The sequence below is a fragment of the Hemicordylus capensis genome, chromosome 3, assembly GCF_027244095.1.
Source record: "Hemicordylus capensis ecotype Gifberg chromosome 3, rHemCap1.1.pri, whole genome shotgun sequence".
NCBI lineage: Eukaryota > Metazoa > Chordata > Lepidosauria > Squamata > Cordylidae > Hemicordylus > Hemicordylus capensis.
This window is the reverse complement of record NC_069659.1, coordinates 183,562,254-183,634,342: the sequence shown is the minus strand read 5'-3', so window position 1 is coordinate 183,634,342 and position 72,089 is coordinate 183,562,254. Positions and strand designations below refer to the sequence as shown.

Below are 72,089 nucleotides of genomic sequence, written 5' to 3'. Positions count from 1 at the left end.
TCCAGCTGCTTAATTCACTTGAGAACCTAGTCTTAAAAATTATGTGAACTCTTGTTGATAGCTAGCTAGATAATATTTAATCTGGAAACGACTAAAGATTTCTGCTGCATTCAAACAACATGTAAAAGATTAGCATATCTTCTTTATTCCTACAGCAAAACCAGAATCACTGTACAGGTAGAGAAAGTAGAGGTGTAGCTTTCTATGGAGTACCTTAAACAGTGAAGTCGAAAAACTTTTCTCATAGCCTATGCCACACACGATTCCTACATGTCATGGTGAAAAGAAAGATCATTTCACTTCCATCACCACCATGTCATAGACCTTCAAATAAATTCTGTGTCATGCTTGATGAGATTCCACTTTAGTCTTTTTTCCCTCCACTTACACTCCTGACATTCTTCCAGCTTCTTAATTGCCCTCTGGAAACCAGGGAGAAGCCTTGCTCTGAAGCTAGAAAAGAGGCTGCCTGGTTGCAACTGTTGTCAACTGACCGACAGATTTCCCCATTTCAGAGGAAGGCTTAACGATCAATAGCAAGGTTGGTAAAGTCAGCAGGTAGCTCTCTCAAAGCATTCTGAGATCCTCCTGGCTCCACATGTCTTCAGGAACAGACCCTTTTAACTGGTCTTCCCATTTGTAAAGAGACTGGAATAACTCAGATCCTGAGATATTATCCCCATTGCTGCTGTGTCTTAGTGAACACAGTTCAGGTAATTCTCATCATAACAGCAGACATGCTTCTTCTATTTATTTCCGTTGAGGTTACAAGACTAATACTGCTAACTAGAGGTGAGCAACAACAAACACTTGTTTTGGGTCTCCATTAATGTCCCTTGCTAAAAGCCTCATTCATGTTTGAACTCATTTGTTTACACCACATTTGTACCATTGTTAAATTTATCTATTTTATTTATTTGTTTGTTAATTCCCATTAATTTCGAAGAACAAACCAGCTGCAATTCTCCTGCTCCTAACTTTGCTGTTTTCTAGCCAACTGGCAAAAAGTACAAGGAAATCTCCATCTCCAAAGATGGAGATTGCATACAGATATGACACAGGGTCCCAGTTTGAGGCTCATTAAAAAGGGTACACATACTAGGCCTCTGAACATTCAGAAAATTCAGATTCAACATTCAAAATTCAGATTCAAAATTCAGATTCAACAATGATAATATTGGATTAGCAATCTATGGGCTCTGGCGATGTCAGATATCAGATTATATTCAGAATCTGAATTCCAACTTAAATTTGAATTTTTCCATAGAGAATGGGGAAATGGGGGGGGGACCCACAACAATTCACCATTTGGCCCTAGAGCATTGTAATTTGCCAAACATTTTGGAAAGGAGGTCAGGGCATCTTGTAGTGAATTTGAGAAGAATTGGTCAATTCCATGATTTTTGGTGAATGTTTGAAATATTTGTAGAAAATGGTGAAATCTGGCTTGTTTCAAGCCAGAACTTTACAAAATATTCTGGATCTGAAGTCCCTCCCTGGACCATCGTTGTACCTCATGTGGAGGAAAAAAGACATTCATTTGATTTTATATTATTTGTTTTAATCCCCATTGCAGGAACAGGCAAGCATTTCAATCAGGGGCGTCGCTAGGGGAGAGGGGGCCCATGTTCATCCCTCTCTCTGGTGCCCCCCCCCCAGAGTGAGGGAGATAATGAAGAAAATAGGGAGGGGTGGACCTGGAGGGCCCTCAGGAGCTGGGGGTAATGGGTTCTTTGAACCCTTTCGCTCAATTATAGCTACGCCTGATTTAAATAGGGTTTTAATAGTTTTTGTTGTGTTTTTATTATATTTATGGTTAAGAACCACCTAGAGCCATTGGAGTCAGGTGGTATATAAATAAAATATGAAAATAATTAATAAATAAAAGGACTTCATGCCTTTTAGTCCCCTAATTGCTAGAAAGCAAAGTGAGAAATTCTTTCTAATCACAAAACAGAAACATTCCAAGTACTATCACTTTTACTGACGCTGTGCTTCTGCAATGGGGAAGACAAAAAAAAATATAAAATGTAATAATATATTGTAATAATATTTTGCAATAATAATATAAAGGGACACTCCTTCTTTCCCCTCCACATGAGGGTGGAATGATAGTCCTAGGAAGGTCTTCAGATCCAGAACATCTTGTCTGTAAAGTTCTGACTTGAAACAATCCAGTTTCAGCCCCTTTCCGTATTTCCCCCCCAAAAAATTCCCCCCAAATCAGAAGAGTAACCCATATCCTTAAAAACAGCACAGAGTCCTGACAATATGGAATTCATGTTTACCAGATTTCATAACTGTATGCCCAACCATTCAGGAGATTTAAAAGGGGGAACAAATGGGAAATGCTGTTTGGCAAAGGGCTGGTTCCTCCACGTGGGGGTGCAGAGGGTGATTATTATTACATTTATTACATTCATTTATATCCTGCTCTTCCTCCAAGGAGCCCAGAGCAGTATACTACATACTTAAGTTTCTCTTTCACAACAACCTTCTGAAGTAGGCTAGGCTGGAGAGAGAAGTGACTGGCCCAGAGTCACCCATCTAGTATCATGGCTGGATGGGGATTTGAACTCGGGTCTCCCTGGTCCTAGTCCAGCACTCTAACCACTACACCACGCTGGCTCTCCAGCGATGAAATGATGGTCCAAGGAAGAGCTTCATATCCAGAACCTTTTGTAAAGTTCTGACCTGAAACAAGCCAGATTTCACTATTTTAACAAAAATGTCAAAAGTTCACCAATAATAATAGAATTGATCAATTTTCTTTATATTCACTAGTCCTGACCTAGGAGTCCTGACCTCCTTCCCCACGTGTGTGGCATGTTTCAACACTGTAGGATAAACCAGTGATTTTTAGTGATCTTAAAAAAATTTCTCCATTGATGTCTGGGGGAAAATCCTATTTTTAGAAGGTTTTGAAATGGCAGTTTACACCAATTTGTACTTTTGACCTCCCAACATAACTCCCGACATGAATTCCTGACATCATATCTGATATGTGTGATCTGATATTGGAAAGTCAGTGTCAGATTGGAAATGTCAGATGTTTTTACTGATTTTCCAAATTTTGTTTGAATTCTGACATTTCCATATGACTATGCATAGGCCTAGCATGAGGCCATTTGAAGAAATGCTCCTTGGAAGGCCTCTCACACTCAAGAGACCTCTCCCTTCAAAACCACTCCCATCACACCTCTCTCTTTGGATTTAAAGAAACACAAGCTAAAAGCATTGAATTTTTAAACTTTTGCATTTTTCTTAAGCGTCTCTCTCCTCCCCCCAAAAAAGCATTAAAAAAACACTTTAAATGATTTTAGCCAATTTATTGAACCCTGGGTGACAATCATGCCATCATTCATCACTGGCACCATTGTGCAAATTCCAAAATTCGTAAGTAATTCCAAAATTAATTTTGATATTTTGGAATTAATTCTGACTTTACCAATCTTAAAAAAACAAAACAAAACAAAAACCCTGATTCAGATTTAACAGATTTTTACCAATTTTTATGAAATTTCAGATAAAATCTGAATTTTTGAATCTGAATTTGCACAGGGCTAGCACATACTATAAGCTTTTCATTGATCTTAGTTGGAGAACCAGCTAATTTCTTCTATTTCTAACTTTTTTCAATCAATGGCATAATTTTTCCGAGGTGTTCTAGCAGTCCTCCAAGAGACCAATTTCCAATAGGTAGGCTCAATTTCAGAGAAATCAGGTATGCAGGCGGGGGGTGGGGGGGAGCTTCAAAATAGGAAGGTCAAAAGCTGCTTTGGAATAGAGCTCTGCAAATATTTGGCTGGCTCAGAGTAGTCCACTGATTACAAAATCAAAGAATATCAAATAAGTAGATCTCCAAATATCTCCAAATAGTGGCTCACATTCCACACTGAAAGATACAGGTGGTTAGAGCACTACCCACCCCTTTGCACACATGCAAGTCCTGAAGATGGTCTGGCAGAACAAGGCAGTTCTACTCCAACATAAAGTTCCAGTCATGCAGTTGCATGATGTGACACCCACTGGAAATAACAGACTTCATGTTGTACAACTGTTGGCACAGCTCTAAGTTGGAGCAGAGTTCTGCAACATTCTCTGTAAAGTTTATGCACACACACACACACACACACACACACACACACACACACACACACACACAGGCACAGGCAGTGCTGCAACCATTTTGCTGTGTAGTATGTGAGCCAGTATTTGTAGAGTCCAAATATATTCGGGGGTATTCAGAGCCTCTTCATCTATTCAGAGGCTGTTTTTCCTCCCCTTTCCTTCTGTCAAACAATCGATTCCTTTAAAACTGACAAAGGGAGGGAATGAGGTGATGCTGCATATACAGAGAACGCTGAAGGGTTGAGGGAAGAGGACTCTTTGAAACTAAAACACTGATGCTTGCTATTGACTTTGCTGTGCCTTTCTCTTTCCTTTCACGGTGCTTTCAGGGGAGGGATACAGGTCCCATTCAAACGTAGCATCAAACCTCGGGTAGATGAAGCTGTGGTTAATATCTGGAGCTGGGAATTATGCCGCAGACAACTGATCAAACTGCTCTTTGGCAACCTCCAACTTCTGGACAGAAGTTCCCTCTTCCTAGTCTGCCCAGCAAGCTCCGTTCTGCTTGTTCTAGCCAGACTGTGGACAAGGCATCAGCATGTCAGTAAAGTGGTAACCATTGGCTACAATCATTGTGATTGTGCCTTTTGGGCACTGATTGCCCAACTTTAGCAGGGCAAAGACATTTTAACCCTTTCCTTGCACCACTGCCTTTGCAAGAACACTCAAGCTACACAATCATGCACAAGCACAATTACTGATACCCCAGAATGACAAGGGGCACTTCTAGATGGCAATGAGGACTTGGGGGAGAGCTGCAGAACAGCAACTGAGAAATTGGGGCAGTGGGTTGTTGGCTGGCTGGGTGGGATAAGGGACAATCCACCAGAAAAACTGAGACAGCAGAGGGAGGAGCATCAGTTCCAAGAAGCACAAAACCCAGGTTATAGTGGCAGCAGAATTCAGATGACACAATGGTGCCTTCGAACCTCAGGTTTCAGCAGCGAAACTCACTACAATCTGAGGGTTCAAATTCAGTTATGGAAGCAAAGACAGGCCATGGTTGGGTGATGAAACCACGGCTTAATGCATTCAGACAATCACAAACGCCAACTTCTGGCATGTTTACCTCTGGTTTGGTGTTATGTCTGAACGGGACCATAGAAATAATATATCAAATAATATATCACTTTGGGTCCCTGCATTCTGTGAGTTCTTAGCTCTTATAGGACCAATTATTTTAGAAGGGGCTACCATCCTTGCTATTTTCATCGCATTCCACCTGAAATCAAACCACATAATAATACTTTTTAAAAAGAACTTTAAACAACTTCTGAAAGATGTTCTTGCACAAAATTCCATGGACCTATTTGCTCGATATGTTGCAGGCATAATGTCTTCAGAAGGCGCTATCAGTACCTGCTGTTATCATCCCCCTGGTGAATAAAAAAAATAAAGTATACAGCTTTTTTCTTGAAAAAATAAAGTTTATTTTATTAGGAAACACCTACATTTGTTTACTTGAAAGACAGCTGCTTTGTGTCCACTAAATGGGCTATCATCTCTGTTTTCATTCTATGCTGCAAAGAAATGGAAATATTATAGTCATTTGAATGCTTTCCCCCATTATATCCTATGGATGAATATTCAAACAACTAAATATTCAGATCTGACTAAGAAGGCAATTAAAATACCATATATAAATACACAATCCAATACTCGCCTATTCACACAGGCACCCTCAGTAGGCTGAAAGGAAACAAGTGGCTTTCTGCTTGCTTCTACTTAGTTTAGGGCTCTATAGAGGAGAAAAAAGGGGATCAGGACATATTTACCTCACCCTAATTTGGATGTTATTCATATTGTGGCCAAATATTGTTATATAATATGCCAAATGCGTATACATGTAGTCTGATTTTATATTATTATTATTTTCTTATTTGTTTTATATTGTTGTATTGCTGTCACGACCGAAATAAAGTTTTACTTACTTACTTACTTACATATTCACCTCATCCACCACATATGTACCAGTATCCTTTCAGCTCTTAGAGGATCTGCCCTCTTTGCAGATAAGAGGAACATTTGAGTGAAAAAGAAAAACAATTTTTTAAAATTCTATTCAGTAAAGAGGACAAATCCATAATAGCCTAAAGGATCCCAGAATTTTCCTCTTTTGTTCTCTTATATAGTATAGGGAAGAGAGGTAAAAAATATGCCCTCCAAAGTGTTGTATCAAACATCTTTTTCCTTTCTTCCGTCCCCAAATCTCCCTCCCATTCTATAACCTAATAGTGTTACCATGTCATGCCTGGGTTGGCTATTAGAATACGGAGGCGGAGCTGTTTGAGTGACAGTAGCAGAGTTGGGTTGTGAATAGGACGGAATCAGTTGAAATAGAGTGTGCTGTAAGTGCTGTTAAGTGAACTGAGATGAGTGTATCAGAAAGAATTAGCAATTGATAAGATACTTAATTTGGAAGTGGTTTTGAACTGGTTTTAATAATAATGAGAACTTTGGATTCCACTGTCTCTGCCTCTTCTCTTAAATACTTGAGTAAGATAACCTTCAGATTTGGAGTTGGAAGACAGCTCTGACCCTTCCAATAATTTATCAAGTGTTTGGTGCCTCCCCCAACTGTTACTGAAAGGTTTGGGCATTGTATAGCACCACTGCTCCAAAATCCCGGTGTGTGACTTGAACACTGTAGCACTAGCAATATACAGTATAGTTCATAGCTAGCACTGAGTCCTGAACAAGATTACTTGAACTTGTATTATCTATCTATCTATCTATCTATCTATCTATCTATCTATCTATCTATCTATCATATTTTTATACTGCCTGTTATGTAAATCTTTAGGCAGTGTACAAATTTTAATATTAAAAATCACAAGTTAAATACAGTGAACAAATTTTAATATTAAAAATCACAAGTTAAATACAATAAAGATAAAACACATTTTTAAAACTATTAAAATTCTACTTAAAAGCTTGTGAGAACAGGAAAGGCTTCAGGGTCTTCCTGAAAACAAACAGAGAAGGAGATGCTCTTATTTCAGCAAAGAGCATATTCCAAAGTCCCGGGGCAGCCACAGAGAAAGCCCATTCCTGAGTCACCACCAGATGAGCCAGTGGCAACTGTAACCGGACCTCTCCAGAAGATCGTAAAATGCAGGAGGGCTCATGAAAAAGGAGGTGCTCTCTTAAATAGCCTGGACCCAAGCTGTCAAGGGCTTTATAGGTAATAACCAGTACTTTGTATTTCACCTGGAAACATATCGGCAACCAGTGTAGTTCTTTCAAAACCGGTGTTATATGGTCCCTTTGTTTTATTCCAGAGACCAATCTGGCTGATGCATTCTGTACCAATTGCAGTTTCCAGACTACGTACAAAGGCAGTCCCACATAGAGCGCATTACAGTAGTTAAGTCTGGAGGTTACCAGCGTGTGTACCACTGTTTTAAGATCATTCACCTTTAGAAAAGGATGCAGCTGACATATCAGCCAAAGCTGATAAAAAGCACTCCTGGCCACTGCCTCAACCTGAGAAACCAGGGAGAGCTTTGGGTCCAGGAGCACTCCCAAGCTATGTACCTGGTCTTTCAGGGGGAGTGTAACCCCATCCAGAATAGGCAGATCTAAACCATCACTTGGATCCTGACCCCCCATGATCAGTACTTCCATCTTCTTTGGATTCAACCTCAGTTTGTTATCCCTCATCCAGCCCATTACTGCCTCCAAGAAGGCATTTAGGGAAGATATGCCATTTCCTGATGAGGTCAACACAGAGAAGTAAAACTGGGTGTCATTGACATATTGATAACACCCAGCACCAAACCTCCTGATGGTCTCTCCCAGTGGTTTCATATAGATATTAAAGAGTATTAGAGACAGTCTGAAGCCATACTTCAGTTGTCGCTTTTCAGAGCAACAGTCTCCAAGTGACACCATCTGGAATCTACCAGAGAGGTAGGAGCAGAACCACTATAAAACAGTGCCACCCAATCCTACCTCCCTCAGGCAGTCCAGAAGGATACCATGGTCGATGGTATCAAAAGCTGAAGAGAGATCCAAAAGGATCAGCAGAATGTTAATAGCCAGTTGGAGATCATCCATCAGGCTGACCAAGGCAGTGTCAACCCCTTAGCCTTGTAGTACTGGAGTGCTCAAGCCATTCTCAAACAAGAGTACTCTTACATATGCAGCACTCAGGCTGGGATCCAAAAAGCCTCAAACAGTAGTACTGTATACCTCTAGTTCTGCAGCACTTCTGTTCATGGCTAAGTGGTAAAATTGCACAATTGTACAGTAGTGTTGCAATAGCTGGTACTCAGGGCACAGTAAGAGAACAGCACTTAGACTGCAGAGACACTAACTCTATGCATTAAAAATGCATCAGTTCTGACACATTCCAATACTACATAAAATTATCAGTATTAGGACCCTTTAAAATTGTTCAATAGTCAAATAATAAATCCTGAATGGCTACTCAGAATGTTCTGAAATTTCATATGGGTGTGATACATGATGATAGCATTAAGTGTGTGGAATCTGAAGATCAGGTCAACCAGATACTGTAAGTGATTTTTAAAACTGTCATAATGGTTTTATTTCATGGCAAAACATTACAAATAGTTCTGGAAACGAAGAACCCACTCTGGTCATAAATCATGCCTTATTTGAAAGAAATTCTTCATTGCCTGCATATGAAAGAAGTATCCTCCTCTCTTTTTGGCATCTCATGTTATAACTCCAGAATGACTGGGCAGAAAGTTATCAAAGCTCTCATGGTGGTAGTACATGCATACACAGTGCATCCATTGTGAATGGTTTGAAGCATATTGGTCCACCCATTGGTTTTTAATTATATATATATATATATATACACATACATACACATACATACACACACACACACACACACACACAAGGTGTAAGTTCATAAAACTGGAAATCTGAGAGGTAAGCTAAGGTATCTCTCCAAAGATATTGGTAGTTGAGCAATGATAATATAGGGATCTGTAGGCCTCCCCTGAAGTACTGTGATTGGCAGGTAAGACTCAGACCATTTTACATAATGCATTGCAAATAGCCAGCTTTATTTGACACTCCAAGTCTCTGCCCCATTTTCCCTCCGTACTGTGTTCCAGATAAGGCAATGCTATGGCAACATTGTCTGGCTTGGCTTCTAGAGGTCCCTTTTAATCCCAAGATATCCAACAATTCCACCAGGAATCCAACACAATAGAGAATCAAGTCCAATAATGCTGATACAATAGGACTCAATTATAGGGATGTGCGAGCCAACTCAATGTCGAGCTGGCTTGCACTCGAACTGGCCCATCTTGAGGGTTCACCTTTGAGCCAGACCAGACCCAGTTCAGCTTGAGGTCAAGCCTAACTCCCAGGGCCACTTCAGTTTTTTTAAAAAAATTATTTAAGAAAGAATGGTGGACTTACTGCCATTGCTGCGGGGGGCGGCGGGGGGGGGGGGCGGGTTCAGCTGCATCCATGGGGGCATTTCCTGTGGTCCCACCTCTCCCCACTGGCCTCCCCCACTCTCAAAGGGGCCAATTTTGGCCATTTTCTACCTGTTAGGGTTCTCTCTGTGCTGGCAGAGACCATTTTGGAAGCCACCAGGCATGTACAATGGCCATTTGAGACTGGGGAGAGGCCAGCAAGGGAACCACAGGTGACTCTCTGTGGCTGCGGCAGCACCCCCAAGGCCCCACAATGACGGTAAGTCTGCCATTAAAAAAAATCACCACACTGAGACGGGCCCAAACAGGTTCAGACTCAAGCTGGACTGGGCCCAGCTGTAGTATGCACAAAACTGGACTGGAACTGGTTCAGTTCGAGTTTGGTTCGATTTGAACTGAATTGGGTTTTCCAGTTTTGTGCACATCCCGACTGAAGAAAAGTTGTGTTGGAATTAATCTGACATTTTCTGACATGCCCAATGTTGGATCCAATAGTGCTGTTGGACCTATTCAATTGCACAGCCCTAGAAGACACCACAATAATTTGGTTGTACCCCACTTTAACTATTCCTCTAACTATATTCCTTTTCTTAATGAAAATGCAAGTTTAATGCAAGTTAAAGTGGAGAACAAAAAATAAAGGTAGAAATCAAGAGAAAACACAGAATACTTTCATTTCAAAAAGACACATTAATTGTCTAACAGTGTTCATACATGTAGAGGGTATTCTTCCAGACAAGGATGGTCTTTACATGCTGTGCACCTTAGAGGCAAATCAGGAATAAATAAATACATATGTAGAGATGGACACTATTTGTACTGGATAATTGCAAATGTTAGGACAAGGCACTCTGGAGTTCACTTTGATGAGTCCCACATAAGACTACTGCTGAGATTCAGCTGCCCATTGGCTTCCATACAGCAGGGAATCTGCTTCGGACAAAAAAAACCAAAAACAACCCACCTCAATTTAAATTAAAAAGTAAATGGTATCAGGGATTTTGAGAATTAAGTTTCAAACATATCTCCCTCCATTCACCTCTGTGTCATTTCACCTAGGATGCCAAGAAATATTATAAAAGGTGTTGCTTCAACAATACTAATTAATTATAGTGGGATTTCATTAAAAAGACAAAACCATCTCTTGCTGCTCTTATATCATTGCCACGGAAAGCCATGTGAAGTTGAATTAAAACATGGCATGATATTTATAAGAGATACATATATATTACGTAGCTGGGGGTCCTGGTTTTTCAGTATTCTGCCAATATGAATTTAAAAAAATAGAAATTCTAATAATAACAGCCAGACAATTTGTTCTATAAAGTTGATATGGAGAATGTAGTTAGTGAGAAGCATAATCCAGCCAAATATCAGGGGAAATAATGGCTGATAATGGCTTAAAGAAGTTCTTAAAAATTTCATTGAGGTCTGATGGTCACACTTCTACCCCCTTTTGTCCACCCCAAACATACCTTAAATGTCTACTGGTTTAGATTATATCAAAAACTGAAATGTATTACTGGAGTCTCGCTTTTGCTGGTTTGGTGGAAAACCATTATATATTCCTAAAGTTATGAAATTTCATTATTTTCAATTGAATCAATGAGGTGATCAAAGGGCAAGTTATGCAGCACTTGTCTGATTGCCAGATTAATTCCGAAATAATAACTGCCCCCAAAAGAAGATGATTGAGGCTGAAAGACCAACGCGAATCATAGGTGTATGAAGCCAGAGCTGAAAATCAGCACAATATTGAGCCTAAAAAACATCATTACTGTTTACATGGTGTTGAAATTAATGTGGGGGCTTACAAAGTTAATGTTTTGGATGTCATTGATGATTTTTAAAATAGCTGTTTCTGTTAACCGGAATGGCTAACTTCTAGAAACAGGCACAGTGTCTAGCACTGTACTGGTGCAACAGGCTAACATCTAGACCGGTACTGCGCCATCATACGAGATGGGCAATTTTCTCTTATCTCTCCTTCCTTCTGAAGCTCACTGTGCCTTGGCAACATATGTCCCCAAGGCCTGGTTTCCAGTTTGTTTCTGGGCACAATTCAAAGTGCTGCTTGAGAAAGCCTATCGTAAGGACCACTCAAATGAACTTGCCCTTTAGTTAAAATCTGCATTTGAGACCCTTCTCCAGGTAGGGATGTGCACACAGGTCCGATGTCAAACCAAATCACCCCCTGTCCAGTCTGACCCCCTACTGAACTCCAACAGCCGTTCAGGGGTGGTGGTGGTTCATGAGTCAATTATTATTTTCTTTTAGTATTTACCCCCTTCTTGGGGCTTCTCTGAGGTCTCAGGGGGGGTCCACGGATGTTCCCCTGCCTCCACCAGCCTTCCTCATAAAAAAAATCACCCAGTTTGGACGTTCTTTGGCCCTTTGGGGGCCTTTCATCCATTGTGGTGGCTGGATCATGATGCAGGCCACACAGAGGCACATTGTGCACATGCAGCAGCCTCCAAAATGGCTGCCATGAGGGGAAAAGTCCCAGAAAGGGCCAAAGAACACCTGAACTGGGTGAATTTTGGCATGAGGAAGGCCAGCAGGGGGAGGGGGGCCTCCATGTACTCGCCCATGTACTCAGAGAAGCCCCTCCCCAGGGAGTAAGTACTAAAAGAAAAGAAAAATTAATTGACTCATGAACCCCCCTGAATGGCTAGGGAGGGAGTTCAATGGGTGGTAGGGGAACCAAACTGGCATGGTCCTGTTCAGGTCCGGTTCGGACTCAAACCAAACCAGGCCAGCTGGTTTTGTGCATGCTATCTCCCGGTGTCCTTGCCTTTAGAAATCAGATTAGTAGTTATTAGGCACAGAGTCCACATTGAATGTGGAACTCTTTCCAAGGGAAATTTGCCCAGCAACATAGTTGTTAATATTGAACTTCTGAAACCTGTTTGTTCATGCTTTTCATGATAAAGAATATTGTTTTTTTTAAATTAATTGTGGCTTTCACATTGGTTTATATTTGGGGCTGGTTTTTGTTATGTTTTGTTTTTGGTTTTTGGTTTTTTAGGTTAAATAGCATTTCACTAAACCTCAACTTTGCATATAATCTGATGGGAACTGAGCTGCCGGTGACTGACTAGGAGAGGGATCTTGGGGTTGTGGTGGACAGCTCATTCAAAGGGTTGGCTCAGTGTGTGGCAACTGTGAAAAAGGCAAATTGCATGTCTGGAATCATTAGGAAGGGGATTGAAAATAAAACTGCTAATATCATAATGCCCTTATACAAATCTATGTGATGGCCACATTTTGAAGTACTGTGTACAGTTCTGATTACCATATTTCAAAAAAGGCATTGTAGAACTGGAAAAAGTGAAGAGGGCAATCAAGGTGATCAGGGGCCTAGAGCACCTTCCCTATGAAGCAAGGCTACAACATCTGGGGCTTTTTAGTTTAGGAAAAAGACCACTAAGAGGAGACATGATAGAGGTTTGTGCAATTATGCATGCTGTGGAGAGAGTGGATACAGATAAATTTTCATTTCTCTCTCACAGCATTAGAACCAGGGGGTCATCCCATGAAACAGATTGCCAGGCAATTTAGGAAATTTAGAAAACAGGAAGCACTTTTTCACACAGAGCATAATTATTTGATAGAGTTCTCTGCCATGGGATGTGGTGATGGCCACCAGCTTGAGCAACGTTAAAAAGGGCTTAGAAAAATTCATGGAGGACAGGTCTGTCAAATGCTGCATTCACACATCATGCAGAATCATGGGTCCAATGGACCCATGGTTGTGATCTCTGGTCCCCCTACTCCCCCGTCCAAATTCAGACATAATGGAGAGCTGCCTCTCTGCAGACATTGAGACTGCAGAGAGGAGGAGGAACTGTCTGCCTGGGCTTCCTTCTTGACTGAAGGATAGCCATGGCAGCCAATCACAGCTGGGGAGAGGGAGGAGCTTCCTGCATCAACTATGGTTGCCAACGAGGGAGACTGGGGTGATGCATTTGGTCATAACGCTGGCACTGCAGAACCGGAGTTGGGAAGCAAAACTCACAACAAACTAAAGATATAAATCAATGTCTGGGAAGGGAAAATGTGGGTCAATTTTTCATCTGAATTGTGGTTGCACACATTCAGATGACCATAAATTTCAACTGCAGGCTCCTTTACCTCCAGTTTCATGTTACATCCGAATGTGGTGAATGGCTATTAGTTTGATGGCTATAGGCCACCTCCAGCGTCAGAGGCTTGATGCCTCTAAATACCAGTTGCAGGGAAACAACAGCCTTCATTTCTTGCCTGTGGGCTTCTCAGAGGCATCTGGTGGGCCACCGTGTGAAACAGGATGCTGGACTAGGTGAGCTTTGGGCCTGATCCAGCAAGGCTTTTCTTATGTTCCTACATTCTTATGTTCAGTTTAAACTGCTGCTATAAGCTTCTTAATCTATTATTTCATTTTGTGAAGACATTTTATTGGTAAAGCAAGATAGAAATGTTTTAAAATGAATGAATACATTTGATGTTCAAAAAGGCTTCTGGTTTAAGACCAGAAGCTTAAGCTCCACAAAGCCAGGAAACCTCACTCGCTCGCTCTCCACTAGATAAACATTTATTTACCCACCCTTCACATTTATTTACTTTTATACACCCATTCTTTACCCTTCACATCAGGGGCGTAGCTATAATTGTGCAAAAGGGTTCAAAGAACACGGGCTCCCAGCTCCTGATGGCCCTCCAGATCCCTCCCTCCCTATTTTCTTCATTATCTCCCTAACTCTGGGGGGCCGCCAGAGAGAGGGATGAACACGGCCCCCCTCTCCCCTAGCTACGCTCCTGCTTCACATGCCACCCCACCCCACCCCACCCCTTCTCACACCATCCCTCAGTGCATCAATGTGTATTCCAAGCAAATTTGCCCTAATTTTTAAAACAGGATTCATTTGGTGGTCCTTGGAAAAATATGAATAAAATAGCAGCAGATCTAACACTTGTGCTCGAGAACCCTAATAGATTATGTTCAGTGTAGAGTGGAAAGGATAGCAGGTGTTTTGTTTTTTTAATTGTACTTCTTGCTTTTTGATTTGTGATTATAAACTGCTTTTGGTGTCATTAAGAAAGAAATGCAGTATACAAACTGAACTTCAACTTGAACCTTTTCTGTAAGTGTTCCACATCAGTTATCAAAACCCAAGATACCACGATGTGTGTACACACACACACACACACACACACACACACACAGTCTCTCAAGGCTTCCCTTCCCTTCTCACCCCACACCCTCCCTCTCTTTACTTCCACCAGTACACACACACACACACACACACACAGAGTCATGTCTCCTCTCCTCTTCCTGTGACCTTCACCTCCATCTTCTCTCCTCTAAAGTTTCCTACTATGGCTTGAACACTGGCGTGCATGCTTGTGTGCTCTCTCTCTCTCTCTCTCTCTCTCTCTTGGTCTCTCTCCCATGTGCTGCTGCACTGGAGATTCTGGCAGAAGTCCATCCCCCAAGCTATCCCATTAGACCAGGAAGGCTGGTAGGGGACCAGTGTGGAGGCAGAAGTGAAAGGAAGCTGCTTGTGTGCCTGCTCCAAGCGATTACAAAACAACAAAAGCCAGCTGCCTCCTCCAAAAACTCTGGATTAGGGATGTGCAAAAAATTTCGGGCACAGAACGATCTGTGCCCGAATCGAGCAATTTTGGGTGATTCAGGGCTGAACCAAATCACCCCCGATGTCCGCCGATATTTTTCGGGGCCGAGCCGAATCACCCGAATTTCGGGGCCAAAAAATTCGGGTGATTCGGCTCATGGCCAATTTGGGGGGATTTTTTGAAGTTTTAGTGACTTTGGGGCAGTTCGGGGGCATAGCATGGGATCTGGGCAAAAGGAGTGGGGTGGGGTGGTAGTGCCTAATGGGTGCAGGCTACCACCCCAATTTCAGGGGGATTGGGCAACGGGGTGATTTTTGGGGAATTTCTGAAGTTTTCATGTCTTTAGGGCAGATTGGGGCAGAAAGTGGGGCCTGGGGCAGAATAGTGGGGTAGAGTGGTAGTGTCTAATGGGTGGAGGCTACCACCCCAATTTCAGGGGGATTGGACAAAGGGCTGTTTTTTTGAGAATTTTTGAAGTTTTAGTGACTTTGGGGCAGTTTGGGGGCAGAAAGTGGATCTGCCCCAAAAGAGTGGGGTGGGGTGGTAGTGCCTAATGGGTGGAGTCTACCACCACAATTTCAGGGGGATTGGGCAGAGGGCTGATTTTTTGGGAATATTTGAAGTTTTGGTGACTTTGGGGCAGATTGGGGGCAGAAAGTGGATCTGCCCCAAAGGAGTGGGGTGGGCTGGTAGATAGTGCCTAATGGGTGGAGGCTACCACCCGTCCCCAATTTGAGAGTGATTGGGCAGAGGGGTGAATTTCGGTGAATTTCTGAGGTTTGTCTTCATAAGGTGAAGTGTGCTAAATTGATTACTTCCTCATATTCATAGTAATTGAGAGTGCGAAAAAGTGAAAGTGGGGTCATGAGAGTTGTCTAATTGAAAAAAATCTCATTTGCTAAGATAGAATGAGAATTCACACCACAGAAGTTTTTTCTGAGGTGTGAATTCTCATTCTATCATAGCAAATGAGATCTTTTTCAATTAAACAACTCTCATGACCCCACTTTAACTTTTTCACACTCTCTATTACTATGAATATGAGGAAGTAATCAATTTAGCACACTTCACCTTATGAAGACAAACCTCAGAAATTCACCGAAATTCACCCCTCTGCCCAATCACTCTGAAATTGGGGACGGGTGGTAGCCTCCACCCATTAGGCACTATCTACCAGCCCACCCCACTCCTTTGGGGCAGATCCACTTTCTGCCCCCAATCTGCCCCAAAGACACCAAAACGTCAAATATTCCCAAAAAAGCAGCCCTCTGCCCAATCCCCCTGAAATTGGGGTGGTAGCCTCCACCCATGAGGCACTACCACCCCACCCCACTCTTTTGGGGCAGATCCACTTTCTGCCCCCAAACTGCCCCAAAGTCACTAAAACTTCAAAAATTCTCAAAAAATCAGCCCTTTGTCCAATCCCCCTGAAATTGGGGTGGTAGCCTCCACCCATTAGGCACTACCACTCTACCCCACTATTCTGCCCCAGGCCCCACTTTCTGCCCCAATCTGCTCCAAAGACATGAAAACTTCAGAAATTCCCCCAAATCACCCCTTTGCCCAATCCCCCTGAAATTGTGGTGGTAGCCTGCACCCATTAGGCACTACCACCCCACCCCACTCCTTTTTCCCAGATCCCATGCTATGCCCCTGAACTGCCCCAAAGTCACTAAAACTTCAAAATTCCCCCAAAATCAGCCCTTTGCCCAATTCCCCTGAAATTGGGGTGGTAGACTCCACCCATTGGGCACTACCACCCCACCCCAAAATTTTTCCCTTGGGCCCATTTTTTACCCCCCGAATCAATTCAGATTCGGATTAAATCCAAATGCGAACCGAATCAAGGGTGATTCAGGTGGCCCATATTCGGGCACAAAACAGATCAGGGGTGATTCGGTTCGGGTCCCGAACCAAATCACCGAATTCCCGAATTGCACACCCCTACTCTGGATCCCTCCACACAGAGAAAAATAGTTGCAGAGATTCCTATTTAGTCCCCCCCCCCCGGGCATGATATTGGAGATAAGGGCACCAGGGACAGTGGGGGCCGCTGGCAGCCAGGCTTTGTCTAGGGCAACAAAAGTCCTTGGGCCAGCCCTGTTCACAGGGAAAGCCAGAGCACCTTGCCATCCCCTACTGGATCTGCTCCTGAGGCACTCTTCCTAGACAAGTCTGAACACAGAACAGTATATCAGTTATTTTCAAAGAAAATGAAATGTATGAAAGAAATATATGATACGCCCGGATAACATTTGGAGGGGAAAGGGGGTGTCAAAGTGTTAATTTTCAGCACTTTGTAACTTGTTGTACCTGGGGTAATTTCCTTCAGATCACTTTGAAATTAGGTAGATCACACATGCCCAATTTCAAGTCACTAGCTCAATAGATGTCATATTTATAAGCAATAGGAAGTTGAGGTTTATAATGGCAGAACCTTGTTTTTGCTGCTCGCCTTAGCTAAAGGGACACTCCCATACCCCTTTAATGTTGAGTCCCTATCAGTGAAGACCATTGACATGGGTCATGGGCAAGAAAAATCTAGCTCTAGTTGGAAAATAGATGAGGGCATTGGAAACTTGTTACAAGGTTGCCACTCTCAGTCCTGAGTGTGTCAGCTACACTGTTTCTTAGGAAGAAGAAGAAGAAGAAGAAGAAGAAGAAGAAGAAGAAGAAGAAGAAGAAGAAGAAGAAGAAGAAGTTTATTCCAGAAAAATAATTGCTTTAGGATATACAGTAGAGTACAGGAAGGGTGGGTCAGGTTACATCATCCAAGACCTTTCCTGAAGCATAAATGTAGCATTCTAGCCTCTGTTTGCACGTACGGATGGGCGCGGGGATACACACACAAACACACACACACAATGCCAGGATGAGGAGTAAGCACCAGAAAAGGTGGGGCCATTGGTCTTCACTGCTTCATGCTACTGAAATTCCTGGGACAGAGTACCTGTAGGTGCTTCTGCTGCTGCTCCTCCTCCTCTTTCTCCTCAGCTGAAGTTTTAACTCCCTTCCACTGTTCCCTCTAAGGCGTGTGCACGTGCGCACACTCACAAGTTTTCTGACGTTCATTCAGTTAATTTTAGATCCCGCTCAGGTTGAATTAGGAAGGCCCTACTCAGAATGCATGTGCGCACAGAGTGCCTTGGTACTGCCACCCAGGACAAAACTAATTCCGCACATAGATGAAAAAAATTAGAGAAAATTAGAGGGACCACTCCCTTCCTTCTCGTATCCTCTAAGCTGGCCCTCTTTGACAGAGGTTTGCGTGACAAGTGAGGGTCGAAGATGCAGAGGAGTGAGGAGGAGAACAAGCCATGATACACCCTTCTCCTCTACTGTTTGTATGAATGTTCCATCTGTACCCTGTATCCTAAAACGGAGACCAGGATTGCACTTTAATGTCCATCACCATTGTGTGCAGTCTATAACAGTCTCTGCTTCACTATGGCAAAGAATGATAAAATACCTTTTAATGCTGCGATGCCAATGAATTTGCTTAAGCCTCTTTACAATGATTGGAGCCTTAATTCTTTCTCATTCCTCCAGCTTAAATAACTTGCTTGTTTTTCAGGCAGGTGCATATGTTGGCATGGATTGATGAGATCTGCTACAGTCTAGCAAGCATCCCTAGGTGACCAGTTTACCCTTCCGCAGCAGGGAACCAGCTGCCAAATGCCCCTATTCTGTGAAAGCTTGTCCTTCTTTTCACCTTGTCAATGAGCCAAGCTTGTACACGGTGGGAGCACAGGTAAGCATCTGCCTTTCTAAATGCTGCCAACATCTCTCCATTATCAGCTGCCTGGGGTACTTCAAAGCAAGACACACAACTTCCTCCTGATGCATATGTGAAGAGCTTTATGTCGGCAACAAACTCAATTGCTGCCAGCTGAGACAAATGTCATATCAGTTGCTAAAGTTGTGCCCAAATCATAACACATCCTGGCACATCCCTTTTTACTGGAAGGTCTAAATACAGCTTATTTGAATAATGGAGAGATCTCCTTTGATGAGATGATTTACAACACAAGACTCAAAATAAATTGTCAACGGTTAGTCAGAAGTGCTTGGCCAAGTTTACGTTTAACAAATGCATACAAGTAATTCTGATTCCACTTGTACATTTAAAAATATGTGAAACTGGCAATCTATGGTATTCTCTTAGGCTTTGATTCTTGAACCTACAAATATATGCCAAAGTTCAGATTTGGATGTAACTATCTGGCATACTTTAAGCATTGACTTCAGATCAAAAAAGCAGCAGTCCTAGTAAGACCATTCCAGCTACTCTTTTCTTCACCCTGGCTCCACTTCACTTGATAGAACAGACTGTGATCAAGCACATTTTACTTATGGGCCTTTTCGTATGTAATATGGTAAACCAGGCCCAGAGACTGTCACACGATTACAGATTGCCAAGTGAAGAGGGAAATTAATAACTGAACTTGCACATTTAATGAATGGATTTTCCCTTTCCAAGGAAACTGGATAAGAGCAGACAGAATTGTTTACCTCTGTGCATCTCCAATAGAACTGCCACTGAATTTCATCCAAAGAGGAATTTCATGGTGAAGAATTGTAGCAGTGGGGTCCTGATCAAAGTAAATGTCCAAGCAATCATCACCACCACCACCACCCTGGCCCAATGAAGGTCATTAATGAAGCTGTAATGAGGTTGTCATTCCTTGGATATGAGATTCGGAGTCCAGGGCTGGTGAAGAAGACTCAGTGCTCGGGGGGTGGGGAGTTAAAAAGAACAGGAACGAAAGTTGCCACCAGATTCCATCTAAAGCAGCATACTGGGGTGAATGTCAGGATTCTTATTCAAGAAAAAAAAATCTGCAGAAAGCTTTGCGTACAGAAAAAAAAGTTTTGATAGGATTAAGAAATTTCTTAGACAGCATCTGCAAATACCTAACCACAGATGCCTAGAGCAGTGGATTTACAATGAACCCAATGGTGCGGTGGCACAAGGCCCCAGAATGACATGAGGGCTTCCATGTGGCTGTAGACTGGCTGCTGCTCAGAGACTACTACTCAGGGGCACAGAACTGCTGTGTGAGAATTGCTCAAACTGCAAGTTGAGAGACTGTAAGGTCATCCACATGACCTTAGCCGTGGGGCTCAGGAGGGCTGAGGGGAAGGCAGGTAAGTGCCTGCCTTTAACCCCAGATGAGAAGCGGCTGTCTTGGGCTCTGCTGCACACCCACACAATCAGTGCCACATGAGCCATGGAGCAGCTGCTCTCAGTAGAGCAGCTGCTCCACTCTGCACGGCCATTCTTTCTAGAGGTGTGCATTTTGGAATTTTCTTGTTTCGATTTGTATCCGAATCGAAACACCCCTGTTTTGTTTTGTACCCAAATTTTCTGAATCCGAATCAGCCCTGTTTTGTTTTGTAGCCGAATTTTCTGAATCCAAATCCGAATCAATTTGGATTTTTAAAAAGGGTCCCAGGGCAAAAAGAGTGGGTGGTGGTGGTAGTGTCCAAAGGGTGGAAGCTAGCAGCCAAATTTCAAAGGAATTAGGCAAAGGGCTGATTTTTTGTGAATTTTTAAAGTTTACACATCTTTAAGAATTTTCCCATAGGGAATAATGGAGATTCCAGCAAATGTATAGCAATAGCAATAGCAATAGCACTTACATTTATATACCGCTCTATAGCTGGAAGCTCTCTAAGCGGTTTACAATGATTAGGCATATTGCCCCCAACATTTCTGGGTACTCATTTTACCGACCTTGGAAGGATGGAAGGCTGAGTCAACCTTGAGCCCCTTGGTCAGGATCGATCTTGCCACCTTCTGGTTACAGGGCGGCAGTTTTACAACTGCGTCACCAGGGGCTCTTATAAGATATAGCTTCTCGTATAGCTTCAAATCAAGGGGAAAGGGATGACCCAGAGCGGAGTGTGGTGGGTTGTAGTGCCCAATGAGGGCAAGGAAACTTCCAGAATTATTTCAAAGAAATTGGGCAAAGGGCTGATCTTTTGTGATTTGATGAAGTTTACGTGTCTAAGATTTCTCCCATAGGGAATAATGGAGGTTTAGGTTTCAGCAGCCCCATAATTCCACTTGGGGGGCACTGGGGTTTCCCAGAGCGAGGGGTTGTGTAGTGCACATAGGGTGCCAACCACCCCCATACCCACAAGCCTGTGGGGTACTGGGTTTTGTTGTTTCCGAGGTGTTCATTGTAGATTCTCTGGTAGCATATGAGATTTTCAGTGAAAAACAAGAATCCACTCTCATATGCTACCAGAAAATCTACACTCAGAACACCACGGAATCAACAGGACCCAGCACCCCATGGGTTAGCAACCCTTCCCCTGGCCAATGTGGGGTCTGTAAAGAGTGGCAAGAAGCAAAAGAGCCAATGCGGAACAAGGAGGGAATTGTCAGCAGGTCAGCCCATGATTTAGGTCACCAATCAGAAGGCTGGAAGGGTGGGAAATTCAAAGAGATGTCAAACACAAAATGGAGACTGACTCAGAGATCACCACAAAAATGGAGGTCTGAAACACCAAAACGTTTTGTAGCCGAAACAGGAACGTTTTGTTTTGTATACAAAACTTTTGGATCTGGAAAATGGGTGTTTTGTTTTGTCTACAAAACACCCGAAACAGGCTGTTTTGGGTACAAAACGTTTTGTATCCGAAACGTTTTGCACATCCCTAATTCTTTCCCCCCAGCTCCACTGATCCCTCTAACAGGGATCCCCAGATGTTGTTCACTACAGCTCCCAGCATCCCCAGCTGCAATGGGCTTTGGTTGGGGATTATGGGAGTTGTAATCAACAAGGTCTGGGAATCCCTGTTACAGGGAACACTGCCCAGCTCACTGCCCAAAGTGTCACTGGGCTGGAGAGAAGCCCAGCTAGCCAGCAGTGATCACACACACAATCACTTGCCAAGGTAGAATGAACTGTTGGTTCGTTCTACCATGGTAAAAAGCCAGGTAGAGAAGCTGGGCTACCCAGGATTGGAGCAGCAGGGAGCTGAGGACTCCCAATGCTCCAGACGACATGAGTACTCTCAACACCCTGCCCCTTTTCCTTCTCAAGAAAGTGTGTGTCTGTGGGGGAAAGAATTGTGAAGGAGAATAAAGGCACCTCAGGAGGCGGCTCTGTGTGTGTGTGTGTGTGTGTGTGTGTGTGTGTGTGTGAGAGAGAGAGAGAGAGAGAGAGAGAGAGAGAGAGAGAGAGAGAGAGAGAGAGAGAGAGAGGTTGTTGCAGGGAATCTGAGTAACATGCTGTGGTAAAGTGCTGTTGTCTTTGCTGATGTAGGGAGCTGCTGAAGCCTCCAGCAGCCCACCCCTATAAGAAAAGGACCACTGCAGTCTGCTTGATAAGTGTGGGAAGAGGTGCTGCATGATAAGCAATCACCAATAAATATCACACACACACACACACACACACACACACACACACACACACAGAGCTGCCATTGTCCATTTTTCACCACAACACTATCTCTCAAATAAAACAAACCACAACTCAAGGAAGACAGGCACACAAGTTCTGCCTTTGTCAATCTGAGATCCAGCAAAACCAGATCGTTATAGCAGCAACAGCACAACATATTATACTCAGTGCTGAGAAAAGAAAACCACAAAATTAAACCTTACTTTCTGCTCTTCTTGAGGCATAAGGGCTCTCTATGCCTCCCAGTCCCTCTGAATACTTTTTGAATGTGATATTCACTCCTTTTGTGTTCCCTCTCCCTCTTCTCTCCCCCACAGCCAATGGGAGCACAGTTGCCTATGAAAACACTTAATTTGTATAACATGCCAAACAAGAAGCAAAGAGATCACAAGTCAATTGGAAGCCAGTGCTACAAAACCAATCAGCAAGGGGGAAACAGGCATCCAAAATGACACTCTGAATGTCAAAATGTTTTGATCAAAATGGGATTGTTCTGCTTCAAACTCAAAACCAGACCTTTATTTAAAAGGTGCTCTGTTTTGAGCTTGAAATAAACATTTCACTGACAAAATGTGACTGAGTTTCCAGCGGCATCTGGTGGGTCACTATGTGAAACAGGATGCTGGACTAGATGGGCCTTGGGTCTGATCCAGCAGGGCTGTTCTTATGTTCTTATGAGTGAGGGAGCGGTGGAGATGGTTTTCTCAAGAGCAGTATGAGCTGCCACCAAAGCCATGTTTAGCTCGAGAAACAAAAGGCAAAAAGGACAATCTTTATCTTGCGCACTCTCTCTCTCTCCCCCGCCCTCCAGTGCTGGTTTGGCTTCTTATCTTATGATGTACTCCTTCTAGATAATTTCCTCCTCAAAGACACAATTGCTGGATGGATATGTGTTTATGTTAGCTGCTGAATTCTACTTATCTACCTCATGCCATCGATTTCATTATTTACAGTAATTTATTATTATTATTATTATTATTATTATTATTATTATTATTATTATTATATTAATTAATTAATATATGACAATAAAGTTTGAGTGGTTTACATAGCAAATTACATCGCCCATTGAGATCATCCAGAGTGGTCCATCTGCAACTACCACCAGCCTGATGGTCACTCAGAGACAAGCCTTCTCTGTTGCTGTCCCGAGACTCTGGAATGCACTCTGTGTTGAGATAAGAGCCTCCTCATATCTGACAACTTTTAAAACATCCTAAACACTTATCTTTTCACCCAAACTTTTTAATTTAACTGTGGTTTTAAATTGTTTTAAGGTTTTTATTTTTGTGTTTAAACTTGTTTTATGTTGTTGTAAACTTCCCAGAGATGGAAGTTTGGGGCAGTAGTCAAATTTGATAGACAGACAGACATACAGATACATACATTACATACCTACCTACCTACTTACATACATACATAAAAGAAAAAGCTGCAGAAAGATTGACAGTTCTGACTGAAGTTATGCCTTCTGGGATATGCCTCCCCTCACCGCCATATTTTTCAACATATCTACTGGCTTACTTACAACAATTGTCATCAGCTGGAAAACGATGACAGTCCTTTCTTCAGAGAAAGCTTTCTTTCTTTCTTTCTTTCTTTCTTTCTTTCTTTCTTTCTTTCTTTCTTTCTTTCTTTCTTTCTTTCTTTCTTTTTCCATTCATGCATCATGAAGCTTTCAAGAGCACTGTGAAAAAAAGACTATAAAAACAAACTTGGTAGGTGCCTTAATAGTTATTGTAGTCTTCTTTAGAGCATTTATTTAATTACCTCACTCTATTTGGGTCCAGCTGGGGGAGGGGGGCTGGATTTATTATTATTATTATAATATTATTGTTTACACAGTCAGACAGGTGTTATTGACTGGTTTGTTTTATCCAGACATCGAGTCCTTCCCAAGGACCTTGGATGGCTGAATTTTATTGTCAATGTTGTTGCTGTTGTTATAGATATCGTTGCAGAATATAGGCTGCTCCCAGTAAGGTTGCTTTTTGTAATTGACTGATGGTGATTTCTGTGGCCCCTATGGTGTTGAGGTGCTCTTCAAGGTCTTTTGGACTGCACCCAGGGCGCCAATTACCACTGGGATTATTGGGGTTGTTTTCTGCCACAGCCTTTCAATTACAATTTGTAGATCTTTGTATTTGGTGATTTTTTTTATTTCTTTTTCTTCTATTCTGCTATCACCTGGTATTGCTATGTCGATTATTTTAACTTGTTTTTCTTTCTTCTTGACTACAGTTATATCTGGTGTATTGTGTGGCAGATGTTTGTCTGTTTGTAGTCGGAACCCCCATAATATTTTTACATCTTCATTTTCTTCAACCTTTTCAATTTTATGGTCCCACCAATTTTTGGCTACAGGTAGCTTGTATTTTTTGCAGATGTTTCAGTGTATCATCCCTGCTACCTTGTCATGCCTTTGTTTGTAGTCAGTCTGTGTGATCTTTTTACAGCAGTTGATTAGGTGGTCCACGGTTTCATCTGCTTCTTTACAAAGGCGGCACTTGCTGTTTGTTGTGGATTTTTCAACTTTTGCTCTTATTGCATTTGTTCTTAGTGCCTGTTCTTGTGCAGCCAATATTAAACCCTCTGTTTCTTTCTTCAAGTTGCCATTCTTAAGGCATTGCCAGGTCTTGGTGATGTCTGATTTTCCACTTATATTGTGCAAATATTGACCATGCAGTGGCTTATTTTTCCATTTTTCTCCTTGGTTCTTGACGTGTTCTTTCTTGTAGGCCTGCTCTCTTTCATTGGTGTTGAATAGTTTCACATTATTGACCATTTTAAGTGAATCTTCTTCACTGTCCTTTATATATTCTTCGAGGCCTCCTTTCTCCTCCTCTACAGTTTGATGGACTTGCAGCATTCCTCTTCCACCTAAGCTGCGAGGGATGTATAGCCTATCTACATTAGGGATGTACGAAACATTTCGGATACAAAAGTTTTTGTACCCAAAACAGCCTGTTTCGGGTGTTTTGTAGACAAGACAAAACACCCATTTTCCAGATCCAAAAGTTTTGTATACAAAACAAAACGTCCCTGTTTCGGCTACAAAATGTTTTGTTGTTTCGGACCTCCATTTTGTAGTGATCTCTGAGTCAGTCTCCATTTTGTGTTTGACATCTCTTTGAATTTCCCACCCTTCCAGCCTTCTGATTGGTGACCTAAATCATGGGCTGACCTGCTGACAATTCCTCCTTGTTCCACATTGGCTCTTTTGCTTCTTGCCACCCTTTACTGACCCCACATTGTCCAGGGGAAGGGTTGCTAACCCATGGGGTGTTGGGTTCTGTTGTTTCTGTGGTGTTCTGTGTAGATTCTGTGGTAGCGTATGAGAGTGGATTCTTGTTTTTCACTGAAAATCTCATATGCTACCAAAGAAACTACAATGAATACCTCAGAAACACAAAACCCAGTACCCCAAGGGTTTGTGGGTATGGAGGTGGTTGGCACCCTATGTGCACTACACAACCCCTCGCTCTGGGAAACCCCAGTGCCCCCCAAGTGGAATTATGGGGCTGCTGAAACCTCCATTATTCCCTATGGGAGAAATCTTAAGACTCGTAAACTCCAACAATTCACAAAAGATCAGCCCTTTGCCCAATGGAGAGGAGAACTGGTCTTGTGGCTGAGCATGACTTGTTTCCATAGCTAAGCAGGATCTGCCCTGGTTGCATATGAATGGGAGACATGGTGTGTGAGCACTGCAAGATATTCCCCTCAGGGGATGAAGCCACTCTGGGAAGAGCAGAATGTTTCAAGTTCCCTCCCTGGCTTCTCCAAGATAGGGCTGAGAGAGATTCCTGCCTGCAATCTTGGAGAAGCCGCTGCCAGTCTGTGAAGACAATACTGAGCTAGATAGACCAATGGTCAACTCAGTATATGGCAGTTTCCTATGTTCCTAATTCTTTTGAGATAATTCTGGAAGTTTTCTTGACCCCATCGGGCACTACCACCCACCACACTCCACTCTGGGTCATCCCTTCCCCTTGATTTGAAGCGATAAATTTGCTGGAATCCGCATTATTCCCTATGGGAAAATTCTTAAAGATGCGTAAACTTAAAAAATTCACAAAAAATCAGCCCTTTGTCTAATTCCTTTGAAATTTGGGTGGTAGCTTCCACCCATTGGACACTACCAGCACCATCCAATCTTTTTGCCCTGGGACCCTTTTAAAAAATCCAAATCGATTCGGATTCAGATTCGGAAAATTCGGCTACAAAACAAAACAGGGCTGATTCGGATTCATAAAATTTGGGTACAAAACAAAATGGGGGGGTTTCGATTCGGATACAAATCGAAACAAGAAAATTCCAAAATGCACACCCCTAATCTACATCACTGCGGGGGTGCAAAGCATGATTCATGGTCATAGCCCAGGTGTTTATGGCTTGTATGGTGTTCCCGCCGTTGAGTTTGGACTTTAGGATTTTTCTAACTCTCCTGATGTATTCACTTCCAATTTTTCTTTTAACTTCAGTGTGCGTGATGTTATCAGCCTGGAGAATGCCCAAGTATTTGTAGTGTTCTTTCTCTTCCGGGTTCTTGATGTTGCTTCCATTGGGAAGTTCTATTCCTTCTGTTTTTGTTATTTTCCCTCTGTTCATTATTAATGCAGCACACTTGTCTAGTCCAAACTCCATTGTTATATAACTACTGAATATACGAGGACAGTGTTTATCAGTGATTCGATTTCTGACTGGGACTTTCCATACAACTTCAGATCATCCATGTACAGCAGATGGTTGATTTTACTTGATGTTTTAGATGTTTGGTATCCGAGGCCTGTTTTGCTTAGCATTTGTGAAAGTGGGGTCATGGTGATTACAAACAACAGAGGGGATAATGAGTCCTCTTGGAAAATACCTCTTCTACTGCTAACCTGTCCAAGTGTCTCGCGATTGATTGTTAAGTTAACTGTGTACTCCACATGCTCATTGCTTTTTTTTTTATAAATATCTGAATGTTTTTGCTGACACCAGTTGTTTCTAAACATTTTAATATCCATGTGTGAGGCAATGAGTCGAAGGCCTTCTTGTAGTCAAGCCATGCAACACTTTTTCTTCTCTTGCAGTTTTCTAAAACCATTTTGTCAATCAGCAGCTGGTCTTTTGTGCCTCTGGTGTTTGGGCAATTTCCTTTTTGTTCAACTGGAAGCTGTTTGTTCGTTAATAAGTGTTGCATCACTTCATCTGCTATTATTCCAGTTAATTATTTCAACATGGTTGGCAGGCAGGTTATTGGTCTATAATTACTCGGAACTGCACCTTTTGCTGGGTCTTTCGTGATGAGATGAGTTTTCCCAGTTGTTAGCCATTGTTCAATATTACCTCCTTGCAAAATGTGATTGAACTGTTTTGATAGTTGTTTATGAAGGTGTTTAAGCCAAAAGCCATGCAGTTCATAGTCGCCTGGAGCAGTCCAATTTTAAATTTTCTTTGCTCTTTCACTTATTAATTCTGGTGTTATTATTAGATCTTGCAATTTTTGGTTACATTTTTCGGCCATTTTCACCTAGCCTGTTTTTTTAATTATAATCTATTGGATTGTCCCATAGTTTCCCCAAGAATTGCACTCTTTCTTCTTCATTAGGTGTTTCTATGTTTCTTGCAGTTTCTCCCTCTATGCTTTGGTAGAAACTTCTCTGATTCGCCTGGAATAATAATAATAATTATTACTATTATTATTATTATTACTACTACTACTATTACATTTATATCCCACTCCTCCTCCAAGGAGCCCAGAGCAGTGTATTACATACTTAAGTTTGTCTTTCACAACCACCCTGTGAAGTAGGCTAGGCTGAAAGAGAAGTGACTGGCCCAGAATCACCCAGCTAGTATTATGGCTGAATGGGGATGTGAACTCATGTCTCCCTGGTCCTAGTCCAGCACTCTAACCACTGCTTCATATCTGCTAATCTTCTTTGACACTGCTGTTATTTGCTGCCTTATTATTTCCTGGACTTCTCTAATTTTCCTTGAATTTAGATGCTATTTTTGGATCAGATTCTGTTTGGTGTTTTCATTCCTTGTAATAGCAGATCATTATTTCCTTGCTGTCATTTTTCGTATATTTTTTCCGGTTAAGTGACGTTTCTTCTAGTAACCCTGTAGTCTCCAGCCCTGGTTGCTCAACTGAAGATCCTGAGTCCTGTAGCCCACTTGCCACCAGATGTCCAGGGACTCCAGCACCTTGCGTGGTCTTTGTTGACCCGGGCGATGACCGATCCAGTATAGATTTATTAAAGTTACGTCTCACCATATTGTTGATGGTAGAGGCACTCTTTGTCTGGCTCTTCTGGTGAGACCTGTCCAGTATAGTTGGACCTCTGGCATAGTTCTCACCTTCCTCAGAGCACGGAAGCCCCACAACCATGCCAAGGTAGTGCCTCACTGGGGGTTGTTGTTATTGTTGTTGTTGTTATTATTATCCTAGGAAGCTAAAATGAAGCTGAGCACAAGGCCACACTACTAACTCTAAACCTGCCTCTAGATACCTGTAATGAACTGGCCTTCCTCACATTATCAAATATGGACCAGTGATAAAACTTTCACTTTGAACTGGAAAACCCGGTTTCCTATTCAATTATAGCCATGGAGCAGGGTTGTACAATATCAAGTCCAGAATTCAGTAATGGTCTGATGTGGGCCATTCTGGAGGGATTGGAGATAATCTGGATCAGAAATAGGAAAGTCTATTTTTGTTCATTATTATCCAATACCATTAGGATAATTCTAGAACATTCTAGAGCTCCAAATGGCAGTGGGAGTTCACATTCCCCCCCTCCAGTTGTGGTTGGGATGGGGTGGGGAGGGCACCATCATCTGTCATCTATCTGCTCACATGGTTGCCCATGCATTTATTTCTTAATTTAAAAAATTAGCCAGTTATTTTACTTACATTTATTTTAAAAAATAAACATAGTAGATCTCGGATATTACATTGCTTGCCATGAGATTGTTTTATGTTACAATACTTCTTCTGAAATTCTTGGATGTTATATCACTTTTCTTCCATAAAGTATAATTTCTGGGTTACTTAAAAAAATAATTTTAAAACATCAGATGGTCAGATTCACTTGTAATTAAATCCACAGATTCCAGCCATCCTTTATTTGTGGGGCAACTTTCAGATCCTCTTTTCTAGTTGTCCCCCCCTCCACCGTGATTTTTTAAAAAAATCTTTCCCCATAGACTTCTATGGATTTTTGCGCCCCCACCCCAAAAATAAAAAACCCACCTCAGATTCTGAAGGTGATATAGGAATTCTGAAGAGTCAAAAGGGCCTGGAACTGATATCTGTGGTTCTGGATTGAATCAGATTGTATTGGGAATTTGCAATTGTGCACAGCCCTACTATTTACTCCCTGAGTAATGGTAGGCAATTCATTTTCTATCATCTTTAGTTTACTTCTCCTTTTTGAGGTTAAAATTATTTATTAGAGCCACTCACTTAGAGCTATTTGGTTCACCACTGGTAACATGTTTAGCAGGATCCCACCTTCCCAGATAAATAAAGCCCTATATCTGGTTACCTATTTGGTTACATAGTGAGGTTTTCCTGAGGAAAAGCTTCTCTAAGCTCTTATATGTGCTGGATAACGAGATTTTTATTAGACTTTCCCTGAGCCCTTATCTTGAATTGTGTTTATTTCCTGTAAGAATTCATTTGTAAGGATTGGAAGCCAGGTGTAAAGTCTCAGCTGCAGCTATTGATAGATGGGTATATTACTCCCGACTAGACCTTTCTGTTTTCCCCAGAGAAAAGAGTCGAGTTTGGAAACAGCTGGTCTGTCTCTGTTACTCCTCTGTTCCCTAGATCAATTGTTAGACTTTGCACCACTTCATTTTCTTGGAGCTCTGCAAAAGTGATAGGCATGGGAAGAGATAACACTCACATTATACCTGCTTTTTTCAAAGCTTTTCTTACTACATTAATCACATTAGATGCAAATGGATGGAAGAGGAAAGGTTGTACTTTGGGGTTAAAATTTTTTTTAACTCTCTGCTCTCTATTCCAGAAGATGCAAAAAGCAGTCCCTGGTAACTGCTTGAGAGTTAACAGGGGAGATACTTCAAGATCGCTCTGCCTTAGAAGACTCCCTTTCCCCTTATTGCCAGTTGCCTCAACAGTCATATTCAAAAACTGGGGTTACTATCAAAATATGTATCATAGATAGACCAGAAGTGAATTTGAGGGGATTCTTCCTCTCAAGTAGAACATCTAAGACATTTTGAGGAAAGCCAGATTTTTTTAAAAACACAGAGAGAGAGAGAGAGAGAAAAACCATCAGAGATTTCTTCACATCCCTAGTTTATCACCAGATTTATCATGAATCACATTTATAAGTGGATTTGGGAATTCCTCCTCAGGAGAAACTTCCAGCAAATTTCAAGGAAAGTCAGAGGAGGGAAAATATATAGATTTTGATAAGATAAATATTTGTTGGATCCCCATCTTCAAGCAATTAATACAGACTCGTGCCACCTTTGGATGGAACGTGAAACCACAGGTCCAGTGGACCCGCAGTTCTGCGTCCCCTCCCCCCACTTTCCCATCCGCATTCAAACATACTGGAGAGCTCCCTCTCCTCAGTCTTGCAGACTGCAGAGAGAAGGAGGAACTGGCAGCTGGGGTTTCTTTCTTTTTATGAAAGACAGCCCCAGCAGGCAATAGCAGCTGGAGTGAGGGGGAAGCTTCCTCCCTCAACACTGGTTGCATAAGGGGGAAACTGCGGTACCAGCATTTGGATGTTCAAGGCAGATAAACTTCACTCTGAACTGAAGGTAAAGATTGAAGCCCCAGGAGGGTAACTCAGGGACATTTTCTCGCTTAACATTCTAAGAATGTGTTGCCCACATTCTAGCATACAGCACCTTAAATCAGTAGTGAAGGGAACCCTGGATTCATGTTATTTGCAAACCAGTTTTGATAGTGAAGCTGTTTTTGCAAAGGCCTATCCAGTACTTTCATGGGGATTCAACAATAGCTTAAAAATTAGAAAACCTACTCTCTGAATTGATAAATTCTTGGTTCATACAGACCTAAAATGGTGTAATTTCTCAATCCCTCCCCCCACCATATAATGGTGGAAATGTGATTGATTAGGTCTTTTATAGCCCTAAATTAGTCTTGAAAAGATGGAGTGTAATTTTTGGTGTGAGGAATACAAGGAATGAATTCTTCAGATCTACAGCTGCCTCTCCCATTCTTAAAATAAATAAATAAATAAATAAAGCCATGGTTCTACATTCTTTGGAATCTCAGTGGAGAAACTGAAAAATTTGGAGGGAGGACATACGTATTGAATGTAATTGCCAGTTTTAGCCTGTAATGGGAAATTGGGGTGCACATTTGATTCGTGACTAAAGTGAACACAAAACATATTGAACTCTTTTGTTTCATTCATAATTTACCATGAATGAATAACTCCTGAATAAGCAGCTATGGATTAATTCCCATTCATGCCTCCTTAGTTTCTTCCAGTTTTGTTTCCCCTAGCCAGCAGTAGCTGGGAGCTAGAGGGAGAGAAAGATCAGGGGGTAATTTATAATGTAAACTACCTAGTCTGAAACACAGATTAGTTAAAGTATTCATCAAGCTGAGCAGGGGTGTATCTAGGGTGAGGCAGGCAGGGCATGTGCCCCAGGCATCACTTAAAGGAGGGCACCATTTTTTTTAAATATATATATATATATATATATATATATATATATATATATATATATATATTAAAAAATAGCCACTGAAAACAAAATGGCCACTGCACATGCTCAAATGGCCTCTGTGAGGCCTTAGGCCATGGCAGGCCTCACAGAGGCCATTTGAGCATGTGCGGTGGCCATTTTGTTTTCAGCAGCCTTAAATTTTTTTTTTAAAAATGGCCACCACACATGCTCAAATGGTCCCTGTGAGGCCCTAGAGGCCAGTGGGAGGAGGGGAATCCTTTTCAGACCCCCCCCATGGCCTTTAGGAAGCCCCCCTGAAGGGGCTACAGGTAATTTTTTAAAAAATATATAATATAAGCCACTGTACACATATTCAGTTTGGCACTATGTACAGAGAATCAGGGCTTGTGAATACTGAGCTGAAGCTTATGAGCTAGGATTGTATTCATTTACTCTTACTTTGTTTCTTGTGATAAGTGAGTTAAATGTGATGTCTTAATAATATGGCTATTAATGGTGAGTTTGTCTTTGAATCAGTGTGAAATCCTTAGTATTAAGGCCCACTGGGAGTTTCTTGCTCTCTTTCTCTCATTTTAACTGTCTTTCTGAAATACTAGAATATATTCCAAGCAGTGACACAGTTTACTCTGCATATCCTTTAATTATTTCCATAGTACCTGGGAAAAGTCAAATTCTGCATTTATTTTTAAAACCTATGTAATAGTGATGCTACAATGCATAGTAGAGAATTAGACATTAGTTTTCCAAGTACAACTCCACATAGTATTTGGGTATTTCATGAGGCCCAGCATACTACAATTTGTAGTTTTCCAGAATTTTTTGGTCTGGCTACGTCCACTGCTAAATAGTTTTTGAAATATTAAAAGCTTAATGAGCTTGACTTGTATTTTTGAGCTGATATTATGGTAAAGTTATCTGAAAGATGAGTATCAGATGTTTGGAGGAGTTGCAATTTCAGTTCTTGCCCTAGGCACTATTTCCCTAGATATGCCTCTGCTGAGGTTGTTTCCACACGTAAACCTCCTGTCACTGTGACAAGGTGAGGAAGTTGTGGAATAATATAAAACAGAGATGGCGATGCCTGTAATCCACCTTGCATTTCAAGAGAGAAGGTTGCTCCACACTTTCCCTTTGTGCCAACAAAGTTCTGAATCATCTCTTTCACTGAGCATTTTAATCACGGTGTGTTAAACACTGTGTTTCTCTGTGTATGTTTGGGGCTTGTATTAAGCAAGAATGTGACTGATTAGGTCTTTTACAGCCCTAAATTAATCCTGAAAAGATGGAGTGCAATTATTATTCCATTTCCCCTGTCTCAACTCCACCCTCTTCTTCTTTAGCCTCCCATATTAGCCTCAGTTTGAGAGTGTGTTTCTTTCGAAGGCCTTGCATTTAGTAAGAACATGTGATTTGAAAGCCATTTTCTCATCAGATCCTCCCCAAGCTAGTGATCATTATCAGCACATACACATTAAAGCAGATGACATCAAGGTCTGCCTGTGGATCTTTCCTTTTGCAGTCACTACAATGAGAAGATTTTGGTTGTGGAGAACATGGCAGAGGCAGCAATCAAAAAGGTGGAAAGCAGAAGTTAGTGGCACTCCTGCCTCATATATCCCTACCTAGAACTTGAGATCATCAGAGCCCCTAGTCTGAGTATCCCTGCCAAATTAGGTAAGGTTGGTGGCTACTAGGGAGAGGGCCTTTTTGGTGGAAGCACACCATTTATGGAATAGTCTCTTCAGTGAGGCTCACCTGGCACCATCTTTGGTTTTGGCAAGTGGTGATTCTCATCTGCTGGCAGTTGCATGACACCATGAGCTCTGGATGCCCAAAATGACTCACCTGGTTGGGGATAATCCTATGTCTGCCAGTCGCAGCACCAAGCCTTGTCTGTAGGTTTTTGCACTCTACTCTCTTGACCCTACCACACTGTACCCTAGGAATGTGCACGGAACCAGGCGGGGGAGGCTTGAAGGCGGAGTGTGTGTGTGCTGCTTTAAGGGCAGGGGAGGGTGCACTTACCCCTCTCACCACTCTTTCCCAGCCCACGCTTCATTTTTAGTAAGTCAGTGGGGAGTCGGTGTACCTCCTTGCCCCCCTGTTTGCCCCCATTTACCAGATATACCCAGAAGTATCTGACAGGCCTGTGTGCACCAGCGCAGGTGCGCACACATCACACGTGCCACACACCCACCCCTGCTGCACACGCGGCCACACCCCCCCGCCGGCACTTGCAGGTGCATCAGAGTATATCCGGTAAACGGGGGCAAATGGGGCAGCAGGGAGGTATGCTGCTGCCCCATGGACTTGCTAAAAACAGAGCGCTGGTGGGGAAAGAGCGGCAGGAGGGGTAAGTGCACCCTCTCCCGCTCTTAAAGCAGCACCCCCTGCCTTTGAACCGGCAGAACCACCCACTGTTCAAACCAGTTCAAAGGCCCATAAAGAGCCTCCGAACTGGTTCCATCACATCCCAGTACCATGCACAGCCTTAGGAGAAAGAAGATGTTCACCTCAACATTTTTCTCACCAAAAGGATACTTCCTAGACATATTTTCTAACCTACCCTGAGAAAAAAGTGATGCTTGCTCATCTACATTGCCAAAATCCAGAAGCATGACGAAGCTATTTTGTGGGAACTAGAGATTCATTCCCCCACCCCACCCCACTGCCCGCCGCCCATGGGTTTTTAGCAGAAGGAGAATACTCTTGTTGGTCTCTTCCTTCAATTTCTTGCCTTCCATATCTAGATTCAGAAGATAGCAAAGATATATAGGGAGGTGCGCGGCTCCTGGCAGCAAACCTCCTACCCCTCCCCTCCGCTAACCCCATTTGGTTGCTCATGTGCTGCCGCGGTGCAGCTTCGCATTACGGCAACACACAAGGAGACCCCCACCAAGAGGCTGCAAGCAGTCTCCTTGGCTCGGGGGTCTCTCTCCGGGCTAAGTCTGCTCTCCCCACAAGCCCAACTGAAGCTCTTCTCATGGATCATGAGAAGAGCTTCACAGTGTTCTACCTGGGTTTGGGAGCTTTTCCTTCTACCTTGTTTCCACACAATTAATTCTCCCAGGTTTTCCTCTCACCTTGCTTCCACACAATCAAAAACTGGGAGCACAGGCAGCTCCCAAACCCAGGTAGAACACAGTTTTTGATTGTGTGAATGACCTCTGTTTCTTACTCATCACTCCCCCTCCATAAAAGAATACATCCACACTACTTGATTTTCTATCTTCCTTGTCCTTAGCCCAGTTGGTATCCATGTGACCTACTAGCTGTTAGTAGTAATTCTAAATGTGCTGTATTTTTAGATATCATCCAATCCTCTTAATTGCAGTCCAGGCTTTCTTTTGTTGGTGAGTTCACTCTTCTGCAATAACTGGTCATGTAACAGTTGATATATACAACCGTTTTCCAATTCCCATTCTGTATTAGTCATTGAGCCTATTCCCACATTCACTAGAAAGCAGGCTAAGGGAGCCTAGCCTGCTTTCTAGTGATCATTGGGACCAGCGGACCCGCCGGCAAGCCCAGTGGTTCCACAGCAGCTAGCCTGCATAATTTCCCCTTCCCTTAAATGAGGTTAACAGAGAGAACGTTCCATTAACTTTGTTTTTTTTTTAATCATGTGCTGCTGCGGCGCGCTGCAACATACAGGTGAAACTCGGAAAATTAGAATATCGTTCAAAAGTCCATTAATTTCAGTAATGCAAATTAAAAGGTGAAACTGATATATGAGACAGACGCATTACATGCAAAGCGAGATAAGTCAAGCCTTAATTTGTTATAATTGTGATGATCATGGCGTACAGCTCATGAAAACCCCAAATCCACAATCTCAGAAAATTAGAATATTACATGGAACCAAGAAGACAAGGATTGAAGAATAGAACAATATCGGACCTCTGAAAAGTATAAGCATGCATATGTATTCAGTACTTGGTTTGGGCCCCTTTTGCATCAATTACTGCCTCAATGCGGCGTGGCATGGATGCTATCAGCCTGTGGCACTGATGAGGTATTATGGAAGACCAGGATGCTTCATTAGCGGCCTTCAGCAATTCTGCATTGTTTGGTCTCATGTCTCTCATCCTTCTCTTGGCAATGCCCCATAGATTCTCTTTGGGGTCAGGTCAGGCGAGTTTGCTGGCCAATCCAGCACAGTACACTGTATACTTTTCAGAGGTCCGATATTGTTCTATTCTTCAATCCTTGTCTTCTTGGTTCCATGTAATATTCTAATTTTCTGAGATTGTGGATTTGGGGTTTTCATGAGCTGTACGCCATGATCATCACAATTATAACAAATTAAGGCTTGACTTATCTCGCTTTGCATGTAATGCGTCTGTCTCATATATCAGTTTCACCTTTTAATTTGCATTACTGAAATTAATGGACTTTTGAACGATATTCTAATTTTCCGAGTTTCACCTGTACTTGTGACTAGACCCCCGGCCGGGAGGCTTAAAAGCAGCCTCCCAGCTCGGGGGTCTCCCCAGTATGCCCTGTGCACTCGCGCAGGGCATACTGGGGCTTCCGGTAGCCATGCGGCCCCCAAGCTCCCCAGCCCCCACCGGCTCTGTCTCGGTGCCGGACATCGTGTGGGCGGCTGATCTGGCTGCCCAGGGCTCCCTCACCACTATCCACTTAGCCCGCTCACTTCCCAAAACCGGGTCTCATGGATTGTGAGACCCGGTCCCAAGTGTATTTAGTAAAATCTTGACTCTGAATCGCCATTTTCTGTACTGTGTATAATTCAGCAGTTCAATAGTAGAATGCTTCCTCACAGATTCAAAAGTAGTCATCTTGTCTACAAAGACTCCTCATTGCTTCTGATATTGTTTCAAAAATAATATATACATACAACTGACCCCATAACACGGAGAGTGATTACTTGATTGATAGTGGCTTAACTTTAACTGCAGAAACAATACCTTAATTATTTATTAAAATCATTTACACAATCAAAAACTGGGATTATTCACACAATCAAAAACTGTTTTCTACCCAGGTTTGGGAACTGTGTCTGCTCCCAATTTTCAGTTGTGTGGAAGCAAGGTAAGAGGAAAACCTGGGTAGAAGTGATTATGTGGAAGCAAGGTAGGAGGAAAAACTACCCAGGTTTTCCTCCTCCTTGCTTCCACACAATCACATTATAGAACTGCTAACTGGCTGATGTTTTAACTTGCAAATGTAGGTGAATATTATGCTTTCCAATCAGGGGCGTATCTAGGGTGGGGCAGGCAGGGCACGTGCCCCAGGTGCCTCTTGAAGGGGGCACCATTTTTAAAAATAAAATTAAAAATAAAAATGGCCACCAAAAACAAAATGGCCACCGTGCATGCTCAAATGGCCTCTGTGAGTCCCAAGGCCATGCCAGGCCTCGCATAGGCCATTTGAGCATGCGTGGAGGCCATTTTGTTTTCAGCCATTTTTTTTAAAAAATATTTTTTTAAATGGCCACTGCACATACTCAAATGGTCCCTGCAAGGCCCTAGAGGCCAGAGGGGGGAGGGGGAACCTCTGCAGACCCCCTAATGGCCTTTAGGAAGCCCCTCAAAGGGGCTACAGGTGAATTGTTTTTTAAAAAAATTAATATAATATAAGTCACTGTACACATATTCAGATTGGCACTATGTACAGAGAATCAGAGCTTGTGAATACTGAACTGAAGCTTATGAGCTAGGATTGTATTCATTTGCTCTTACTTTGCTTCTTGTGATAAGTGAGTTAAATATGATGTCTTAATAATATGGCTATTAATGGTGAGTTTGTCTTTGAATCAGTGTGAAATTATTAGTTTTAAGGCCCACTGGGAGTTTCTTGCTCTCTTTCTCTCATTTTAACTGTCTTTCTGAAATACTAGAATATATTCCAAGCAGTGACGCAGTTTACTCTGCATATACTTTAATTATTTTCAGAGTATCTGGGAAAAGTCAAATTCTGCATTTATTTTTAAAACCTGTGTAATAGTGATGCTACAATGCATAGTAGAGAATTAGATAGGCACTTCTGTTTAGTTTTCCAAGTATACCTCCACATAGTATTTCGGTATTTCATGAGCTCCAGCATACTGAAATTTGTAGTTTTCCAGCATTTTTTGTTCTGGCTATGTCCATTGCCATATAGTTTTTGAAATATTAAAACATTAACAAGCTTGACTTGTATTTTTCAGCTGATATTATGGTAAAGTTATCTGAAAGGTGGGTGTCAGATGTTTGGACAGGGGGCGCAATTTCAGTGCTTGCCCTAGGCACTATTCTCCCTAGATACGCCTCTGTTTCCAATAGACCAGGGTTCTTCGAGATTGTAGTTTATTCCATCTCAGGCTCATATTCCAACAGAAGATATTACAACAACGCCATATAATGTTAAAGCATGTCATGTAATTTCTTAGAGCCATCTGCTGACCAGTCCTAACAATCTGTGAAAAAACATGCCTTTCTCAAGTAAGAATAAAAGTAGTATTGAAAATACTTAGTTTTTTCATGGACTGTTAGCAGATGGCCAGCAGATGGCTCTAAAAAAATTACATAAAGTCCTTGAATATTATCTGGATTTGTTACAGTATCTCTCACTGAAATTTGTGCTCACGATGGAATAAATTGTCATCTGGAAGAGCCCCAAATGGAATTTACCGAGAAGATCATGTGGTGTGTTAGGTTCCTACATATTGAGCCAAATTCTCGAGCCAAAGAATTCCAGAGTGTCCCTCTAACAATCAAATCTATGCCAGAGATACATACCATCCAAGAGAAATATTGTTAATTACACTGAAATACTTGTAACTTCCCATGAAATTTCTTTATTTGTTCACCCAATTAGGCCCTTCCAAATTTTCTTCTGGGTAAAATTCAAAAGCAACTCTAAAATGAGTACATTGATCTGATCAAGGGAGAAATCTGTGCATAGGTTTAACATGAGGTTTTATGATTATTTATTTACACAGTCAGACAGGTGTTATTGACTGGTTTGGTTTATCCAGACATCGAGTCCTTCCCAAGGACCTGGGATGACTGAATTTTATTGTCAATGTTGTTGCTGTTGTTATAGATATTGTCACAGAATATAGGCTGTTCCCAGTAAAGTTGCTTTTTGTAATTGGCTGATGGCGATTTCTGTGGCCCCTATGGTGTTGAGGTGCTCTTCAAGGTCTTTTGGAACTGCACACAGGGCGCCAATTACCACTGGGATTATTTTGTAGGAATGTGCACAGATCGGTTCGGAGGCCATTCTAAAGGCCTCCAGACCAGTCCGGACACGGGGTGGTTTTGGTTTGGAAGGGTGTGTGGGGGCTTTATTTACCCCTCCCGTGCTTTCCACACTCTGCCGCCGTAATTACTGTAAAAATCGCTCCTCCGATGGCTCCTCCTCCGATGGCTGCTCTGGTCAAAAAAATGGCCGCCCCCCGAAGCCCCGGCCCCCTGCTGCTGCCGCCCCCTCCTTGAAGCCCCCTCCAGCTCCCTTAAATTTCGCCCCGGGCCCCGATTGATAACTCTTCAGAAGCGGGCGGGTGGCGGGGAGATGTCCTCCCGCCCCCTTCCCTGCCGGGCTGCAAAAGACTTTAGGAAGCCTTCTGCATGTGCGCGCACAGAAGCCTTCCTAAAGACTTTTGTAGCCCGGCAGGGAAGGGGGTGGGAGGACATCCCCCCGCCGCCCGTTTCCCCTCTGGGGGCCGGGGCTTCAAGGGGGCGGCCATTTTTTTGACCGGAGCAGCCATCGGAGGAGGAGCCATCGGAGGAGCGATTTTTACAGTAATTACGGCGGCAGAGTGTGGAAAGTGCGGGAGGAGTAAGTAAAGCCCCCCCGCCCTTAATGGAACTCCCCACCCCAGTGCCGGACCGCAGCTCCGTGGTTCCATGCACACCCCTATTATTTTGGTCTTTTTCTGCCACAGCCTTTCAATTTCAATTTGTAGATCTTTGTATTTTGTGATTTTTTCTATTTCTTTTTCTTCTATTCTGCTATCCACTGGTATTGCTATGTCAATTATTTTAACTTGTTTTTCTTTCTTCTCGACTACAGTTATATCTGGTGTACTGTGTGGCAGATGTTTGTCTGTTTGTAGTCAGAAGTCCCATAAGATTTTTGCACCTTCATTTTCTTCAACTTTTTCAATTTTATGGTCCCAACAATTTTTGGTTACAGGTAGCTTGTATTTTTTGCAGATGTTCCAGTGTATCATCCCTGATACCTTGTCATGCCTTTGTTTCTAGTCAGTCTGTGCGATCTTTTTACAACAGATGATTAGGTGGTCCACTGTTTCATCTGCTTCTTTACAAAGACGGCACTTCCTGTTTGTGGTGGATTGTTCGACTTTTGCTCTTATTGCATTCGTTCTTAGTGCCTGTTCTTGTGCATCCAGTATTAAAGCCTCTGTTTCTTTCTTCAAGTTGCCATTCTTAAGCCATTGCCAGGTCTTGGTGATGTCTGATTTTCCACTTATATTGTGCAAATATTGAGCATGCAGTGGCTTATTTTTCCATTTTTCTGCTCGGTTATTGACTTGTTCTTTCTTGTAGGCCTGCTTTGTTTCATTGGTGTTTTTAATAGTTTCACATTATTCACCATTTGAAGTGCATCTTCTTCACTGTCCTTGATATATTCTTCAAGGCCACTTTTCTCCTCCTCTACTGTTTGATGGACTTGCAAAATTCCTCTTCCACCTGAGCTGCGAGGGAGGTATAGCCTATCTACATCACTGCGGGAGTACAGAGCATGATTGATGGTCATTATTTTCCTTGTCTTACCATCTAGTGTCTCTAGCTCTGCCTGGGTCCAGTCTATTATTCCTGCACTGTATCTGATAATAGGTATAACCCAGCTGTTTATGGCTTGTATGGTGTTCCCGCCATTGAGTTTGGACTTTAGGATTTTTCTAACTCTCCTGATGTATTCACTTCCAAATTTCTTTTAACTTCAGTGTGTGCAATGTTATTAGCCTGGATGTTGCTTCCATTGGGCAGTTCTATTCCTTCTGTTTTTCTTATTTTTCCTCTATTCATTATTAATGCAGCACACTTGTCTAGTCCAAACCCCCAAATGCTATATCTCTACTGAATATACGAGGACAGTGTTTAGCAGTGATTCGATTTCTGACTGGGACTTTCCATACAACTTCAGATCATCCACGTACAGCAGATGGTTGATTTTACATGATGTTTTAGATGTTTGGTATCCGAGGACTGTTTTGTATTGTATTTGTGAAAGTGGGGTCATGGAGATTACAAACAACAGAGGGGATAGTGAGTCCGCTTGGAAAATGCCTCTTCTATTGCTAACCTGTCCAAGTGTCTCGCCATTGATTGTTAACTGTGTACTCCACATGCTCATTGCTTTTTTAAATACATATCTGAATGTTTTTGCTGACACCAGTTGTTTCTAAGCATTTTAGTATCCATGTGGGAGGCAATGAGTTGAAGGCTTGCTTGTAGTCAATCCATGCAACACTTAGATTGGTTTTTCTTCTCTTGCAATTTTCTAAAATCATTTTGTCAATCAGCAGCTGGTCTTTTGTGCCTCTGGTGTTCGGGGAATCTCCTTTTTGTTCAACTGGAAGCTGTTTGTTCGTTAATAAGTGTTGCATCACTTCATCTATTATTATTCCAGTTAATAATTTCAACATGGTCAGCAGGCAGAATTACTTGGAACTCCATCTTTTGCTGCGTCTTTCATGATGAGATGAGTTTTCCCAGTTGTTAGCCATTGTTCAATATTACCTCCTTGCAAAATGTGATTGAACTGTTTTGATAGTTGTTTATGAAGGCTTGTTAGGTGTTTAAGCCAAAAGCCATGCAGTTCATTGTCGCCTGGAGCAGTCCAATTTTTAATTTTCTTTGCTCTTTCACTTATTAATTCTGGTGTTATTATTAGATCTTGCATTTGTTGGTTACAGTTTTTGACCTCTTTCATCCAGCTTGCTTTTTGATTATATTATATTGGATTGTCCCCTAATTTCCCCCAGAATTGCACTGTTTCTTCTTTATTTGGTGTTTCTAGGTTTCTTGCAGTTTCTCCTTCTATGCTTTGGTAGAAACGTCTCTGATTCGACTGGAATTGGAGATTCTGCCTGTGTTGTGTAATTCTGGCTTCGTATCTGCTCATCTTCTTTGACACTGCTGTTATTTGCTGCTTTATTATTTCCAGGACTTCTCTAACTTTCCTTGAATCTAGGTAGTATTTTTGGATCAGATACTGTTTGGTGTTTTCATTCTTCAGCTTCTTGTCTTTCATATCTTTCAATTTACTAGCATCTGATCTAAGCCTGGAGATTTTATTTTCTAATGTAATCTTCCATTTAGGTGATGTACTACTTTCTTTTTTGACAGGTCCACTGATCTTATATCCGAGCTCTTGTGTTGTTATTGTTGCTGCACTGTACATTAGTTGGTTTGTTTCTTGCAAATTATTGGTTGTTATTTCTGCATGTGCAGCATTGACATCTTTTAATGCCTGTGCAAGTTGTTTTTTGGCAACTGTTTTTACAGCTGGAAGTCGAACCCTGGTGGTTGTTTGGTTCATGTGCTCAGTTATTTTTTTCTTTAGTTCTTGTTGCTTTTCTGTTAAATGGCATTTGGGTTTTTGAGGTGAAGGCAAAGGGGAGGTTGCTTGGTTTTGATTTTGAAACCGTTCAGCAACAGTGGCATCCTCTATTTCCAACACCTCCTCCTCTACCTGCGCCTGAGCAACTGTTTCAGTTGGTGGTAATTCTTCTTCCATATCTTGAGCCTGTGTTGCTCTTTGCAGTTCTTCCAGCTCAACTTCTGTGAATACTTTATTTCTTATTATGAATCTTCTCTGGTCTGCTAGCCTTTGTTCTGTTATTTCTGTATCTGGATGCTTCTCTTTCCAAATTTGGTACATTCTTTTAAAATAACCTCTTCTGGTTGGACTAGACTTGTAATAGCAGACCATTATTTCCTTGTTGGCATTTTTCGTATATTTTTTTGGTTAAGAGACATTTCTTCCAGTAACTTTGTAGTCTCCAGCCCTGGTTGCTCAACTGAAGTTCCTGAGTCCTGCTGCCCACTTGCCACTAGATGTCCAGGGACTCCAGCACCTGGCGCGGTCCTTGTTGACCTGGGCGACGACCGATCCGGTATAGAATTATTAAAGTTACGTCTCACCATATTGTTGATGGGAGAGGCACTCTTTGTCTGGCTCCTCTGGTGAGACCTGTCCAGTATGATTGGACCTCTGGCATAGTTCTCACCTTCCTCAGAGCACGCAAGCCCCACAACCACGCCAAGGTAGTGCCTCACTGGGGGTTGTTGTTGTTGTTATTAAACAACAATTTCCTCTTCTCAAAGGGGTCACAATCACAGACACAGACACAGACATACACAAGCGAGTGTGTGCAGAACTGGTTCAAATCAAACTGGGTTCGATTCGAACCATCCCGGTTTGACCAGTTCGAGTTTGAACCAGACTGCCCCCCCAAAGGGAGGCTGGTCTGAGTTCTAGCCAAACTGGGTCCAGTTTGGATTGAGCCAGTTTGACCCAGTTTGACACATTTGCAAAGGGGAATCTGGTAAGGGGGAACCAAATGGGGAACCCTATTGGGTTGAAAAGGGTGGGCAGGGGTCACCTTACATGCCACCGTGGCAGCTCTTAATTGGTCCCATACTGATGGGGGGGAGAGTGCTTGCACTGCCTATGGGAGCCCCATCAGCCCACTGCCACCAAGGCACCCCCTACCTGCCCACACTTTTCAAACCAATAGGGTTCCCCTTTTGCTTGTACAGGGTTCCCCCTTTGCTTGTAAATGGGAATCCTTACTAGTTTCCCCTTTTCAAGCATACCAGTCAAAGTTGAACCAAGCCAAACTGGTTTGACACCATTCTAGTGCATGAACCAAACCAGTCCATGGACTGGCAGTTTAGTTTGAATTTGAACCAAACCACCTAGAACAGTTCCGTGCACACTCCTAGCGTGCACACACACACACATACACACTACCACCACCACCACCCAATGAAGATATGCAATGCTAGGCTGAATATGGACAGTTGCTCTCTCCCTGCTAAATATGAGAGAACCACTGCTTTAAAAGGTTCTGCTTGACCAGTTAACAGGTATAATTTTACAATTTCAATAAGGAATGTGAAGCACTGGTTCTGCTATCTCCAATCTCTGATACAATATATGAATTGATACAATGGATCAATTCATATATGGATCATATTGGGGAGAGAAACCATATACAGTTGGTCAACAATGTTCAGTGACAATACGGCTTCCCTTATCACATGGAAAGCAATCCGATTTTTCCTGCTTACAGGAAGACTTAATTCATAAAGACTCCTATTTGCATGTGGAGAAAACTGGAGAATCTTGAAGTGCCCATACATAGCTAATGTTCCTGCTCTTTCCACCTAATTATTAGGGAAGACTAGCTGTGTGACAGATCATAAGGAAGGCACAGTCAGCAGCACCTTCTTCCTAGAAGCATGACTCAGCTATCTCTTCCCTGGTAGTACAGGGAAAGACTTCCCCTCCACCTTTCCTTGCCTGTGGCGATGATGGGCATGGTGTTTCAGAGTTCTAAAAAAGAAGAGCTGGACTATTCCACACAGTAAGTGTAATGTGTAGCTTAGCTTTGAGGTACCCATTGCCACTCTGTGAGGTTATGTCACTATAATCCTATTATATAGATGGAGTAGATATTTGACAGGAATACTTTCATTCTATGCAGATTTGCATCAAAGAAACTAAATGTTGAAATTAGACTCACATTTTTTGTTGTTGTAACTGTAGAACCCTCGTGGGTCAGCTTAAGGGTTATTTGAAGTCTCTGTAATTCTTTTTGTACTATCTTTAGCATTCATTGAAGAACTTGGCCTTTAAATATCTACCTTTTTTTTACTGAGCAAAGTGAGAAAATGAACTGTGACACAGTAACATCATGTCACCGCAGCTTTTGATCTTTGATACTCACACATTCTTCCCTTGCTGCTTCTAAAGAGAAAAGGGAGCATTTGGTAAGGTTCACAGGCATCATTGTATGCCATCAACGGAGAGGTAGCACACTTGGCTATGGCTCTCTGCAGGATGTGGGCCAGTGAGCAGAGAGTAGAACAAATGCATGTCAAAAGGACACGGAGACAGAAGGGCAGTGTTCTGACATGCTTGGTGAACAAAACTGTCACAATGGGTAATCACTGACTTGCTGAGTAAGTCAAATGAAGCATAAACTAGTGGATTTTGGCTCATGTTCAACTTTTCAAGCCCTTTTGCTTCAGTGAATGACAATATAAACTATACCACCAGTAAAGAAGTGTCTAAAGCGGCACACTTAGTAGGATGTAAGCCCCATTTGAGTAAACTTGTGAATGTGCCTATTGTAAGAAAAACAAGACAGAGAAATCATGAAAACATCTATTATAATTAATTTGCAAGCAATAATAACAGCTTCCCTAGAAATTCTGATATATTTCACCTGAACGGAACCCTCCATATCTGCCCTATATTTGTACGCTAGAGGCTGACATGCTATGTGAAGAATACATGAATAAATATCTCCTCCCATATGTTCCTCTGAATACAAAGAGGATGGGCTCTGGATGCCCCTCAGAAACTGAATTGTGGTAGACTGAAGGCCTTCTCATTGGTGGCACCCACCCTATAGAAATTCTTTCTCAGTGAATTGTTTCAGGCCAGTGCTCTCCCAGGCCTCTACACCTCTTCCTTGTTTAGAAGATATTTTACTGGGTCAGGCAAAGTTCCTGGTTGATTGTTTTAGCTGACATTGGAATGCCATACTGGCATTATCCTGTTGCAATTGTGTTTGTGCATTTTATTTGCTGTTGTATTTCGTTTTATTCAAGCCACTTGGAGAGTGGGGCATATCAAGGGGGCAAAAGTGAACTGAGGTATGAGGGGGAGATCAAAAGACAAGCTGTCACCCAGCTGGGCCAAGGGACAACTCCTTGCCATGTTCAATTATTACAATTATTATTATTTTATTTATTCTATACCGCCCTTCCAAAAATGGCTCAGGGCGGTTTACACAGAGAAATAACAAATAAATAAGATGGATCCCTGTCCCCAAAGGGCTCACAATCTAAAAAGAAACATAAGATAGACACCAGCAAGTCACTGGAGGGACTGTGCTGGGGGTGGAGGGGGCCAGTTACTCTCCTCCTGCTAAATAAAGAGAATCGCCACATTAAAAAGGTGCCTCTTTGCCCATTTAGCAATTGTAGCTACTCCCCTGATGTGTGGTGTCAGGAGTATTCCCACCACATCAAAACCATAGGAAACAGGAATGGGCTCTGTCCTGAGGAAGGAGAGTAAGAGAAATGGGAGGGGGAGTGCTGGGAGGCACAAAAAGGACAAAGTAGAAGTAGAGGAATTAGGTGGCTGTGTCTTCCCAGCAGCTGACTGAGGAGGAGAAAAGCATGAGGCTACAGGCCTTACAAGTGTACTCTGAGCTATAATTGGAGATCATAGCATGATCAGAAGCAAAAGACTACCTCTTGAGAAAGGGGTTACGTATGATGGGGATGGAATATTAAATAGGTATGGGTGGAACAAAAATTTCTGCAAAGTAAAACCCCCCACAGAATTTCAGGGTTCCCCCCATGAGAAACAGAGACTCATAATGGTACTTCCAGGTTCCTTCTAAGGAGCAACACTGGAAAATTTTCTCAGCTGGTTACTTCACATCTATGGAAATAGATACAATGTGGATAACTGCCTATTAGTGTCAGGAGAAAGGAAAAGCTGGGAGGAAGGCTATCTTGAGCATCTCTTAAAGCCAGAGGAGATGAAGAGGAACATATGTGATAGCTAACTTTCTTATCCCCTTTGAGGCCTGTGGGAAACCATAGATTGATCAGGGAGGAGGATTATCAGGTTTCCATGAGGGTGGTGAAGTACTGTATTTACCTGAATCCGGAATGAGTTTCCCCCCAAGTTCTTTGAGTTTACAAGGGGGGGGGGCATCTTAAATGTTCGTACCAGGGATCCCTGCTGTGGCAGTCAAGAGAACAGTAATGCCGCACCAGTTGCTCTGAGAGTCAGTGGCTGCAGCTCCTCAGAGCTAGTGCTCCTCCTTGCTGTACCCCTGAGTCCTGGACGCATGCCTGAAAGCCTCTTCCTCCTGCCTGAGCATGTGTTCTTCCCAGGTGCTGGTAGCTGCCTCAGAGGGAGAAGAATTGTGTCTCCTCATCGTGCTTGTGGTAGAGGAGGAAAGCAGAAGAGGCATATAGGCACACTTATTTAGGAGTAAGTGTTGCACTCAGTTGGACTTACTCCTGTGTAAACGCAGAAAGGTTGCCACAAGGAGACAGATTGGAACTAAAAATCTATCAAATAAAATCCATTGATTTCCACAGGAAAAAAGTTACACGTATCTTTAAATTTACAGTCACAGACTTCCAGGTAAGCTGCTGCGGAGCTTGGAGAAATCACACTTGCACCAAACTCTGCAGGCTGTGCTTTCTCAAAGGTAAACCCAACTTGGGCCTCTCACTCTGCCCTGTGCTTTCATTAAACTCTGCAGCTGCTTACACAGAAGTAAACCTCAGTCTCTAGCAACAAGTGACCCTTTCTCTCATAAGAACATAGGAAACTGCCATTGATACACCATTGGTCTATCTAGCTCAGTATTGTCTTCACAGACTGGCAGCGGCTTCTCCAAGGTTGCAGGCAGGAATCTCTCTCAGCCCTATCTTGGAGAAGCCAGGGAGGGAACTTGAAACCTTCTGCTCTTCCTAGAGCGGCTTCATCCCCTAAGGGGAATATCTTGCAGTGCTCACACATCAAGTCTCCCATTCATATGCAACCAGGGCAGACCCTGCTTAGCTATGGGGACAAGTCATGCTTGCTACCACAAGACCAGCTCTCCTCTCCTCTCCTCCTCTCCTCCTCAGCACTAGTGAACACACACTCCCAGTTCACCATGAGAAAAACTCCCAGTTTTCTCACCGTGAGGAAAACTGTGAGATGAAGCATGAGAAGTGCTGGTCAGTGCTTCTGGAAGTACTGGCAATCACACAGAAGGACTATTTCTTTATGTATATTGATTATGGTTACATATAATAAAATATTTTTGTGTACAGTATAAGGTTGTATTTTTTTGAGGGAGGGTTGTCTTAAATTCAGAGTTCTCTTCCTTTTGGATAATTACAGGTGTAACCTTCTTTTTTTAGGGGAGTCATCTTAGATTCGGGTAAATACAGTATATTGCTAGCTGGATTGCTTAAACTTAGCAGAAAGCCCAAGTTTATGAAGTGTGATCAGAATGTGAAAAGCACAAACACACACAGGATAATTTTCATTAATCTTATCACATCTTGTTTGACTTCCCTTGAAATTCCTACAGTTTCTGCGCAAAAAACCCAAAACAAACCCACCCTCCAAAAATTTCAGTTGGGGCAAAGTTCAGTAGTAACACTAAAATGAACTACTAGAAAGTCAGGCTTACTGAGTCCATGAAAGAAAGGACAGAGCATGGAAAGAGTTAATCTCTTCCTTGTTTCTGGGGACTTGATTTTGCTCTTCTGTTTTATCTATCTTGTTTACAACAGATTAGAAGAATATGTCTCTCCTAATCTTTCTTATCTTTCTTTTCTTGTCTGGTTTTGTTCATAACGTTTAAGATAGCCACTAGGCCTCAACAACATTGTACTAGCAATAACTATCAGATGTAGCACACATTTCATGCTTAGCAAACTTCAAAAAAGATATGCAATGTCTTTCTGATTGCACTACATAAACAAGAGTGTACATCTTACTGCTGGTAGTTTCTCCAAATGCCTATAACCATTGGTTTTTGCAATGAAAACTTAGATATGTACACAAGTCTAAGCTAACAGTAAATTTAAATCAGGTCAACATTTATAGCAATAGTTTGAAAGCATTCTGGGAAATTTTAACTAGCTCAGAGACATAACCAAATCATTTGTTATCCTCTTTCTGAATTTAGATAGCTTACTTGCCAATATTTTTTTCTTCCTCTTCCATCACCTCTTATTTGATTTTTTTAGAAGTGGTAATGATCAGGCAGATGCAGTTTGAATTCCATTCAACAAATTACCTTTGGAATGTTAACTAGACTCTTTAAATGGCAATTTACAACATAGAGCACTATATTATACCTCCCCTGACCCCAATGAAAATCATTTCTGGATCAAATGTGCCAAGATATATTATCCACTACTAAAGACTCTTCCATCTTTGTGATTTGCCCTTGTTGTTTCCTTGCACATCTCAATTCATACACAGGTGTGTGCATAGATGTTGGCCATGCAGCATGTTAACCATTGGGGCTATTCTCACAACATGAGTTGCCTGAGGTAACCCAGACAGCTCATGTAGTCTGGAGTAGGGAAGTGCGAAACGTTTCGGGTACAGAATGATCTGTACCCGAAACAGCCAATTTCGGGTGATTCGGATCCGAACCGAATCACCCCCGAAGAACCCCGAAAAAATTTGGATCCGAAACTAATCACCCCTGTTTCGGACCCGAAATATTCGGATGTTTCGGAGCTCCATTTTGTGGCCTTCTCCCCCCCCCCCCTCCATTTTGAGCAATGGCGTCTATTTGAATTTCCCGCCTTTTTGCCTCCCATTGACTTCAATGCAAAAAGGTCTGATGTGATGTCTGTTCGAATTTCGGGTCCCAGGGGCAAAATAGTGGTGTGGGGTGGTTGTGCCTAATGGGTGGAGGCTACCACCCCAATTGCAGAGGGATTGGGCAAAGGGCTGATTTTTGGTGAATTCTATGATAGCAAATTAGAGTGGATTCATGGTGTCTCATTGAAAATCTCATTTGCTATCATAGAATCTACACTCAGAATACCTCAGAAACAACAGAACCCTGTACCCCATGGGTTAGAAACCCATGGGGGTGGTTGGCACCCTATGTGCACTACACCACCACTAGATCTGGGCCACACCAGCACCCCCCAAATGCACTTATGGGGCTGCTGAAAGCTCCATTATACCTTATGAGGAAAAGCCTTAAAGACGTGTAAACTTCAACAATTAACCAAAAATCAGCCCTCTGCCCAAATCCTTTGAAAAAATTCAGGTAGCTTCCTTTCCACTACCCGGCACTACCACCAACCCCACACCTCTCTAGGCCACCCCTTTCCCCCCGATGTGAAGTGATACACCCTTCATTATACCTAATGGGGGAAAACCTTAAAAATGCGTAAACTTCAGAAATTCACCAAAAATCAGCCCTCTGCCCAATCACTCTGCAATTGGGGTGATAGCCTCCACCCATTGGGCACTACCACGCCACCCCACTCTTCTGCCCCAGATCCCACTTTATGCCCCCAATCTGCCCCAAAGACACTAAAACTTCAAAAATTCACCAAAAATCAGCCCTCTGCTCAATCCCCCTGAAATTTGGGTGGTAGCCTCCACCCATTGGGCACTACCACCCCACCCCACTATTCTGCCCCTGGGACCCGCTTTTTTGCCCCAAATCAATTCAGATTCGGATTAATTTGGATCCGAATCGAATCGGGGGTGATTCGGATGGGCAATATTCAGATACAAAACAGAATGGGGGTGTTTCGATTCGGATCCGAATCAAAACACCGAAAATCCAAATTGCACACCCCTAGTCTGGAGCACTGGGAGCCCTCCACTCCCAGATTCTGCTAGGGTAGCCCTGTTCTTCTACCCAGTTTTACTGAGGTAGAAAGAATCATAGGTTCATTTGACCTCAGCAGGCAATCATCTGGATGATCACTACCAGATTAAAGACTTCCTCCCAGCCCACCACCATTTTGGGCAGCCAGCTGGGGGGAGGAGTGGCCACACTGAGCACAGCTACTGCTTTAATGAGTGGTACTGCATGGCTGGTGCAGGTACTCTGGGACGCGGGAGGACTTCTTCCTCCCAATCCCAGCTTTGGCCTCCACTGCACTGCTGCTTGTGTGGTCACACAGCATGGCGGAGGCAAAGACGTCTTCTACTCATCTGCTGGGGAAGGCAGGCAAGCTCCTACCTTCCCCCAGCCCTCCCAGGCGGTGGCATGAAGTCATGTGAATGACCTCATGAATTTTCAAGGGGAGACTTTCCAGACAGAAGTAAATGCAGGCCAAAGCTCTGGAGAGGAGAATGGTGCTTGGCTTTCCATGTGGAAGGTAAACACTAGCCTCCCCATATAAATAACAGTACGTGAACTGTGATCCCCATTTGACCAAAATTCCTGTAGGAAGGGAAAGAGGGATTATCTATGGTAATCCTCTATTTACTGTTAGATTTTATACCACCTTTCATTAAAACAATCTCAAGGTGGTTTACAAAACATTTATCGTAATATCATACTATACAAAGTTACACAATTAAAATATTAAATTGGAATATAAAAATACAAATCTAATTAAATGTTTCAAAAACATATACAATGAGACCATAAAATACAGAGCAGCAGCAACAAAAACAATACTCATAAAAGCCTGGATAAAAAGCCAAGATTTTGCTTGCTTTCTAAAAACTGTGATGTAGACTGAGGAGTGGATGCCCACAGGGAGAGCTTTCCTGAGTCTGGGGGCTACAACAGAGAAGGCCGTGTCCCGCATGCAAGACAGCTGAGCCTCCTTCATTGTCGGCATGCGGAGCAGAGCCCCCTCCAATGACCTTGTCAAGCCAGCGGAAACCCTTGGGTGTAGGCAGTCCCTCAGATAGCCAGGGCCCAAACAGTTAAGGGATTTAAAGGTCAAAACCAGCACCTTGAATTGAACTGGGAAACAAATTGGCAGCCAATGTAGCTCTTTCAAAATGGGTGTAATATGATCCCAGAGGACAACTCCAGATAAAATCCTAGCTGCCGCCTTTTGCACTAGTTTCTGAATACACCCCATGTGGAGTGCATTATAGTAATCCAGCTGCCACATGACAAGGGCTTGGCTAACTGTGGCCATATCTGCCTTCTCAAGAAAGGGACACAGCTGGAGCACTAGGCGAAGCTGTGCAAAAGCACCCCTGGCCACCGTCTCTACCTGAGCTTCCAAAAGTAGAGCTGGGCATTTGCTCTTTCAAGGGGAGATCAACCCCATCCAGAACAGGTTGGATTCCCTCATCTCGATTGGCTCTCCTACTGACCAACACCTCCATCTTGCCTGGATTCAATCTCAGTATATTAGCCCACATCCAGCCCATCACTGCCTCCAGCCCGACCCAGAACATCCACCGCCTCCCTAAGATCAGGTGTTAAGGAGAGACAGAACTGAGTGTCATCTGCATATTTCTGGCAACTCATGCAGCTGTGCCTAGGAGACAGTGGATCATTTCCTTGGTTTAGTCAAGTTTTCTTCTGTTTGGTTGCAACTTAATATTATTGTGAGCCTACAGGTTTTCTTTTGTTTTGATATATTAAGCTTTTACATTATTATTCAGCATCCTGGAAAATACTTTCATCTTCCGGCTAGCCTAATAAGAACTCCTACACTATGTTTTTCACAGTGCTATGTTCTAAGTACTGTTCTTTTCTCTACAGTTTTTATCTTCACAGTAGTTCTATAATGGCATTTTTATTTTTCCAGTAGAAAATAGGTATGAAATAGCTATTTAAAGTATTTCTCCCTTACCTTTATTTCAAAATACACATTATCTTTATTTCATTTACCTTTTCAAATATACTTTTTAAATGTTGTTTGTTCCTGCTGCATATACCCAACTCATTCTTCCTCATTATATGACTTTTGCCAGGTCATATAATTACCTCTACTCTTCAAATCCCCACCTGAAAAATAAGAATTTTGAGAAATGGTAACTGATCTGTAAATCCAAATATACACCAAGATGGGAGAAAGAAGAGTGTTAAAAATTAGTCCTTGTTTAGGGACCATTCAGATGAACAGCCCCCATGTGTTACTGAGGGATATGGCAAGACTGTATCACAATTATTTTTGTAATGTGTTTTATTCATGTGCAGGAATGCATCTCACACATCAGTAAAACACTGCACAAAAATAACATTAATGAAATCATGATGTGGGCCAGTTCGAATTACATGGCCAGCAGCATATGTGAACAGGAAGGGGGCGTACTAAGGGTGCAGTCATTGGGACCTCTATAGAAGACATCCCATAATTGTGGGTGGGTACGATGACCTCTAAACACACGCTCCAAGAATTTGTTTAAACAATTACTTGGAGCATGCGTTTAGGGGCAATTCAGATGAACAGCCCCTACACGTGATTAAGTGACACACCAGGATGGAGTCAGGACATCTGTGGAGGGCCTCCCAACAGGTGCGCTCTTGGCATGTTTCCTTTCTGTCCATGTGTGCTGCCAGCCATATTTTCTGAACCAGCCCTGTGACATTACAATTGAGGCTTCATCCATGTACACATGTGAATCATAGGTGGGAAAACAAATGCAATATGCAAGTGCATGGAAAGTTGTGGCAAACTGTACATTTCAGTTCTGGAATGGATTTTAGAAATTCTGCTAGTTCAAACGGAATTCCCAAGGAATAGAAAACAGAACAGAGAAACAAAAAGAACAATGAAGGAACTGAACAGAAGGAATGCTCTTACCTCTACTTCTGAATGTCTGTGTGTTACTGTTGGAAATAAAGGTCTATTTCAGGGTGAACATCCAATCAATATTTAAGTATAGTTCCTTTCTTATGTTACACTTTTGATGTGCAGTGCAGCTTTTTTCTGTGGGGAAAACGTGGGAAGCCCCAAGCTGCTGCTGCTGCTGCTACTACTGCTGCTACTGATCCTACTCTTGCCAGCTTCAGCCTTCCCTGACACTGTGTTCATGGAACACACAAACGCAATGGAAAAATAAATAAATGGTATAATAATCAATATCATGCTGCAATCCACATTGTAGCAGACAGTGTTGTGCTTTTATTTTCATAGTCCTTCGTGAGGAAGCTATGGCAAAAAAACTGGTACCTAGGCAGTTTTCAAGGACTACTCTTATGCACTTTGGACCTCTGGAAATCTGAACATATCCACCTCAGTCAGCTGCTCAAGGCTTCGAACTTGGAATTCATCTATCTTAGTCAGCTGCTCTGCTTCCAGGATCTGGAATGTGTGCACCCATAACTCTTCATTTCTTCAGTGACCCATGAGGTTTATTATCAAAGACATTAAGGATACATTAAAGAAACATTAGAAACTATACTCTCTGGGTCCATATAGGAGCTTGTCTCCAATGTGCACATTATGTTTGACAGCAATATATGAATATATGGATTGATTATACCATTTATTTATTTTTCCACTGCATTTGTGTGTTCCATTAACACAGTATTGTGATTGAGATTTTTTGATTTCACATGTTCTCCCTTTTGTATTGTAAATTCTTTCCCTGACACTGTAGCAGAAATCTGGGCTACTAGGCCTTAAATCCCTGATGAGAAAGTGAACCAAAGTTACTGTTTAGGATGAACTGATGATTTTTGGAATGTGTGATAAGGAGGGGCTTGAAGGGAACAATGAACAATGGGATTACTGTACTCTCAAGATTGGACATGTGTAGTTGGGACCGTAATGTATCTTGTCTAGAAGAACCATGATCGGATTCTATCGGAGGAGGATGCTCAGTTTACAAGAGCCTATGTATAGCTAGTTATTAACATAAAGATAAGAATGAGTATATAATATCTCACCACCATTCTGTGGGGTGATTCACCCATCACCTGCGTGTGTTAGGTGAAGGCCTGGCCATGATTCTCATTACCTAATAAAGTGCTTTGAATCTGATGGAAAGGGTGTTGGTCGCTACCTAGAAAGAACCTGGAGTGTAGTATTTCCTCTACAACACTGAGGTGATGCTGGAGTGGGGTGGGGCTGCTGCAGGAAACATGACCTGGGGCTTTTCTCATTACCCCAGCAGTGCATGAAGGAGCTCTACAGAAGTAACTGCCACACCACCAGTGTCATGTTAAAATGGGCTCTGAGTTTTCTCCATGAATTTTAATTCTAGTGTATCACATAAATTCTAGAATCTTAAAAAAGTTAACTTGAACAGCAAGACTTGGTGACTTCAACTGGCCAATAACTATCTGCTTGTTGATAACTGCTGTATGTAAATGGATTATTCTGAGGGCTTGGATACAGTTGCTTTCAGCTGCTATTATTACTCTGGCAACTGTTCTTTTTTATTTCTAATGCAAAGCACTGGTTCTCCAAAAATCCAATAGAAGTGAGTGGGCTCATTAAAAATTCCATCAGAGATGCATTTTGTAGTTCTTTTCGTCATTCAAAATCTATTTGTTCTCTAACTATGCCACCTTTTTTCATTTTGGTGACTCTTTCCTCAGCCATAATAGCCACAAATGACTGATTTAGAGGCATAGGAAATATAACCTTAATCTTTTAGTCTTTTCCCCTGTCATCAAACTGATAACATTCTATTGGTTCCAAGGCTGTTTTTCATATGCTACCAGAGTTTCCACCCTTTAAAAAAATACATTTTGCATTGTTTTCTATCTCCTTGCAATCTGGCTGAAGAACAATATGTCCTGCCTTTCTTGAAACACTGCACCAGGTCACACTGACTCAACATTCTTTTCCACTTCTACAGCCAAGAGTTTTTTCTCACATTCTAAGACTTTACTTTGAGTTTTAATGAACTGGGTGTTTCAGTGAGTCCCATATGCTCTTTTCTTAAAGGGACACCTCACCACATGGTTAGTAGGCTCATTCTCGGGACCATATGGGGTTGGCTGGAGGGAAGACACGCTCCTACCTCCCAGACAACCAGAGCTTCCTTTGGGCTCTGCAGCTTGTGCACCTACACGAATGCTGCAGCAGCATTCTCCATTGCTGAAATTGCGAGCTGGCGTCTCCACATATATCACAATGTATTGCATGCGCAGCAGAGAGGCAGCCCTCAGTATTGCAGCTGTGCCACTCTGCCTGGCCCCACATTCCACAGAATTCTATGGTAAACTTTGCCACCGGCAGTCTGGGAGCAATTTAAATCATGCCAGAGTTGCAAATGACCCCAACAGAATGGTAGGATGGCTCTCTTTGTCTCTGACCTCACTTTTAACCTGAGTGCTTCTGGATCGGGAGGCCTCCCAGTTCCTCAGATGACCACAGATTTCTGGGTTAGCCCACCCTGCCCAGGAATCGGTGGTTGTGGTAGCAGACTCAGTATGATTTTTCTGTTATTTGTTGTTCTTGTATATATTTTCCCCACATGGTGAAATAGGGACTCAACATTAGCAATGCCTTTTCAGAGGTTGTGTGAGTCAGGCCATAACAGCGATAGTGCACATGCTTACTTTCTGTGCATTCTATCAGAATCGTATTGCATCTGATAATTTCATTGGTGCAGAGCCCTAGTCTGCATAGAAAAAAGAATTAATAGAAGACAATTCTCTGTCCCAAAGGGCTTACAACCAAAAATGAAACATAAGCAACAGTCACTGGAGTGACACAACTGCTCTTCCCCTGCTAAATATAAGAAATCTCCTTTAAAGATACCTCTTTGCCCAGTTAGCAGATGGAACGGATAAGCCCACTTCTGACTACACTCGGGCTCATGCTCCTCCCCAGCACATGGGATCGAGATGGCTGAAGCATCATCTGATCTGGCCTATTGAAGAGGATAAATCATGCTCAGCCTGGGGAACACATAGCTTGTAGCTTTGTTTATACTGAATTTTAGGTTATGCTCAGGTACTCCAGAATGGCAACCGGAAATAGAAGAATGAGAAGTAGAAGAAAGAGGAGTGGAGGAAAAGCAATACAGTTGCTTGCCATTAACAAATCGTGGTGATCAAGATAACTAAAAGTATAGGGTAAAGAATAAGTGCGTGAAAAGTGTAGAGAGTGAATAAGACAGGATCAAGCACAAAGCCCTGAAGGACACCAGTGGAAAGCAAGATGGAAGATAAGGAGTCAGCAATAGAAGACCCGCAGAAGCGGTTTGAGAGATAAGACTGAAAATCAAGCAGTGACAGAGATCTGAAAGCCAAGATTGCAAAGAGAAACTAGGAGAGTGATTGATGGTATCAAACATACCAGAAAGATTGAAATGGATGAGAGTTTATATAGGCCTTGACTTTTAGCAGATACTAAGTTGCAGGAAATTTTGGTCAATATGGTCTCCTTACACTGTAGTGGGCTAAGATCAAGATGGCAGTGCAGGGATTTTTAATTTTTGTTGTACTACAGTTGTGGAACTCTCTTCTGATTTGCTTGTTCTTTTCAGGCCATCACCTTTTCTTTCATTATGACCAAAAACTGAAGGGCATAGCAAAGACTTCAGAATTAAAACCAGCCCTCCACATGCTGATGCAGCAGGGCTGCAGTATTTACTTCACCCAAAAGAATTAATTCGCGTAATGAAAGAGAAGCACTGCTAAGTAGCAGATAGTTATTGTTTGTCTACAGATGTCTTGTGTCAAGTAGATGGTAGTCTGGGGCGGATCTTATCTATGTGCAAAGTAGGCAGCGTTCACCTTAAATTTCTCAGTCAGCCATGTTGTCTCTGCCTCCATTTTGTGTGCCTACTGCCTCCCCCTCTGTTCCCTGCTGCTTTTGCTTACAGCCTGCTGCTGCTTTAAGAGTTGTGAGAGTGGGTGATGGTAGCACAGAACAAATGAAAAGCCCCAGATCTTTTAAAATATTAATATTAATAAGGCAGGAGCCGATAAGCATGCTCACTTTTGTTTTTGCAAAGTGTGTGGTCCTAGGACTGCCCTATAAACCAATCAGAGAGGGACTAGGCTGATTGACTCCGCAGGCAACCAATCAGAGTAACCAGAAGGTGGGGAAGTCTTTTTTTTTTTTTTAGGTTCTCAGAAGAATCCAATCACCACTTTTGTAAGAGAGCACATAGGCTGGCTGGCTGTTGGTAAATCTGATCTTTTGCTAGCTTCTTTCTTTATGTTTGGAGGGGAGGGATGCAAACTCTGCTTTCGCTCCCTTGCTCTCTGATCTGATCTGTATGGAGAGCATTATAGCCCATTCCAAAAATGATATGCCACAAAACATTGCAAACTGTAAGACTGAACTAATTAGATTAGAAACTGGCATAAGAAGCCAGCAAGTTCTTTTAGGGCATGTGGGTGGATTTCTGAGTCCAAACTGCTTTTCAAATAATTGCAGAAGTGGCTTTTGATGGCAGTATGGTATATGTTGAGAAGGAATGGATTCTGTTGCAATGAAAATATTTTTTAAAAGAATTAAAGAAATGATCTCTATTTAAAAAAACTGTCCCTTGCTAGGGTGGGCACCCAAGTGGGCAGAGAGGGGCACCCAGCTGTTCCACAGGCATTGAGGCTGTTTTCACGATCGGCCAAAAGCGGGCTAAGGGAGCCTAGCCCACTTTTGGGCAAGCGTGAGAACCACTGGGCTCATAGGCGAGCCTGGTTTCCTCAAAGCGGGTAACCCGCTGAAGTAGCCCTCACATAAGATGAGGTTAACGGAGCGAGCGCTCTGTTAACCATGTGTTTTTTTAATCGTGTATTTTTGGACCACTTTTTTTGATGTGGAGCCGTGCCGCAGCAACACATGAGGAGACCCCCACCGGGAGGCTGCAAGCAGCTTCCCAGGCTCGGGGGTCTCTCCAACATGCCCCATGCACTTGGTGGGGTATCTTGGAACTTCCGGGGGCTGCGCAGCCTTTGATCCCCGCAGCCCTTGCCGGCTCCATGACAGAGCCGGCAGTCATGTGGGCGGCTGATCTGGCCGCCCAGGGCTGCTGCCCTGATCGTCTGCGGGGAGAGCAGGCTAAGCCCGCTCTCCCCGCTAACCCCCTTATGGTGACTCACTGATCGTGAGGCTCGCCTTATGGAGTAGGGAGAGGGTGTCCCCATGCATCTTTGCTTCCCATGGTGTCCTCTGAGTTACAGGAGATGGTTCATAGCTGCAGCAAGCATCATTGAAAAACTTGTGATTTTTCTGTTATTTATGTATGCATTTCTTTGTCTTTTGCTGGTCGAATGACCGTAACAATAAAGATTTGATTTGATTTTGTATGCATTTTTTTAATAGGTAGAGCTGTCCTTATAGCTTCAGAATGTATTTGTTCTCCACTTTTGTAGCTGGTCTCTTTTTCCCCTGTGGCTTATATAGAACTATTTACTTTTACATGTATAGTCTGTGCTTCCTCCAAGAAGCCCAGAATGGTGCACATGGTTATATTTATCCTCCCAACAGTGCTATAAGGGAGGTTATGCTGAGAGAGAAGTGACTGTCCCAGAGTCACCCAGAGAGTTTCATGGCTGAATGGGGATTTGAACTTGGATTTCCCCAGTCTCGGACAGCATCATGGTTTCATTCGAATGTGAATCAAATTTGAGCTGAACCATGTGCTGCCAAACTGGTTCAGTTGAACTGACTGGCCAATCTGGTCTGTTTGACTGAACAGGTTCGGCTGTTCAAAGGCTAATACTTATGAAGGTGAATCTGGTGAGGATTCTCCTTTACAAGTACAGGGGTGGGGTAATCTGGGTCCTGTCAAGGGGCAGTGTGGGGTGGTAGCGACAGAGGTAATGAAAGGGTTTTGCTAACCCTCTAAGTGCACTACCTACACCACCACTCATCCCAGCTCCGGTTCCATCCACGATCTATCCTCCAAACTGGCCCAGTTCAAGATGAACAGTTCGTGCACACCCCTAGTGTGTGTGTGCTTGTGTTTTGATCCCACGGTGTTGGATACAAATCTACACACTATTGTTGTCCTTTTATTGTTGTTCTTGGTAAAGGAGGGAGGGACTGTGTGTACTTTAGCTATGGGTTGCACCGGTCGGGGTGGGGGTGAGTGAGCGGCAACTGATGTTTTCCAAATTTCTCTGTGTCTCTGTTGATGAGCAATTACGATTTGTGTGCTTGTGTGTGTGTGTTTGTATTTTGACCCCACTTATTAACTACAAATCTACACTTTGCCAGTTATTGCTAAGGCACCTGCCTAATCCTGGCTCTACCACCACAGCTGCCCACAATTGGTTCAATCTCTTACTACCTGTGGCTCCACCCACCACCTGCCCTCCGTAGCACCCCTCCCTCCCCCAGCCACAGGAACCACCAGCCACCACTGATGGTAGTAGAGACTGTTCAGTGATTATATTTTGATGTGGCTATCTTGTGGCAGGACATTTGAAAGCATTTTTTAGAGAGGCATTCATTAGCATTTCCCCCTGTCATATTCTTTGTGGTCTCATAAACCACATGGCTGAAAGTCTACTGTCTGTGACTGAGAACAAAGTTGGATAAGAGATCCAACTCTGATCCAACTCAGGTATTTTAGAGTAATTGTGCAGGTGCGGCAGCATCCAAAATGGCCACCATGCCTAAGTCCAAAGGCCCGAACAGGCCGAAAAATCGGCTGCACGGGCCGCTGGCAGCAATAAAGGAAACCGGTGGGGGGAGGGGGAACCTCCATGAACCCCACCCCCCACTGCCTCAAAGAACTCCCCCAAAGGGAGTAAAGGTTAAAAAAAAACTAAAAAAGAACCCCAAAAGCTTGTGAACCCCTCCCCCAGACTGAACTGAACGGGGGTGGGGTTTGAGGGAGTGCCAGACCGAACTGGCCCGGTCAGGTTCGAGTCTGGACTTGAACCAAACCAGGCCAGCTGGTTCCATGCACATCCCTACTCCAGGGACAGCATCAGGTCCAGGAGAAAATGGCTATCATACATACCATACTCCAACTGAGGTCCCATGCATGGCAAGAACAGCAGTATATTATTTCCTGTGTTGTCTTTGAGGCTGATATTGAGGTGGAAGGGAATGTTCCTGCTCAAAGCAATAGAGAAGGAAAGCAGAATAATAGTCATTTGTATTTTTAAAAGTTATTTTGAAATGTTATCCATTTGCGATATTGGTTTTGGTTATATCGACACGTTATGATCTAAATGGGTTCCAATAATAATACTATTTTACTGGATTTTCAGTAACAATAACACATCTCATTTTGACAGTCATTAATATACATCAGGCATAACTGTATGATGCATGACATCATATGTCATGGGGAGCGGTAAATTATCAATTTATTTACTTTTTTAAACAAATAATTATTTACCAAGTGTATATTGCATTTTGTTTACATGAGACATCCTTGTTTAATAAAATGCTGGTAAAATTTTGACACTAGATATACCGCCAGTCCAAATTATTGACTTGTATGGCCAGTTTCTTACAGATAGACCAAGCATAGGTTTTACTTTCCACATGGTAAAGGAGAGAAAAAGGTCAGTGGCATCTTAATAATACACTTCCCTCCTTTCCTTTTCTGCTTCATCCACTCTAGTTTTGTAATGTCGTTGTTATGCCATCGAGTTGGTGTCGATTCCTGGCGACCACAGAGCCCTGTAGTTTTCTTTGGTAGAATAGATGAGGGGTTTACCATTGCCATCTCCCACATAGAATGAGATTATGCCTTTCGGCATCTTCCTATATCGCTGCTGCCCAATATAGGTGCTTCCCATTGTCTGGGAAACATACCAGTGGGGATTCAAACCAGCAACCTCTTGCTCCCTAGGCAAGTTACTTCCCCGCTGTGCCATTAGGTGGCTTTACAAAATAATTATTTCAGAGATGGCTACATTCACAGGCTTTCACTCAATGTGCAGCCAAGAGCTGGATTTTATTATTTCAATCCAGCTCCTGTTGGAAAAAGAGGAGGATTTTTAAATCTGAGATGACAAACATTAAAAAGATATTTAAAAGACGTGTATGCGTGTGTTATTTTTCTACCCTGGTAATTTTTGCTTAGAGGGTTGTAGGGAATGCAGCAAGATAATTTGTATGAAATGCTTTGAAGATTTGGAAGTGTGATAGAAAAGTGCTTATTTATTATTATTTCCATTTTTATGCATTGCTTCATAGCACTTTGGATCTTGCCTCATAATTCAGTGATATTACATAACCAGAGCATAGTGTAGAGAATATTTTATGAGAATTTTGGCAAGGGGAAGGTGACACATTTCTGCTGAAGGTTAGTGATGGGTGAACTCCCCACAGCTTGATTCTGAATCATTTCTGTATTTGCAAGCTTTCTCTGAAAGTGTTCAAACAATGCTCATCTGTTTTCTGAGACTTTCCTCTTGGCTTGCAAAGTTAGGGCATGCATGCCAACATGAAATTCAACCATTGCCTTCCCACAACTGGAAACAAGAAGAGAGAGTTTCGTATCTCAGGAGGGATAACAACTGCACATTTGCAAGAAACAACTGAGATAATTCTATAAAAAACAGTGATAAGTTGAAGCAGAATTTTTATTTTTACCTTTATCATTGTTTTTTTTAAAAAAAACCTTCATATTTTCAGTGGGTTTTCAGCTAACCATCAAAGTCTCATCTACTTTTTTGTCCAAGTTTCAGAGACGAATCACAGCTCATACTGAGCTGTTCAAAAGTCCCTACAGCCTGATTATTAATGTTCCAGGGAACATTAATGTGGTCCCTGAGCTAGCCCTTATGACTCAGTCTTGGGAGCAAAGGGACTGTGAAATTACATAGATGACCTGACTCAACTCATGAAAGCTCCCTGATCTAAATGAGCCAAAGCTAAAGCAGGATCCTTGTATATACTTTTTGTAAGCTTCCTGTGATTGGTAGGAGCCCTTCCCTAGCCTCAGTGCCGGCTCATTGCTATTAAGTTTTGGAGCCAAACAACAGAACCACCATGCTCCCAACACCAGCCCCACACCCTAGACTAGTGCTGATGCCACCATGGCCACATGCCAGGTCTCTTTCCCTCACCACTAGCCTTCTGGGGCACACCACTGCTGTTTACATAGCAGCAAGGGAGGGCAGAGCATACATCCAGTAGTGGGAGCAACTTCTTCACTGGCCGGCCTCTCTCACTGTTATGATGCTGTGTAGGCACCATCCCCCCCTCCCCCCCCATTTCTCTCTCTTTCCATTCCTACACCGAACATGGTGAGAGAAGCCAGCCACCAAAGGAGCTGCTACTACTTCTGGATGCATGCTCCACCTTCCCTCATTGGCATGCAAACAGTGGCAGCATGCCCCTGAAGGCCAGCAAAGCGGAAATGGGGCAGCATTTTTACTTTTTCTGTAGCCCATAATGAACTTGTCTAGACTTAAAAACATTCATGTCTAAGTTAACTTCTCTGGACTCAGAGATTTTCTTGCAAAGTGCATAGATCAATCCCATTGGCAATGTAAAACTTGACAAATTAGTGCGTACACTACATATTCATTTTGTGGAGGATTAGTCATTACCATATTTTTGGTAGGTCGTTAGCATATGCCCTGTTCTTTCATAATGAAGTTGATTCATTCTTTGCATATGCTTCACTGGGCATCAGTTTGCATTTACAGTGAATTCAATGCTTGATTCTTGGGGATTAGAAACCTGCACACATCATGAAGCAGGATCTTGTACAAACCTGAAATTAACAAGTGTTTTTTAAACTGAAGCTCACTTCCACAAATAAAGAAGTGAAACTAGTGGACATTTGTGGGGGGGGGGGGGGATGACAGGCATGAGATAACATGAGAATCTAATATGATGATTTGGAGATAATGCTGCCCCAATGGCCTCCACAGAGCAACTAGGGACCATCTTGCTCTGAGTGGAGGAGGGAAGATAAAGACACAGGATGGGGAGCTACCACTATCCAGCTCCTTGAGCTGAAGTGTCCCGTACCTTTCCCAACTGCCACCACAGAGAGTGACCAGGGGCCATCTTCCTCTGATGTAAATCTGTGGCATGATTTTCTGTTCTTTATTCAAGTTTTTTTAAACCGCTTTGGGAGGTTCACCTGAAATAAATAGATAAATAAATAGATAAATAAAACTAGCTGGGAGGGTGCAGAACATATGCGCCTCTAGTTTGCCTCAGCCGTTATCTTCCCCTGCTCACTTGCCAGTGTTTATTTTCAGCCGGCCACCCACCCTCCTGTCGGCCGCCTCAGCCCGCCACCTCTTCCAGCCCGCCACCTCCCACTGGTGGCCACCTTTTCTCACTAGGTGGCCATCCGTCCGCTTCCTCCGGCCCGCCACCGCAGTTCCTCCTGGTGGCCAGCCAGCCAGCCACCTCCTCCAACCCACCACCGCACTTCCTTCCTGCGGCTGGCTGGCCTGCCGCCTCCTCCAGCCCACTGCAGCACTTCCTCTCAGCGGCCAGCAGGCCTGCTTTCTCTGCTCCGCCCACCCGCTGCGCCTGCCTGCTGGTCACAGCCGTTCCACCTGCCCACCTGCCGGTTGCTGCTGGCTGCCCGCCCATCATCTTCTTTGGCCGGCCGCCGCCACATTTTTAGCTCAAGCCCATCCCGTGGCTATCTGGCAGCTCTCTGAACTCTCACAAGAGCTGCCATTAGGGATTTGCAAATTGATTCAGGAACAAATTGATTTGTACCTGAATTTAGCTGATTTGTGTGCTTTGGTGACAAATCACCCCTGTGGTCCATTGGCTAGATTCAGATCTAAATCAAATTGTGGCTTATTCGATTTGATTCTCCATATTCCCAACTTTCATTTTTTTTTTGTAAAAAGCTAAGCTCCAGCCCTTGTAGAAGTGGAGTTATGGAGCAAAATGTGTGGTCACTATTTTTCAAGTGTTTGGATTCTTTGGTGTATAATAACTTTCTCTCAATGAATCCCTATGAGGATTCATTACACACCTTCATTTCTTCTTTTCATTTTGACTGTCTTTTGGACAGTGGAACATAGGAACATAGGAAGCTGCCATATACTGAGTCAGACCATTGGTCTATCTAGCTCAGTATTGTCTTCACAGACTGGCAGGGGCTTCTCCAAGGCTGCAGGCAGGAATCTCTCTCAGACCTATCTTGAAGATGCCAGGGAGGGAACTTGGAACCTTCTGATGCTCTTCCCAGAGTGGCTCCATCCCCTGAGGGGAATATCTTACAGTGCTCACACTTCTAGTCTCCCATTCATTTGTAACCAGGGTGGACCCTGCTTAGCTAAGGGGACAAGTCATGCTTGCTACCACAAGACTAGCTCTCCTCCCATGTCAGTGCCAACTCTCAAGTGCTATGTGTCAACTACACCCCCGTCCCACCCACAAGGCAGTGGGGTACTACTCAGTTTATGTTCTAGGATTTTTTCCGAGTGTTTAGGCTTTTTGGTGTCTAATAACCTTTCCTCATATTGAATCCCTATGAGGATTCATTATACACCAAACAGTCTAAACAATTCAAAAATTCCGAAAATATAAACTGAGTACCCAGCAGCTTTTGGGTTGGGGGGTAGTTGGAACATGGGATGCCACTAATTCCCAGCCCCCACCTGCAAAGCAGTGGGGTCAAAATGAACAGAAGAAATGAAGATGTGTAATGAAGACATCAAGGAATCTAAACACTTCAAAATACCTAGAAAATGAATCAAGTACTCCAGTGTGTATGTGTTTGGGGGGTTGTAGTTGACACACGGCAGTTGACAGTTGGCACTGTCCAGTGACAGTCAAAATGAACAGAAGAAATGAAGGTTTGCAATGAATCCTCATAGGGATTCATTATGAGGAAAAATTACACTAAAGAATCTGAACACTTGAAAAATAATGACCACACATTTTGCTCCATAACTCCACTTCTACAAAGGCTAGAGCTTAGCTTTAAAAGAAAAAAAAGAAAAAGAATGCTGGAGATACGTATTAGGGTTAGGACATGGCAACATTGAATCCCCATTATTTCATATGGCAGAAATGCTCAAAATCAGTAAAAACAAAAATAATTAATTAAAAATCAGCCAAGTGTCCCACTGCCTTGAAATTTGGTTGGTAATTGACACCCATGGGGACCTACCTACCACCCACATTTGGTGCCCTTAGGACCTTGTAAAGTTGTCCAAATCAATCTGAATCAAAGCACATACAGATCAAATCTGGGGTGATTTGGGGGGTAGATTTGAACACAAAACAAATCAGGGGTGATTTCTTTTGGGCACAAATTGAATCAAAAAAATTGATTTGTGCACATCCCTAGCTGCCAAGCATGGGATTAGCCACAGTTACGTCTTAGAGAAATAAATATAAAGAAGATAAAGTGAATCTCCACTAGAGTGTTGAGCTGTCAAGAAGTATGTGAATGTATCAGCTAACAGCTAGCACAAAGAGTTGCCATTGAAATTTCAGCCAAAGCAAATCTGGGGTTTCTTCTCAGGAAGATTTCTAAGTAATTTCATGGGAAGCCAGAAGAGTTCCCTATAAAGCTATTGATATTTCTCACTTGGGTTCTGTATTTCCCTAGGCTGTCACTGGAGTCCACTTCAAATGAAATTAGAAGGGAAACATAAACTAGTGATACAGCTGAAGTTCAGGATGGAGGAATTTGGCGTCTCAAACTTCCTGATGATATCATCAGGCGCACACCAGGACCTGGAGCTCAGAACAAACCAGATTTTAAAATAATTGGGCTGTTATCCAGCTTGAACTCAAATGATCTCATCTTAAGTGAGCCCATTGCAAACTGAACCTGAGAAAACTTGGCCATTATTAGAGTACATCAGTTTGCACAGACACCTATCATCTGAATCCTTTGCTGACAGGGAGAAAAACAGCAGGCAAGAATACAGGCTGCTGCCCAGCCAATTTTGCATGTGTTTGTCATAGACATCAAGTAATTGTGTTTGCATAAACATGCAGAGCTTTATTTGGGAAGGCAGCTGCCACATTCTTTTCTGGCTGGTTTAATTGCCCAAGTGTCAAGCCTCCAATCGGGGAGCCAGGCACAGCAACTCACTCGGTTTCACATATCTGGCAAGCACATGGATTGAAATCCACCACTTTCAATTAATCATGCTGTAATTCACAAACTGTTCACCTTAGTCATTAATCAGGTGTGCATGTGTGGTGCAATTTGCAAAGAGGTCATTCACATTCCTGCCTCTGTCTTGTCAAATTAAATAGGATTGATCCAGATCTCTACTACTGTCTTCACTGTAACCATTCTTTATCATTTTGGTCCACTCTCTGTAGTCATATCTGTCTGTGAAAGAGAGTAATCTTTTACTGTCCTTATTAAACTCTAGCTTTTGTTTTTGAGATGTGCTGCTGTTACAGGGCTGATTTACCCACAAACCACTTACTTTTATTGGCCACTGCTCTCGAACCTTTAGCAGCATCTCAGACTGCAGACTTTAGCAGATGATAATGCTTTTCTCTGTGACATGAAGAAACTTCACCTGCTGATTTCTGCAGATCAGGTTGTTATTAAATGCACAAGAGCAGGTCAGGTTTCCTTTTGGTCAGTTGGCATCTACTACATGACTACATGATTACCTGATGACTGGCAAACAAATGTGAATGCACTTTATTGAAAAGCATTGCATATGAGATAATATGAAAACTGTATATTGTGACATCATGGTGTAGTGGTTAGAGTGCTGGACTAGGACAGGGTAGACCTGAGTTCAAATCCCCATTCAGCCATGATACTTGCCAGGTGACTCTGGGCCAGTCACTTCTCACTCAGCCTAACCTACTTCACAGGGTTGTTGTGAGAAGAAACCTATGTAGTACACCGCTCTGGGCTCCTTGGAGGAAGAGCGGGATATAATAATGTAAACAAACAAAAAATGACTAATGATATCAACATTCTGTGATAGCCCATTCACTGTCGCAAGTAATCACTTTCTGTTTCTTATAAATATTTTCTCCTTGCTGTCCATCAAATTTTACCAAATGTGCTAACATCACAGCATATAAAGCAGAAACATCACCATCACCAGGGTTTTTAAACAGTATTGAATGTTTTAATTGTTCATTCTTTTATGGTATTTCATAGTCTCTGTTTTTAATTGATTGGTTTTATTTGTTTTAATGTAAACTGCCCTGAGCCATTTTTTGAAGGGCAGTATAGAAATTGAATGAATGAATGAATGAATGAAAATAATAATTAAACATAATAATTAAAACAAGTACCAATAACATGAAAAACTTCAAACAATAGCAGCATCAGTTCATTCAGTCACTAGCCCTATTAAAACAGTAAAGTCTTGGTATATAAGTAAAGATGGCCGTGGGACATCTTTCTTTTTCCACATTTTGTTAAAGAGGCTTGCTGGTGTTACCACTAGCAACCCATCTCCCCTGTATGATGGCAGTTTTGATAGGAGCCTCATCGTGCGCTTTTAGGATTATCAGGCATACCTGATTTTCAGGATGGAATTGATGTCTTAAAGCGGTTCCTTGTATAACACTTCTAGAAGGCGAATGATCCACAAATTGAAAAACTATAGAAGTGGTTCTGTAGTTCAAATGTCTGTCTCAAAGTAATTCTCATTCATTTTGACCTGCTCTGGGAGTGGTACATATCAGTCATTTTGAGTTTGAAACAGTAAGGTAAGATAACAGAGCCTAGTAGTGGATAGTCATTAAGCCAAGACATCATGGAGGTTGAATAAGCAGAGTGAATGAACTCTGAGACACATGATCATCAGAATTCCTTTCTCTAATTGAAGATGAAGTTGTCCCAATTCTGATGTGTGTGTGTGTGTATTATATGTGTATATATTCTGGTGTGTGTGTGTGTATAAACACAAAGGCACATGCATTTTTAAAAGTTGTTTTAAGGCACCTGCGGTGTTTATGCCAATGCAGCGCTTTCATGAGAAAAAAGGGGTGGAAGGAGGCGTGGTGGCAGCACAGCAGGGCAAGAGGCTCCACATGGCTGAGACTAGAGGCTCTAATCATCCAAGAGGGCCTCAAAGCAATGGAGGAGGAGGAGTGGTGGTGACAGTGTAGCTGGGCCTTCCTGGCCCCAGGTTTGCTTGCTCTCCCCTCCCCCTTTTCTCATTTTCCATGGCTGTTTGGGAGCGGCAACAGCTGAGCCGGCCATATTTATCTGATAAATCGGAAATTGGTTTGGTTTAGCTGTGGCATTTACGCTGATGCATTTACGTTTAAAAAAATAATAATTTCCCAGCCTTTCCCCTTCAGTGCAGCATTTATGCTGATGAGGCATTTCTACCAGAAAATATGGTGTATATATAAAGTGTGTGTTTATTAATCTGATGTGTACATGTGTAATACACACAAAGAGATCCAGAAAGAGAGAGATTCTGATCCTCAGTTCTCTTAGTTTATGCAAAGACTCTTGTCAGGAGAGCCCAGGAAGAAAGCTAAATTGTAACATATTGAATCAAATTAGATTATACTTAATCACCATAAGTGGCAGTCACAGCCGTACTTCTTAAAGGGAATTTACTTGGATCCCATCAAAGTTAACAATCCAAAATGAAGATTGATCTGTGTAACTCTGATCTCCGTGCTTTACTGCTTGTCATGCTTTAATCCTATAAGCTAAGAAGATTCAGGGAACAGATCTGCTGCCTACTCACATTTTACCTGGTACTATTTACTCATACAGTCCTCATCCCAGTTTGGCAGCAGGGTGTCTTATATTTTGCAAAGGAAGCTGGATTTTTATAAGTTAAAACTCATCTTTCTAGCCTGGTTTTTAATGATATCTAGTTTTAATTTTAAATTGTAACCTGGTTTAAATGTTTTTATTTTATTTTAATTGTTTTATTATGTGCTTTTGACTTTATTATAAACCACTCTGAGCCACTTTAGGAAGGGTGGCATATAAATTGTTTGACTAGATAGATAGATAGATAGATAGATAACATCTATGTGGGCTATTGATAAACATAAATGCAGTTCTTTATATCTTATTATTATTTCTTATTAAAGTGAGACACATCTCACTTTATTCTGTTTAAATAGCTTTTTCAACTTCCTATTACAATGAAGTAGTGAGCACATGAATCATGCTGCTTGGGAGTACTAGAAATATGTGCACTTGAGAAGAAAGGATAGAAAGAAGTGGTATATTTGATGACAATATAAGAATGAGGGTTCATTCTATACACACACACACACACACACACACACACACACACACCCCACTTGATAGCCAAAATAGCCAAATATGTGAACTGTAGGATCCAGAGGAAAGAGTTGTGGTATGCAAGGACAAGACAGTGGAGTTGAATCAGGAATATTAATGGTTTAATGATACAGATATTATTTACAAAGAGACAAATGCAGTCTGCCTTCAGTGCTCTTGCTGCTGGCTGTTAGCTTCACCTCCACTCCAGGACTGGAATAAAAGTAACCAAAGCACCATTCAAAAACTGGCCTGGATCAATGAATGGATTAACCGAAAACACCACATGAACTAGGGATACATGAACTCTCTCTGAGAAGTGTTGCTGGTCACTGAAACCTTTTGCTTTCATGAACATTCCTTGAATGCTTTGTGCAAGTAGGAACTTCCACATTTGGTGCAAAGGTCTCCTTAAGAAGTAGCTTTGTAGTGACTTGAATGTGACATCACCGACTGCTTTGGATAACTCCTTATCCCTCTTCTTACTTTGGCACCCTGAGGCAGTAAATTAGGCTAGATGGCTGTCTAGGGATCTAACTTGTTGAACTAACTGAAATTCTGTCAGCTTCCCATCTCTAACCAATTGTTTTCCCCACAAGTCTAGCATACCCTTTCTCAGTTACTTGGCTGAATGGACAAGGGCATGAAGATATAAGTAGAATCTTGCCAGATACACACAGGCTTACTTACTAAAAGGTTATAGGATGTCTCAGCCCAATAACATTGTCCTACAGTACAGATTTCAACATTGTCCTACAGTCCGTTAACATGAATCCAAAAAGAAATACATCAGCTGGCTGGTCCTAACATGTGGGCAAAGAGTATGGGTGCACATGTCTCCACCGTCTGGCATGCTATCCCAACACTCTCCTGTTCCAGACAGGGTTGTTGTCTGAGCCAGCATTCTAATCAGAACAGAGGTCTGGGCAGAGCAGGGGAGTTGGACCTGTGCTGGGGGGTTGGGAGAGACTGAAGAAATGGATATGTTACTGTGTTAAATCATCTGATAGTCGAGCCTACAGGAAGGACATCAAGGTTTATCAGAGGGCAATCTTACAGTTACTGAGGATAACTAACCAAATGAACAAGGGGGACCCTTTTGATATGGATCAGCGTCGGCGTTGCAAAGACACCATTAAACGCCTTCAGGATGAGCTACGCCGAAACCACCTGGCCAGTAAAAAGTATTGTACAAGAGGTTCCATTGTAGACAAAGACGAATGTGCAAAAGATAAGACGCCCAGGTCTCAATTGAACTTTCAGGGCCTGAGAATGGATGAAAATAGCTTGAGGAGTGTTGACCCCCAGGATATGCTCAAAATCATGTCTCGCTATTATGAAGGAATGTATGCAAAGAAGGACATATCAGAGCGGGACATGAATGCTTATTTGAATAATTTCTGTAACATAGATGGAATAGGACTGGACTGGTCTCTAACCAATGAAGAGCAGGAGTCCCTGGTATGACCAGGGACACCTGAGGAGGTCAAGGAAATTGTCTCTAGAGGCAAGGGGGCCTTGGCCCCAGGTCTGGATGGACTAACGTGGGGCTTTTATAAAGAATTTGCCGACCTCTTAATACCGGTCTTAGTTAAGCTTTTTAATTTTTGTATAGATAGAGGTATGTTGGGCAAATCTTTTGGGGATGCTCTTTTGATATTTTTTTTTCCCCAAAAAAGGAGGATTTATCCCTACCGAAAAACTGGAGGCCCAAAACTTTGACTAATGTCAACTATAGAATATTTGCTAAAATACTAAATAACAGATTAGCGAAGTCAGCACCTAAATTGATCCACAGCCTGCAAGCAAGTGCTGTGCCGGGCAGGAAAATGACAGACTCTCTCTGTTTACTGAGAGAATGTTTTCAACCTATACAGCAGGACTGCTGGAGAGGTCATTTCCTGCTTTTGGACCAAATCAAGGCCTTTGATAAGGTCAACCACGGCTATTTATGGACATTGCTAAAGGCTAAGGGTATTCTTCCACTCTTTGTGAGTTGGGTGCAGATGTTATATGCCAACGCAACGGCGATGCCACAAGTAAA

The 72,089-nt window shown here is 42.5% G+C and overlaps 1 long non-coding RNA gene across 1 annotated transcript; it reads right to left on the bottom strand.

The window, feature by feature from the left end:
• Positions 1-45,592: 45,592 nt before the first annotated feature.
• On the bottom strand, positions 45,593-63,956 carry LOC128352496 (uncharacterized). Its single transcript, XR_008320450.1, has 4 exons — positions 63,841-63,956; positions 60,863-60,957; positions 52,869-52,985; positions 45,593-47,454 (listed from the first exon to the last, which is right to left on the bottom strand). It is a non-coding gene; the product is annotated as an uncharacterized LOC128352496 (long non-coding RNA).
• Between the last annotated feature and the right edge of the window lie 8,133 nt (positions 63,957-72,089).